General features: G+C 38.7%; 2 protein-coding genes and 1 pseudogene across 3 annotated transcripts; 2 read left to right on the forward strand and 1 right to left on the reverse strand.

The window, feature by feature from the left end:
• The first annotated feature begins 7,682 nt into the window (after nt 1-7,682).
• LOC114293996 (uncharacterized) lies at nt 7,683-16,039 on the forward strand (annotated as a pseudogene). The gene is made up of 8 exons (XR_014331072.1): nt 7,683-8,004; nt 10,470-10,841; nt 11,809-11,930; nt 12,686-12,779; nt 12,944-13,087; nt 13,196-13,468; nt 13,999-14,336; nt 15,483-16,039. The product of XR_014331072.1 is annotated as an uncharacterized LOC114293996 (transcript).
• A 2,635-nt stretch (nt 16,040-18,674) lies between these two features.
• Nucleotides 18,675-25,321, forward strand: LOC114293986 (meiosis-specific protein ASY1). Its single transcript, XM_082871472.1, has 22 exons — nt 18,675-18,806; nt 18,918-18,974; nt 19,882-19,978; nt 20,072-20,140; nt 20,229-20,321; nt 20,715-20,841; nt 20,931-21,000; nt 21,144-21,185; nt 21,625-21,753; nt 21,835-21,945; nt 22,070-22,112; nt 22,217-22,258; nt 22,344-22,468; nt 22,609-22,621; nt 22,739-22,815; nt 22,915-23,019; nt 23,542-23,692; nt 23,772-23,848; nt 23,928-23,979; nt 24,085-24,251; nt 24,777-24,914; nt 24,992-25,321. The coding sequence occupies exons 1-22, from the start codon at nt 18,804-18,806 to the stop codon at nt 25,043-25,045; spliced, it is 1,842 nt and encodes a 613-aa protein (XP_082727598.1). The 5' UTR covers nt 18,675-18,803; the 3' UTR covers nt 25,046-25,321.
• A 10,601-nt stretch (nt 25,322-35,922) lies between these two features.
• LOC114293978 (F-box protein At1g67340) lies at nt 35,923-38,285 on the reverse strand. Its single transcript, XM_028238088.2, has 3 exons — nt 37,449-38,285; nt 37,107-37,269; nt 35,923-36,982 (listed from the first exon to the last, which is right to left on the reverse strand). Exons 1-3 carry the CDS (start codon nt 37,688-37,690, stop codon nt 36,194-36,196), a joined length of 1,194 nt encoding a protein of 397 aa, XP_028093889.2. The 5' UTR covers nt 37,691-38,285; the 3' UTR covers nt 35,923-36,193.
• Nucleotides 38,286-72,089: the final 33,804 nt, after the last annotated feature.

Genomic DNA, 72,089 nt, shown 5'->3' on the forward strand with positions numbered 1-72,089 from the left:
CGCTGCATGAGCTGGCCCATGGAGGTCGGCTGGTGCATGGTAAGCGAGTCTCTCAGTCTATGTCCGACCAGGAGACCACGCTTATATTGCGTGATTGCAAGGTTGACCGGGCAATCCAAGATCACGTTGAAGGTTTCCCAATACTTTGAATTGTACGCCTTCAGTGTGTCGCACGGTTCCATCTTGACACTTAGCAAGTGATCGACTTCCTTTAGAGTTTTTGTGTTGGTTTTGAAGCGTGTAACAAACGCCTCGGCCAACTGATGCCACCTTTGTATGCTCCCTTCTGGCAACCGCTCGAACCACTTTAAGCCCAGCTCGCCCAAACTTGACGGGAAGATTAGGCACATAAGTCCGTTATTCCGCCTATGTCCGACCATAACCTGTCGGAAGTGACTCATATGCATGTAAGGATCGGTTTTTCCGTCGTAGAGTGTGAACTTAGGTTGGTGGAAGCCTGCCGGAAGTGGTGTTGTTTCAATTTCCAGGGAAAAAGGAGTGGCACTCAGCCTGGCCAAGTCCATATCTTCAAGGAGTGGCACTGTTTGGCGGGGTGGAGGCATTCCGACCTCCTCGCTGGCGTGAACCCCGTAGGATAGCCGCTGGAAAGCAGGTATTCTCTGAGCTTCACGCCGGCGGGCCCGCTCCTTTAAGACCGCCCGTAAATCCTCTGACTGAGCGGAGTAAGAGTACCTCGACGTCGTCGCTGGACGTGAGGGTTTGTAGGTGCTGTCTTGTGCGCTAGGCTTTTCTGCATGCACGTCGGAATCACCAACCTGGTAACTTCTAGTAATAGATATGGACTGAGTATGTCGTTGACTCTGACCGCCTGAACGGCGGGATGGGGTGCGCTCACTGTGGTCTCCCACTCCAACTACACCCTTCCCTTTGACATGCCGCTTGAGATCTTCCATCTCCGCCGCCATTCGCCGGATGACAACATCTTGATCCCTCAACTTGCTTTCCAGTCGCCTGACGTGCGAGTCTCTCCTCCGCCGGTGACCGTCTGGACTCCGTGAGTGACCATGACTTCTTCCGCGCTTATCCCGCGCGTCTCCTGACTGTCCTCCAGTGGGCGTCCCCATGTCAGCCATTGGATGGACGGCAGGAGGTCCCTCTCTCCTTCGGGTATACTCCGGGGTGGCTCCATCGATGGCAGACAACGGAAACTCGTCGTTGTTCGCCATGGACGGCGATCAGATGAACCTGGAAGACAAGGTTTTGTCTGTCAAGATTTCCACAGACGGCGCCAATTGTACGGGGAGCAAATATTCCGGCAAGCCCGTACTCCTTTCTTCCGAGCTCCGTCGATGTCCGATCACCTGCGAGCAAGTAACGGTGAGCTACCCGGCAGTGTGTGGCCGGAAAAATCCTCCGACGATCAAGTCAGCACACACCTTAGGATGGATAGAGAGAAGGTAGAGTGTTTGAGTGTAAGAAGTCCTTACAGAGATGTTCGTCTGTGCCGTATGGGGGGCGCAGACATGCTTATATACCCTCTGCGCCCCATATCCACTCCCAGTCATCTCCTGACACGTGGCTCCGCTATTCCATCTGTCAGCATAAACCATGTCAATTATCACCTAAACTCAACTGTCTGTCATCACAGTTGGAGCTCGGCAGTCGAGCTGCCCTATCCGTTGTTGTGCCGTGCCGTGCTCCATACCCTAGCACTTCACTGGCCAAGACCAAGGAGGACCGGGCTAGGCGGCATCTCGGCAAAGCCTAGCCCGAGGCACCTCCTGGGGTCAGCCTTTTTGCCGGTCAGACAACTTCCTTGGATGTCCACGCCTTTCCGGGCGCCGGTCACTCGGCCTATCTGGCTTCGGCCATCCTCGGACCGAGCATCCCGGTCCGCCCGAGCACTGCCTTGCTGAGCAGTTTCTGTCCGGTCCGGGGTGGCACACACTCAGCCCGAACTCTGCCCGGCCCAAGTTCCGGCAGCCCAACTCTGGGCAGAAAGTAGATCATCTCGGACCCACGCATCGTTGGGCCCTCAACCTGCTCGGCCGTTACCTCGGCCCAACTCTAGATCACAAATCACCCTCTCAGATTATTATTATTATTTTTTATGAGAAATGTAGACAAACAAAAAATAAAAATTAATTGAAAAAGCTATTTCACAGCTTATTTAACAAACACTACTCAGCAACTTAAATCTATAATCTAACAGCTACACCAAACAGATTAACAATTTCTGATTAAAGTCATAATCTATAATCTGTTAAACTATAATCTATAAACTGTTTTAACAGCTACACCAAACAGGCTCGTTAACTACCACTTCTAGCACATGTTTCATCATTACCCAACACCATCATTGCCACTACAACCACACCACCACCAATAAAAATATATATATATATATATATATATCAAATTTAGCTGTACTATAAAAAAAATTTAAAATCTCTAAAAAAAATCCATTTAATGATTTTTAGTCAACTTTTAAAGTTAGTTTTTTTTTTAAAGAAAAAAAAAAATCAATTTACTAGTTACAAATATTGTATAACATTTTCTTAAATTGACAGTCCTTTTCAGATTTTTGATAGTACAAAAAATCCAAGTTAAAATAGCACAGTTTTTTTTTGGGGGGGAGTACTTTACAATTTTCAATATAAATAATAAAAAAATGTCATACACGTTATTTTTTGTTCACTTCATAAAAAAATTAAAATGTCTAAAAAAAATCCCATACGAAGCCTTAATTTTGATATAATATGAGATAGTAAAAATAAATTTAATTTACATATTTTTTAATTTTTAAATGTTTGTGTTTTGGGGATAATATTGTTTGAAAATTAAAAAATAATCCACCGTCCGCATTGGATACCCAACGTTTGTTCAAATTGGTCGGAGGAGAGTCGAATGAATGCATTGTTTCCACTCTCACGGCTAGATCTCAGCTTCCAAATTTTTAAAAAAAGATTATGTGTCTACGAGAGTCCTAAGTTTTAGATTAATGGGTGATTTGGAATGATCTAAATAAGTGTATTTTTTAATTTTTTATGAAATATGAGTTGGGTTTGAAGTGATGTTAGAGAGGTGATGTGACTTAAATAAGATGATGTGATTTAAATAAAATAGTGACTTTTTAACTTTTTTAGATCATGTCAAACAAAGCGTAAGACCTGGTTTGAAATCTTTAAAAAAAGATAAAAAGTCAAAAAATTATAAAAAATGTGTTAAAAAATTATCATCATTCACAGAAAAAAAAAAAATAAATTTAACACATAATAACATTTCAGACAACTCTGCGGTACAACAGGCGGAGGTAACTTGTTGAAAAAATTACACGGTTTTAGGTGTACAAATAACACAGTGCTGTTCGGCCCATAAGGGCTCATCATGGGTCCCGTTTTAATAATTTGAACCGTGCAATATGTAAAACTCGTCGAGTACTACATTTACATGAAAAATCACGTTGATCGGATATGGGTAAGTATATGATCAAATCATTTAAAATTTATAAAATGGATAGTGGTATAGTTAACCGTTAAAAAAAACTAATTCGATCAGATAACTATCAATATCCGATCAATGTGATTTTTTACAAGTATATAGTACTCGACGAGTTCTACATATTAAACGATTTTAGTTAGCAAAAAGGGACCCGTAATGGGCCCCACAGGCCGAACAACACCTCCAATTCAATGCCCGAAAAGTAGGGAATCATATCCATGCTACACTCCACACACGCTGTCCTTTATTATCCTACCGGGCTACCTATTTCATCCAAATCTTTTCCTATACACTAATTTATAAAAAATTTTAATACACATTTTTTTTCATAAAAAGTCAAAATTTTTTATCAAACAACCATATTTTTTTTCTCAACTTTTTAGTTCAAAAAATAAAAAAATGCACTTATTTATGACACCCCAAACAACCCCTAAAATTTGAATAAAAACTAAGATTGGTATATCTTTTTAAAATTTTCCCGTAACAGTCCTTTGGTTTCTCTAAATTGCAAATTTATGGCCCACAATTTTCTTTAGAATTTTATATGCTTTAAAATTTCACAATACTTTATTTGGTTTTTAGGGATTGTTTGAGGTGTCCTAAATAAGTGCACTTTTTGTCTTTTTAGACTAAAAAGTTGAGGTTGAAAATATGAATGTTTGAGTTAACTTCTTGACTTTTTATGGAAAAATGTGTATTAAAAAATTGTATAAATTAATGTGTAGGGGAAAATAAGTGTTGGGAGTTGTGCAGTTGTAATTGTTGACTTTTGGTGAATAGTGATAACTTTTTAACTTTTTGAGTAACTTTTTAGCTTTTTGTCTTTTTGGAGACTCTCCAAACTTGGCCTTAGTTTTCACTTATTTCATTTTTTAAAACTATTTTTAGTCATTTTAAAAAATATGATTTTTTTGAAAGTTCATGATATTAAGGTTTTATAATATAAATGACATACAATATTTTCATAATAATTAAGATCCCTTAACATTTTCACAGAGAAAATTCAATTATCTGTGAAATTTGAAATTTTTCTGAGTTAGACAAAATTTATTTAAGTCGAATTTTCTCTGTGAATATGTTGAGGGTAGCTAATAAAAAAAATATTTTAGATATTTCCTACTACACAAAGTTGATGTTTCACTAATGTTTCCTTAAAAATATTGTAGACAACAAAAAATTTATTTTATTTTTTTGATTCACCTAATTGTGAGATACTTAAAAATATATATATTTAAAAATCAATAAATATAAAAGATATAAAAAAATATATAGACTCTGTTTGGAAGAGTTTCCAAACTTTAGTTCTATCCATTGTTTTGAACGTGGTATTTGTTTATGGTTTTAAAAAATTAATTCCACACTTACTTTTGAAAACTCTATCCAATGTAGGAAAATTTGGCTAGTCGATCGTCCAGCTGATTGACTGAAACAGTGCATAATTTTATTTTATTTTTGCAATTGGCACATGTTAATTTTTATATATTCAATAAAAAAAAAAATTTTGAATTTTTTTGAATTTTTAAATTTTTTTTTATGAGTTTTGACTAGAATTTTGAATTGTGTGTTTGGTTGTGAATTGTAAGTTTTTATATAAAATATCATATGTCATATCAAAAATTCTCCGCTCAATTCAAAACTCTTTCACCAAACAAATTTTCCACACTCAAATCATAATTTACAAACTCACAAACTTAAAATACAACTCTATTATCAAATCATATTTAAAAAAACTCTACCAAACGCAACTATACTTCTTTTGGGTTTTTTTTTTTTTTAGTATTTTAGTCCCTTTTTATAAATAGAACAATCATTATGCCCAAAATATAAGAGAGAAAAATGAGAGAAAGTAGTTATATGACTCAAACTTCGTTTGATGTTTGACATTGTTTTTTCAGTTGATTTTTTTGTGTTGAAATTTTTTTACCTTGATTTTTTTAGCATCCTTTGATTTGATTTTTTTTTTATTTTTGTGAGACAAAAAAATATAATAATTATAGTTTAAATATAATATTTTATTTTATTGACTTATGTAGCTAATTTTATCTTTTTGTATATTTTAATCAAAGATCTAAAATCTAACGAAGCTTCAATATAATTGAAAAGCACACCACATGAAATATATATCATTTATTGTGGCTAATTTTATATATTTACTTTAATTAAGTAGATTTAATTAAATGTCTGTAATAATTATTTATAATTATAATATGCAGTTTTAATTGTTATATTAATGATATTGCAAGTAATATAAAAACAAATAACGATGATACTATATGCATCAATTAGTATACACATTAGTGTGCCAATTAGTATTATGATGTTATTACTGACCACGTTTATTATACAAGTTACAAATAATCAAAACAATACAAATGATGCCACATCATCTATTAGCATACTAATGTGTACATTAATTAGTACATATAGTATTATTTAACAAATAAAGATTAACATACCTTTACATTTATGATATTTTGTGACATGATGAAATGAAATAAGTGTGAATGGACTAAGAGCTTGATGAGTAGTAGCTATAATAATAGCACCTTAACTTCATTGTGTGTCTTTTTAATCATAAGAATATAATTAATTTCCTTTTTTAATATTCCAAAACTATATGAATTAAATCATTGACTATAAAATGATAGCATTTACGTCATTATTCTACCACGATCTTGAAAAATGTTTTAATCACTTCCAATTTCAACAATCATTATCATTGAACATTCATATGAAATTATGTACTCATTCAGTTATAATTTTTCTATTGTTTGCCAATTTATTTATTTCACTTAAAAATAAAAGGGATTTTGGTGGATTTGTAAAACAAATTTGAGCCTTAAGAGTGGCTAAATTTTCATTATGTTTTGTTTCATTTTCAAAATGTGTTTTTTTTTTTTGGTTCAAAAAATAGAAACTAGTTTGAAGTAAATAAACACAAAAAACATATTTTTATTATTTTCGTTTTAAAAAATATAAAATAATGAGTGTTTTTTATTTATTTGATTTTATTCATCAAATTAGGTTTTCATTATTTGGAAAAAATAAAAATAGATTTTATAAACAAAACCAAACAGCAATATTTGAATGTTGTCTTTGAATTATTTCATAATAGTAATCACAACCCATAATAATATTACTATTAAGACAGTTAAAAAAGTTAGAACGACTGTGTCGTCGTTTGGAAAGAGTTAATTTAGTGATTATTTGACATGTGTTAAAATAATACATGCCATTTTAACATATTATCTTATTTAGGTTACAATCATCTTATTTTAATCACACCATCTTTTTATCACATCACTTTAAACTCAACCTATATTTCACATTTTTTTATAAAAAGTTAAAAAATATACCAATCTACCACTTCCCATACAATCCCTTAGTATAATTTTTTAGTTAATTTAGTTTAATTAAATTAGTTATATCTTAAATGAATTTTTGAATTTTTATAATTTTATAAAAAAATTTATAATTTAAATATAATATTTTATTTTATTTAATCCGTTTAGTTTTGCGAAACGAAAGCTATATTGCAAATTCAGGGACCAGAGGAGCCCCATGAAAAAAAAAACCAAAAAATACAACCAAACAATTCCGTCAGCAGAAAATGATAATCTAGTTTTTTAAATTCAATTTTTTGAAAATTAAGTTTTTAATTTTTCGTATTTTTTTATCGTTAGTAAATATTTTTAAATTTGAAGTAAATTTTTACTTTTTTTAGTTGTACTTTACTTAGATGTATCTTAATAGTAAAATATTTGTGAAAAATATTTTTAAAAATTGATAAATACACAAAAATATAATAAATGTACTAAATTTTTATATTTTTATTATATTTTTTGGTATTTAGTATATTTTTTATTATACTTTTTAAGTGCATATATGTTAGATGTGTCTAAAAATTAAAGAAATTGTTAAAAATATTTTAAAAATTCATTGAAATAATTAAAATACGAGAAATAAAAAAATAAAAATTTTTTGAAAATTATTTTCAGAAAATCAGAACTAAGCAAAGTGAATATTTCGCTACTGCATAAAAAAAAAGAAAGCACACTCGCTGTTTCTAACAAACACGCGCCCCGTGAAGAGCCAATCGCAAACAGATGATAGCAGATGGCAGCCAAAGAAAGCGAGTACACATTTCCTTCAACAAGCGCGAGTATTAACACTGTTTAGACAGCCGAAGAAAAACAGCGTTGTCAATTTAAGAAAAGTTTGATAAAATTTCTCCTCAAAAATTTAACATAGATATTTATTTATTTTTAATTTCCTCCGAAAATATTTCACATTTTCGATCTCTCTTTTCATTTTCCCTCTCTGTTTTTTCTTTTCCAATCTTTGGAGGGAAAAGCCTCCAAACTCAAATTCCATTTCTGTTAAAAACCCTAGAATTTCAAGTTATACGAGCTTAATTTCTCTATCGCTATCCTCTCTCTTTCTTTCTCTCTTCAATGGTTGAAGTTGCTGTTTTTCTCAGTTGCAGGAATAGCTAGTATAACTTCGAGTTTTTTGATGTTCTCGTGCTCGAATTTGTCTAAGGTATGGAGTTTTGAACTTGATTTCAGCTTAAATTTGGTGTTTTTCTGTGTTTTTATACTCATGGTGTGGATCGATTTGTGTTCTGTCAGTTGTGTTTTTAGGGTTTTGGTTAGTTCAAGTAGGGGTTGTAGTGATGAATCTAAAGTTAATTACTTTGCTTGGTCAAATGCGTTTGATACTGGTGGTGAATCTAAGTAATGATATGTTGGTTTGGTCTGAATAGTATAAAGGAGAGTGTGAGATTCTCATCATAAGTAAATCATCACCAAGTTATATGCACAAACATACAAACATTTCTATGTGTAATTTTTTTTTTTAATAAAAAAAACCGAGCCATTTATCATACTATATAAATATATGCTTTATTTTATTTTTATTCTATTGTAAATGAATGCAAAAATTAGAGTGAAGTGGGTGCAAAGACATTGCAGGCATGCGATGTGGGTTAAGAATTTATTATTTATTTATTAATTTTTCTTTTTCTGCTTAGAGAAGGACATATGTGGTTAGGTATTCATTTGTTATCATTTGCGAGAACAAAAACAGGAAAAGAGAAAAAAAGAAGAAGAAGGAATGTGGTTTTAGGTTTGGTTATTATGAATTGCCATTAGATCAAAAGACAGATAACCAGAAATTATACTCAAAAGTGTAAATAATCACCCCATTAATTTTTTTTTAGTCTCATTTGACCCATGGTTGTTAAAATCGCGATCCGGATTGTAGGATCCTACGATCCTACTTTGCCAAAACGATCCAGATCGTTGTAGGATCGATGTTATAACAGGATCGCAAGTAGGATCGTGTAGGATCGCATGGGATCGTGTAGGATCGTATGGGATCCCATGGGATCGTAGGTAGGATCGCAAGTAGGATTGTAGATTTTATAATTTTTCACCTTATTTTTAATAATTATCATTTTAATTTTAATTTTTTTTTTAATAGAAAGTAGGATCGTACGATTTTCAATCCGATCCACCAGACCCTCTCACCGATCCTACTTAGGATCTCGATTTTAACAACCTTGATTTGACCACATATTTGGCTGCCAATACTTTTGCCAATAATTGAAATGATATCATTAGAATAAGAAATTATATGATCAAGACAATTCCTTAGGAAGAAGGGAGGAGTGAGGTGACACCACTGTACTGCAGTGTTCTAGACGTTAGGATTTGGGTAGGGGTTCATTTGTGACAATTTGGAATAACACAATAAGGTGGGGTTTCTGTTTAACGTTAGGTTACTGCCTCTTTGGTTATTTGGGCAAAAGAGGGAAAAGAATAATGAGTTCATGTGGTAGAAGTAGAAATCAAGTTTAAAAATAAGGTTGTCATATATTCTTTGGTTAAATCTTAAATGGTTATCTTATTTATTTTGATAAACAGGAATGAGAACCCCTTTAACAAATTCACTTTGTTACTCTGCTTGCATCAAAAAGATTTTCGATGCAAGTTGACATCAACATCCAGTGTGGTTACCCGTTTCAGTGGTTTCACAGATTTATCATGTTGCCTGTATCTTATTTAACCATTTAAGGTGACTGAGGGGCTGTTTGAGAAAAGCAGAAACTTAATTGATCTTTTTATATACTGGCTTTTTAAACTTCTTATGTGTTTGATAAATGTGACTTGCTTTTGCCAAATGCCACCTAAAGATATAGGAGTTCCGGGAAGCATGGTTCTGTCATTTTCCATCCTTCTTCAAGCCAGCATAACTATGCTTGGTTTCACTTTTCAAAAAATATTTTTCAGAAAATTTTACTTTCTTATTTTCCGTGTTTTCTTGTTTTTATTGATTTTTTTTAATATTTAGGCATACCTAACTTAAATGTATCTAAAAAGTAAAAAATTTGTGACGAAAACCTTTTAAAAATTCACTAAATACCCAAAATATAAAAAAAATACGAGAATTCTATACATTTTTTGTATTTTTATGTATTTATTAATTTTTTAAAATATTTTTTCACAAATTTTTTACTTTTTAAATACATCTAAGTAAGGTGCATCTAAAAAGTAAAAAAAATGTTTAAAATTTAAAAAATATTCACTAAAAACAAAAAAACACAAAAACTTAGTTTTCAAAAAGCTTAATTCAAAAAACTCAAACCAAACACACTGATTGGTTTCCACTTGAACAAGTTGGGATGAAGGAGCTGGACATGGCCATGTTTACTTCTTTAAGTACGCAAATAGTGTGGCCAGTGGGAGATAGGATTTTCACGCTTTTGATCATTAATGGGCAAGCCACATGGAGTTACAAAAAAATTGAGCCACTTTTAACATTTTGATATGGAGTACATGATAATGCTTTCCACTCCATGTTCACAGCCATTTCTTTGTATGGTCATGTGCATTACATTGATTTGGTTTGCATATGTTTGTGTTTGAGTTTAATTGCTGTAATTTGTTCTCCAACAATTCTTCATGCTTATTGATGATCCTGTTTTTTTTGTTCCTCCTTTGCAGAACACAAGGTGATGGTTGCTATTCAGGTCCTGCCTTCAAAATTACAGTGATGTCTTTTTGTTTGTGTTTTCCAATTTCATAGTTTGTTTTCAAAGTTGAAGTATATTCAGAACAGACCCCGGGGGGTGGCTCCTCTTTTTTTATTTATATTATTCTACTTAAGGGGATTAGCTATTAAGCATCTAAAGAATTGGACATTCTTTTCTGAGTTTGAAATGCAAACCAAGAAAAAGGTTGGTGGCAGAAACTCTGCTCAAGATAATTCCAGTCCAAAGGTTTCTAGACAGCAGAAAAAAGTGTCTGAAAATGTGCAAATTGCAGAGAAGAAAGTTACAGAGCTAATCACCTCATCTGCTAGAAAGCAAAAAAATGGTTAGTTGGTATCTCAAACCATTGCTTTACATAATGGCTGTGACAATAGTTTCTTGTCACTTTGGTTCATGTTAACATGTTTAGGGTTCTTTTATTGCAGTTAAGTTTTGCGGATAATAATCCCAACTGAATCAATTTTATTGTTGCTAATGTTTGTGAAATATTGGTCCTGTTTGGTAGAGTTGTGGGAAAGTGCTTATAGCTTATGCCTATATAGCTTATACCTTATAACTATGAACATAAGCTGATTTCTGACTTATAAATTAAGCATCTCCTGCCCCACTCAAAGAATAAGCTGATTTTTGACTTCCAAAAAGCTATAAGGTATAAGCTATAAGTTAAACCAAACACATCAAAATAGCTTAAATTAAGTTGAAAGCTGAAATAAGCAGCTTTTAAGCTGCACCAAACAGGCACATTATTCTTATTGTCCTATTGTATTGGTGGTAGATACACAAGTTTTATCACAGAACAGTATGTTTTTCTGTTGGTTTCTTCTCTTCTTTCCTTGTCTGTCATTGTGACTTAGAAATTAGACTATGGTTCCGGTGTTAAAGTCTTATGGATGTCGTCTCCTATCTTGTTAATTATAACTTTTGACATGCTTCAATCCAAGTTAAATTTAAAATTGAAACAAAGCATTAGAAGAGCTTGCTTAGAATGGTCAAAGGCTTGAAAGCAGATGTGTGCCTTTTTGCTTGCTTTGAGTTTGACATAATTTTGTGGTTTGCCTTACTTTTTGAATTATAATTTTGATTTAATTCATGTTCATATGTTTGTTGGTTCTTGTTTCCCTGATTATAGATGAGGATACTATGTTGTCAACAGGGAGTATCACAAAATGTCAACTTCATTATTTATGTTTTTTTTACTGATTTATTGTTAATAAAATGTCAGATTGCCCAATTTGACCTTTGGTTGATGATAAGCAGACTCATATATGTCATCTTGCTGTTGCAACTTTCAGGTGGCACTAATCTAAAGAATATTGTGGAGCGTGTTCCTGGAACAAATCTGAACACAAGATATGGATTGGTAGAGGATGACACCGGGCACAACACAATTAGTGGCACCGCCGTGGAATGTGAGGTAGGTAGCACTTTCTGTTTTGTTTTGAGAGTTCATCTTATGATTAGGCATATGCTCTTTGGGACATATTCATATTGCACACTCTTTGGGACATATTCATATTGCACATATTTTAGTTTTGATTATTAGATACTAAAAAATGTTAGTCTGAACCATAGTTGTCACTATCTTATGAGACATGGTAAGATATTATGCATTCCATACATATTATAAGAGAACAATGATACGTATTGACGATATTTTTGTTGTTTCTTGCGATACATATAACATGCTTGAGGTTGTGGTTTTAAAACTAATCTAGACGAGAAAGTTTACCTTAAATCTTCTTCTTTTGGATGTGATTGAACTTTAGTTGTATGAAAATTTAGAAATGAAATTTTAGTTATTTTTTCCCCTGTAGTTTGAATGTACCTTGGTAGTTGGTACTATTATACTATTTATAACTTTTATATTTTAAGCAAACTACAACATAAGCTTTACCTTGTCATGCTACCTTGCCTTGCCCTTCACTGAAAGAATGCCATACCACCCTGAGGGATTCTGGCTATCTACTATTTAAAGTTCCTCAAGGAAAGCCTTCTGAACTCAATTGCATGTTGTTAAAAATGATCACGTTAATTAGGTGTCTTATTATTTTCATAATCATCACAAAATGTTGTAAATGTCTGAGAGTGATGTAAAATGTTAATGTTGGAAAACTGCTACTGTTTAATTGTTCATGACTTTATTCTAAAATTTCTTCTATCATAATGCAGGGCCGTGATGATGGATCTGCCCATTGCATGTTAGAAACTATATTTTCTCCCGCCTTTCATGTTTCTAAAGGTGTTGGGGAAATTGCCAATGGAGGTAGATGGTGAAATCAATATTTTTAATATAATGTTGTTATGTTTCCTTGGTAGCTACCCAAAAAAAAAAAAAAAACGTTATGTTGGCTTGGCTTTTCTTGTGCCATATTACTTTAATTTCCTCACTCTTACTTTTATATCTATCCCCGATACTTTTTGTCCCAGTTGATTTCATCAAAATTTTCCAGAGAGGGGATGAGAAACTTCAGGATTTTGGAAAAGAGAATTCACAGATTGATATGGTAAACGGTAACGTTATGCAAGATTCTAGTGAGCCCACAATGACATTGATGAATGCGACATGCCCCGGTAATATGGGAGTTGTTACAAATATTTTATCCAAAGATTTAAATGGGCAGTAATGTGGCAGGACACTTCTCTCAGATAAAAATGCTTTGATTTCATGTTGTATTGCAGATTTTGGAGGTAACCTGTCATCTGAAGTTTCAGCTATATACCTTTCCATGAAAAGCTCAAAGTTGGAATGTGTTGATGAGCAAGATCAAGATCACATGTCTACTGATGTTTGCGTGGAGGATGTTGAATGTGAAGAATTTGATGACTTCGACCCATACTTCTTCATAAAGAATTTGCCAGACCTGTCATCAGTTGTCCCAACTTTTCGGCCCATGCTGCTACCTAAGCAGACGCGGAGTTGCCCTCCTACTACTCTTGTTTTGGACTTAGACGGTATGGATTTTAGAAGTATGAATTCTCTTCAAGTTGGTTTTTCATACATAATTTGTGTACATGTCTTTGAGTACATCCTGGTCTTTATGTTGACTATCATTGTTTTCCGGTGGACCAATTGGCATATGTGGGAACGAGTTAGCTAGAAAACAAAGCAGAGCAAGTGGTTCTTGATCTCTAAGGTTACAATTTTGTGTCGAATTGGAAATCAAAACCAATGCACATAAAAGTATAGTACCTACGCTTTATGCATGCAGATATGCCTTTTTTTAATTTTTTTTTAATATATGTAAAAGTACTTAATCACAATCTCTTTCTCTCTCACTCACACACACACATAAATATGTATATATACATGCATGTGTTGCATATAAATGTTGTATAAGAAGTGCAACTTATATTGGCTCTCCATCTCTAGTGCTTGCTTATACTCATGTATATTGTGACGTTGCCTTCTATCTGTTTATTGATGCTTGTATACATATAGGTTTGCATGGCTTGCACTGAAGGTGACTTGTTTTATTTGACAGAGACATTGGTGCACTCTACACTAGAACCGTGTAATGATGCAGATTTCTCCTTTCCTGTGAATTTTAACCTCAAAGATCATACAGTCTATGTTCGATGCCGTCCTCATCTCAAAGATTTCATGGAGAGGGTAGCAAGCCTTTTTGAGATTATTGTGTTTACTGCCAGTCAAAGCATTTATGCTGAGCAGCTTCTTAATGTGCTGGATCCGAAAAGGAGGGTATTTCGCCATCGTGTTTTTCGTGAATCATGTGTTTTTGTGGAAGGGAATTACCTCAAAGATCTGTCAGCTCTTGGCCGTGATTTAGCACATGTAATTATAATTGACAACTCTCCACAGGTACTGTTGCAGAATTCTGCCTTTTGCAGTCATTATCATACTTCTGTTTGGGTCTCTGTTTACTATTCTTCTATACTTTTTAGGGCAAATTACATATACACCCCTCCAGGTTTGACAAAATTACAGATACCCCCCTGAGGTTTGAGAAATTACGAATTCCCCCCTGAATGCTATATTTGCATAAGAAATTAGGGGGTAATTTGTTATGAAATATAAACCTCAGGGGGTAAATTGTTATGAACATACAAACCTCAGGGGGCGGGATGTAATTTCCGAAACCTCAGGGGGGTATCTGTAATTTAACCAAACCTGGAGGGGTGTATATGTAATTTGCCCTACTTTTTAATCTCACCCTTCTTCCCACTATTTGACACTCCTATAAATATAGCTTGGACTACATTATTAGTATTCTAAAATCCAGTAATTTGTTACTGTACTATGTATGTCTGATGATACTGTTGGAATAAATGTTGTTGATGAAAGCATCTTCTTTATTGTGTGGTAAAATAGGTTGCATGTGGCAAATTGTTAGTGTGACCTTTCTAGTCAATGGCTCAATTTTCCATGTCCTTTAGTAGCTGGAATTAGTTATGTTTGAGCTGATTGGGACACAAGGCTGAGTTTGGTTTGGTTTTGTTTGGCTGGAAGACTTGCAGTAGCATGTTGTTAGGAATCTGTAACACCTAACCAGGCTTGGTGAGACACAAAACATATAAAAAAATAAAACAAACAAAATCCAAGAATGATATTACATGTTCACACAATAAACACAAGGTTTATGTGGTTCATTCAAAACCTAGGGCTACGTCCACTGTTCTTGCGGTTTTTACTATGATTTGGAAGGATACAAGAGATTATAAAGACAGTCATAGCTGTGCCCCCTCAATTATAAATACTAAGAAATTAGGATAACATGTCACAAGTTGGGAAATACCAAAATTACCTGCGGTTAAGTGGCTACTGCCTAGTACTTACTAAGATTCACACTATCCCAACACATTAACATTGGAAATATGTCATCTATTATAAAATGTTACAAACTTGAGGTTACATGTCTCTTGTTTGCTTGTGCACTTTGATCTGCTGAATTTAGTAATGACATTTTGATCTCAGTTTCCTTAACAAGGATGGTGGTTTTGTTTTCAGGCATTTGGGTTCCAAGTGGACAATGGAATACCAATCGAGAGCTGGTTTGATGACCGTTCAGATCAAGAATTACTTTCACTACTCCCATTTCTGGAAAGCTTAGTTGGTGTTGAAGATGTTCGGCCATTGATTGCTAGAAAGTACAACCTCAGGGAGAAAATTGCTGCAGCTGTTTGTCCTTCAAACTCTAATGGAGGAGATCCTTTTGAAAGATAAGGTTATCAATTCAAGATTTTAGTGTTTGTGGGAATGCAGATTGGTTTTCCCATACCGAGACTTGAAACAATTATGTTCAACCAAGAAAATAGCAAGAAATGGTCATATGCTTATGATCATGTGTCCTCTGTTTGATGAACCTTTTCCAAAAAGAAAGTAACTGAAACACATGATGTATAATTTTCAGAATGAGGTTAGGAATCAGAATTCTGTTATTGTTACGGATGTGTATGGTGTTAACTTTGAAGATGGAGACTTGTTTTTAATTTTTTTATGGAGCACAAAATAATTGATAAGTTCATCTTTCATTATCAGCAATTATAATGATAATTACAATGAAAGTGTCATCAGCTGCAGTTATTTCATATTTGGTGGATTCAAACTTTTTCCTTCTATTGGGTATTAATTTAGTGTATGCTATGGAAGTTAATTACAAGCGCGTGCACACACACACATATATATATTTATGCCAATAGATTCTATGGTTTGTAATGAGGGAAAGAGATTGGGATTCGGATGCATGACCTTTCCACAGTTTTGACTAATTCATTGGAGACTAGAAGATCTGTTTCATCTCCTGTTCCAAACTAACCTTTTAGCACGACAGACTCATGTTGTAGAAGTGCTTTGGGACACGAGACAGATGAGAGACAAGATTACTTGTGAATTATTCATGGATCTCCACTGTCAATGTTGGGATCGTTTCAGGTTTGTTGTTCTTCATCCTTTTGCTGATTGTCCATGGTTCGGACAAGTCTCCACAGGTCTTTGTGATTGTGAAATCAAAGTATGATGGCTCAACTATCTGATTCATTGGTTGCAAATCAAACCGAACTAAATTAAGTTTTGTGTTTCAATCATGTGGAGTTGGTTGCATGAATTTTTTCACCCTTCAATTTTATCAAGGGCTATGTGATCCATTGGTTCCATTATGCAAATGTGATAATGATATCCTATCTGTTGACGAGCCTAATTTCAATGGAAGATAATAAGGCCAAGTTTGGGAAGACTAAAAAAGTGTACTTTTTATCTTTTTGGACTAAAAAATTGAGGTTGAAAATATGGATGTTTGGGTTAACTTTTTGACTTTTTATTGAAAAATGTGTAATAAAAAATTGTAAAAATTGATTTGTAGGGAAAAATTTGAATTAGGAGTTGTGCAGCCGTAATTGTTGACTTTTGGTGAATAGTGTTAACTTTTTAGCTTTTTGAGTAACTTTTTGACTTTTTGACTTTTTTGGATCTTCCCAAACTTGGCCTAAATTTTTTGCCTCAATTTTCCATTTCAACATTAGATTATTAGTGCGATTTTAAAGAGTTAACAAGCAAAGCTCTTCGATAATTTTGAACTCCAAAATAAATTACATTGTATATGGACGGGTCAAGAAATAGATTACTTAAATTTTATTTCAAAATGAAATGAATTTTAAAATTTATTTGACTTATTTATATAGTCAATCTCACGTAATTTTTAATTGAGTCAAGTTTAAATAGCCTAGTTTTTTTTTATAGTGCATGTAATCATGCCAAGATGAGTAGTAATTTATGTAAGTTTAATTTGAATTTTAATAAATTTTAAAATATATTTAAATTTAATTTATTTACATAATGAATTGATGTCAAATGAATTTTTAAGAAATCAAATATAAATTTAGCCAGTTCAGAAAAAAAAAAAGGTCTGAATACCTGGTTCATTTTACAATATTATAATGAGAGTTTCTAAATAAATCTATTTAATTTTTCTTTACACTCGTCACATTAAGAATTTTGTAGTTTAAAAAGAAAAATTGATAAACTTTTAAGGACGTATGACATTGTTCCTAATGTTGTGTTTGGTTGAGAGATTTGAGGAGGGATTTAGAAAGAGAAATGAAAAAGGTAGGTGAAATGTGAAAAAACATGTTTACATTTCACATAGTTTCACGCACATTTTCCCTCTCCCTTTTCAAATCTTTCTCCAAATCCGCCAACCAAACACAGCGTAAATAAATAATGCGCATCATCTTTCTCCAAATCCCCCAACCAAATACAACGTAAATAAATAATGCGCATCGAAGTGAGAAAACGTGTGGGGAGCATCTATTTGCACACACTCAATCCTCTATTTGCACATCCTTCTTAATACACACACCTAAAAAAATAAAAAATAAAATATTTACTCATTACACACACTCTTGTTCCAATTTTATCCCCCAATCCACACACTTTCTGGAACTTCCGGACCTTCCAGACCGGTGACCACCACACACCTTTCAGACCGGCGACCACCTCGCCGGCGGAGACGCAACGCCATCGTTTCCTCCTCCCGTCCAGTCGCCATTCCCACCCCTTCCTCCACCCACCGTCGACACTACCGCGACGCCCACTCCATCCCCTCGATCTCCCTCTCTCTCCCCTCGCAGTCGTGAAAAGGGGCTGCGGCGGGGTGGAAACTGAGGGTCGCAAAAAGGGGGCTGCCATTCCCACCCCCTTCCCAAATCTAGGTTCTCCTCTCTCTCTCTCTCTGTGTACAGAATTGAGGGTCGCGAAATGGTGGAAGTTGCGGCGGCGGTGGTGTTGTGTCCCGAAGTGAGGAGTTACGGGGGTGGTGGAGAGGGTGAGTGAGCGAAAAACGATGGGGTGGGGTGGAGCTTCAATTCGAGAAGAAGGAGGCAAGAGGGAGGCGACGGAAGGAGGAAGGAGATGACCGGAGAGGAGGCACTGTGTTGGGTATTAGGGTTAGGGTTAGGGTTTTGATCGGAGAAGAAAGGGATATTTTGATAATTTTATTTTAAGATAAAAATGTAATAAAAAAAATATCATTAAGTGTGTGAGGAGAGGGAAAGTGGTATGTGCAAATAGAGGCTCCCAAACGTGTCGGGGTGTAATGTAAATAGAAAGACCAAACTAACCCTACTATTCGATGACCCAACTTCCCGAATGCGATGTGCATTGCTCAAATGGTCAAAGCCTCGCGCCTATATATAAACACTAACGCCTTCCACTCCCGCCAGCTTCTTCATTTGTACGAACTCGCTACAATTTCAAAAAGTTTCAAAATCAAGTGGGCTCTGAATTGCTCTCTCTCTCTCTCTCTCTCACAGTTTCTCTGTGAAATCAGTAAACATGGTGAGATCAGAGAAATCTCTTCGAAGCATTCACTTCTTGTTCATCTTCACGCCTTCTTCTTTAACTTGTTTCTTATCCACTTATCTCACTGTAATTTTCTCGATTGATCAGGTTGTTTTGCAGAAAGTGAAGGAATCGGAGATCACCGAGCAGGACTCGCTTCTACTGGTACAGTTCAGCTTTTGATTTTCACTTACAGATGATCATAGCAACCTATATATAAATTTCATTGTCTACTTATCTTCATTTTTGCGGATCGAATTCTGGAATTATAATTTGAACTTATGGTTTTCTCATATTCAGAATCAGATCATTGCTTTGAATAAGTCAAAGTACGTTGAATTCGGATTCTGTTTTGTCCAGTAATTTATCTGTGTATTTTACTGTAACTCAAATCCGAATTATGATCCAGAGAGTTTGAATCTGAAATGATTTATTTTCTACATTTAGAATTAATTTCTCTAGTGTTGCAACCTAGATATGAATTTCATTGTCTGCTTGTCTCCATTGTTTGCAGATCAAATTCTGCAATTCTAATTTGAATTTATGGTTTTCTCACATTCAGAATCAGATCATTGCAGTGCACAAATCACAGTAGATCGAATCTGAATTCTGTTTCTCCAGTAATTAATTGGTGAATTTTACTGTAATTCAAATGGCAATAATGATTCAGAGAGTTTGAATCTGAAATGATTTTCTTTCTTCTACATTTAGAAGTAAATCCTACAGTGCTGCAACAATCATTTAGTAAATAAACTGAGAAAAGTAAGATTGTTTACGAAGATTAAGTAATTAAATACTGATGCGTTGTTAATTTCAATGTGTTGATATGATATTGTAAAACGAGGACATTGAACAGCTATTGGTTGTTAATAACTCAATTGGACCTGAGTTTTACAATAAATGTTCATTGAGTTTGAATCTATACTTTTTCCTGTTGATTTTAAAAGAAACGGTGATATATTTTCTTTATTGATGCAATTTCTGTATGAAAAGATGATAACCAATTGCAAAATTATGATTTGCTGAGTTATTCTATTGATCTCATGTTCTGTAATTGTTTCACCTGAGCCAGACGAGGAACCTGCTACGCATTGCCATTTTTAATATTAGTTACATCAGAGGCCTTTTTCCTGAGAAGTATTTCAATGATAAGTCTGTTCCTGCCTTAGGTGAGCTTGTTGTCATTAGAGATGCTTCTAATTTTCTTTTAAATTCAAATGCTCGTAGATAACTGTATTTGTATGATCACAAATCATGATCAGAAATGAAGATAAAGAAGCTTATGCCGATGGATGCAGAGTCACGGAGACTGATTGACTGGATGGAGAAAGGCATGTTGATTTTATTGACCCAATAAACTTGTCCCACTCAATGTTCTTACACTTTTCTTAATCCGTTTGTATTTCTTAATTTTTGTAGGTGTTTATGATGCACTGCAGAAGAAATATCTGAGGACACTCTTGTTCTGTGTTTGTGAAGCAGCAGAAGGTCCAATGATTGAGGAATATGCATGTAAGAGTCTGAGAATAAACTATACCTTGGATATCACTGACTTGATGTGTAATCTTGGATCATGGTGTTGAAGTGGTGTAGTGTCTGTGATTGATCATGACACGGTGTAGTTTGTTTTCCAAACATCCAACAAAATGGTTCACTTACATGTCTGCTTTGAAACTTGAGAAAAAATCATTTATGTTTATTGCTTCTACAGTCTAAGCAATAACCAACTATAATATGGCATAAGTTGCTGTGACAATGATTGATTTCCAGAATAACCACAACTATTAATGATTACTCTCCTTGGCAATGCCTGTCTAAATCTATTATTTGTGGTTTATTGTACTTAGAGAATTCCTCTGGGGAACTATTATGATATTAAATGGATTTATATGTTTTCTCCTGCAGTTTCTTTCAGTTACTCGAATTCTAATAGCCAAGAGGTTTCAATGAACATCAATCGCACTGGAAACAAGAAGCAGGGAGGAACATTCAAGTGTAACTCCATGGTAGAAGTTACGCCCAATCAGATGAGGTACTTGATCCAAATAGTCCAGTTTATTGTTGGTTGAGTTCTGAATTTTCAAGTATATCTGCTGTTTGTGATACAAATTTACGATTTAGGAGTTCTGCTTGCAAAATGGTCCGTACACTGATTCAATTGATGAGAACTCTGGATAGAATGCCAGAAGAGGTAATATTTCCAGTGACTGAGAGTTGAGAGATACCACTTGGATGGCATCATGTATGCATTTTTCACTTTGATAAATAAAGTCCTTCAAACAATTTAAAAGCTTTGCTTTTGACTGTAAGATTTTTATTTGATTTGTGTTTCAGCGCACTATTGTGATGAAACTCCTCTACTATGATGATGTCACGGTATGCCTTTCACTTAATTAGATTTTTGTGTACTTCATCTTTCAGTTCATTGGATATCCTTGATTTGCTAATCAAGGTATAGAAAACCCAAAATTTGATACTGTTCCCATGAAGAGGCTGAGGAAATAATTAATGCAACTCATAAGCACTAGTGTCTGCATATGATCTCCATAAATTTGCATCTTTTGTGGTTTGTTCTATTAGTTGTCCAATGATATTATCTAATTATAAATTATCTTCATGCTGTTAGAATTGTGTTCTTTTTAAACTGTAGCTTTGTTGGAATGAGAAATTCTGGTAAAGATAAGGGCATTTGAATCTTACAGATGTTGGGTGTTTTGGCTTGTCACTATCCCAATAAAGCATCTAAAAATCCTTCTCCTCTCCCTGTATTATTTGACCACAGAAAAGTATAGTCACTCACACATTGATCTTGCAGCCTGTGGATTACGAGCCTCCATTCTTCAGAAGCTGCTCAGAACAAGAAGCTCATAATCCATGGAAGAAAAATCCTCTGAAAATGGAGGTTGGGAATGTCAACAGCAAGCATTTTGTATTAGCTCTCAAGGTAAGGATAGAATATTGCAGGAACACTTGGTCCCTTGTTCGAAAATTTTAAGTTAATGTTTGTAACTGGGAATTTGTGCAGGTTAAGAGCGTGCTCGATCCTTGTGAGGATGAAAATGTTGACATTCAAGATGATGCTGTGAGCTTGGGGGCTGATTCTGTACAAAGGGAGTGTTCTGAATCTGACAGTGAGGTGACAAGTTAACATTACATTTGTTTTTGGTTCTCAATGAGCTAAAATACATGCTATAAACTTCATTTACCATACAGCAAAAATGCTTAATAAACCAATTGTCAAAATTTGTAACTCATTTCAGGTTGGCCTTTCGGAAGATGACCAATACATAGTTGCACCGATAGGTAATTATGTGCTTTTCTGTTTGGCTGTTCAGCTTGTTTACACGTTACTTGTTTTCAGTAGTTTTTCAAGTTTGAACTGTGAATAACAAATGGTTTTTTGATAGATAATCAACGGGCTAATGAAAATGGTGGGATGGTTGATGAAGGTAATTTCTGTTAGAAATATTATAGTTCTGTATGAGAAAAAATTCAGGGCATATCATAATCTATATTATAATATCCAATGTGCAGATGATACTCAAGATCCAGCAGAAGATGAACAACAATTAGATCGGGTAAAGGACTGGATCAGCTGTTATCACCTTGACACTATTGAACTCACCAATGTTCTCTCAAATTTCGCCGACACCTCATTGGTAAAGACCTTTACTTTTACCTGGTTAAGTGGTGTTAAAGATGAATGTTGGTTCAACTGACTATATTCAATTTATTTTGAATTTGACAGTTTCTTAATTTTGTAATGTTATGATATTGGTATGCAACTTTATGGTTGCAGGTTTTGATTGAAGGTAAATGGGGATCTGACACATGTTGAAACTTGTAAAAGAAGTCATCCAATCCTGCACGGTTGCACATTCTAAGCTGTAGAATAATTTGAAACTTCTATTTTTGTAACTGGTTTTCAGAAATTATGGACAAGCTAGTTAAGGAAGGTATTCTATCTAAGAGCGGAACAGACAGTTACACGATTAACAAGCAAAAGGTAGTTCATTTCTTTTCATTCAGTTTGAATTTTGTGTCTTTGTGTTATTGTAGTCTTAAGTGTTTGTTTTTTTTTTGGGTAACAAAACCACACTTGTAGAAATTCGACTATGATCTCAATCCTATAAAGGAAGAAATGGATGGCCAAGTTGTCCCAGGCAAGAAAGCCCAGCATGATATTGGTGAAGATCACATGTACATGAAGGTAAGTGTAATAATTTTTTTTTTCTTTTTAATGGAATCAGTTTTAGGTCTCTATGCTGACTTATTTGTTTAATCAGTTTTAGGTTTCTTTTTAATGGAATCAGTTTTAGGTCTCTTTACATTCCACATTTTCTCCCTCTCCTATTTTTTGGTTTTTATTTACGTTTTAAGTTCTTATTTGCTGGGAATCTTAGAGCTTCCTGGGCCCTTTTTCCCCTCATTGTTCTTAACCATTTTGCACTATGTAGAGAAACTATGACCAAGAATTTAGAGATACCTGCTTATAAGTGAACCTACTAATCTTATAGTTTATTTTCTAAAAATTTTGCAATTAACTTCAGTATCAAAAAATAATAGCAGTGGCATAAAGAATGAGCTATAGGAAGTAAGTTCATCAGATGTTATCATCCAGGTTTCTTTTGGGTGATCAAAAACAGAGTCCACTACACCCTACCAATGGATAGATACAGATGTGATGTGAACTTCCTGCATTGTGTAACTATTATGAATGCTCTAATTGCAGGCTTTGTATCATGCTCTTCCGATGAGCTACGTTACTGTTGCAAAGCTTCAGAGCAAGCTTGATGGAGAAATCAACCAGACTACTGTGCGCAAGCTAATTGATAAAATGATCCATGATGGGTTTCTTGATGCCAAAGGCAGCAGGAGGCTAGGTGCGTGTATTTTCGTGTCAATCTTAGGCATATTTTGGTAAAATTGTTGTTATAAACTTTTTTCCATTTATTGTCACAGGCAAGCGAGTGATCCACTCTGATCTAACTGAGAAAAAGCTAATGGAAATCAAGAAAACTATGGATATTGATGCCATGGTGATTATTAAACCTTCCTTGGTTGCATGCATCTGGAAATACTAGTGTTGACCTATTGGAACTCTATTAAATTAAACAGGATGGGGATATTAATGAGCACAAGTCCAGCCATGCTGAGTTTCAGAAAATGGGTAAGTGATCAGAATACTTATATACTAATGCCTTATTGTCTTGTAGTTTAGTTTCCCTATTTTGCAACAAACAGTTGAAATAAAGTTAGCTTTTCTACAATCCAGGAAGCATCAACAGGGATATGTCCACCTGTGGTGTTTTCCACTCCATTGGATCAGACCTCACACGCACAAGAGGCAGGTCCGAAGCACATCAAAATGGCTCTATAAGAAGTGAGCAGACTGTTTCAAGGGCAAGGGATCATGGAAACACCCCCACAAGCCGGGCTGAGGTTAGCCTGTCTGGTCATGAATTGCATGCTCTGTTTTTTTTGGCAGAAATATTTTCTTACATAAAACATTTTTTTATAGCAAACGTGTTCTTATATTTGGCTATGACCTTAAAACTTAGTGATATGTTGGTGATGGTGGTGTAGTAGCGGCTCAAGGTTCTTTGAGATGTTAGGCTAAACATTAAAACGAGACATTATCTTATTAGATCTTTAAAAAATTGTTATTGGGCATTCGGCAACAATTTTTTTAAAATAATTTTGGGGCTTAGGTAACAAGCTGAGTGGCTTAATGGTCGAGGTACCTTTGGTTGGTGTTGGTGGTGGTAACGGTGGTTTTGGAAAATATTTTTCACCTTTCAAAAGTAAAAAATATTTTTTGTCTAAATAATCGTGTTTTTAGTTGACTTTGAAAAACGTTTTTTGTCATACCAATTGCCAAAAAAATACAGAAAACGTACAATCAACTCATGTTACTCAAAAGTTTGACGGAAGTGTGATGGGTAATGTGTTGTGATTTTTGTGCAGCCAGTAGCTTCCAGAGAGAGTTTTGTACCAGGGAATGAGAATGCCAGAGCAAATGGAAATGCCGATCACTTCAATGGGGTTGACACAGGTATCTGCAGTATGTCCACCCAGGACAAGCGGTCCAGGAAAGCAAGCACGGTATGACTCTTCAGAATAATAAAGAGTCATAAGACTTTCTAAAATTGTTCTGTTCATGATTTTCTTCCCTTTTACAGGTTAAGGAGCCTATCCTTCAGTACATGAAGCGCCAGAAATCTCAAGCTCTCTGAAATGCTTTGGGGTATGGTATGCTATGGTGACCATTCCCTAATCATTTTTTGAATTCTGTTTCCACTACTAGTTGAATATGCAGAAACATTTTCTACATTCTTCCCTTTCTGGTTCTATACCTCTTTTTTTTTTGTGGTTATTAATTAGAGAAAATGTTAGAATCATGACAAATGAAAAAGGATCATCAAATTTTCACATTTTATAGGGAGACATGAATAATAATGAAAAAATTAATAGAGGTTGTGGTGCGGAAAGGCCTGACATGGTTTGGAGAATGAATAATTTTAGAGATATTAAAAAATATAGCAACAAATATACGAACTCAACACATTAATTACGTTGTATTTGGTTAGGAGATTTAGAAAAAGAATAAAAAAAAGTATATAAAATTAAGTGAAATATAGATATATTTATTAACATTTCATTTATCTTTTTTTTTTCTTTTTCAAATATACATCGTTAGTGTTTTTAAGCATTTGTGTTGTAGAATTAGTGTCTGGAAAGTCAATAAAGCTCCTAGGCAAATGTGTTATTTTTTGTTCAAACTTTACCAAGGTTGATGGAGTTTTGAGGCCATTTTGTTGGGAAAATTCTATTTCCACACACTTATTTACCTCTTTGAACACATTTAATTTATTTTTTTATTACACTTTTCTTCTAAAATAAAATTATCAAAGTGTCTTTATCTTTTCCACCAAAATCATAATTTCTTCATCCCCTTTAATAGGCTTATTTGGTAGGGCTTATAAGCTGTTTATTTCAGCTTTTAGTTTAATTTAAGTTAAAATATTATATTTGATACAGTTTAAGTTAACCAGCTTATCTCAAAAGCTGGTCAGGGGTGCTTAAATTTTTGACTAGCACGCAGTTGGTGTGGACGGCTAAAATTACTTAAATGCTCTCATCAATACCCAAATATTAATATTAATTAAAAAATAAAAAAATCAATATTAATTAAAAAATAAATATTAATTGGTATTAATTATTAATAAATTCATATTGTATATTTTTATATTAATTAAAAAATAAAAAATTGTATATTTCCGAAGAAAAAGAAAAAAAATTAATATTAATTAAAAAATAAATATTAATTGGTATTAATTATTAATAAATTCATATTGTATATTTTTATATTAATTAAAAAATAAAAAATTGTATATTTTTGAAGAAAAAGAAAAAAATCAATATTAATTGGTATTAATTATTAATAAATTAATATTGTATACTTTTGTAATGAATTAATTATTAATTGATGCTAATTAACAACAATTGTTAATTATTAATATTAATTGATACTAATAAAAATTAATTATTAATATTAATTTATACTAATTAATAATTTTAGTATTAATTGAGACTAATTAAGTCATTAATTGATACTAATTAATAATTTTAGTATTAATTGATACTAATTAAGCAATTAATTGATATTAATTAATTTATAATGGAAAAAAATTGTAACAATAATACTTCTATTATATTTTTATCAAATGTATCAATATTTATATTAATTGATACTAATTAATACTAATTATATTAACTTTTATTAATGAAATAATTTTTTTAAAATTAAAACTAAAAAAAATGACAAAATAATCATTTTTATATCGTAAAAGGACAGAAATGACAATTATACAATAAAAAGTTATTTTACAGCTTATTAATCAAACACTATTCTACTGTTTAAATCTATAATTTTACAGCTGCACCAAACAAGTTAACCGCTTATATTCACAGCTATAAGTCATAATCTATTAAACTATAATCTATAATCATTTTTCCACAATTATATCAAACGGCCAATAACCAGTTGCAGATTTTCTTCATAACAAACACTAGTTTACTCTACCATAATAACCACCGCTACCGCTAGATTTTCCCAAGACAACTTGCAACCAACACTCCTGCCCACTGTAACCATTGTAATCCAAACCCAATCTCTATTTTTGTCATTTAGGTACTGTTTGGTAACACTATAGTGCCGTTTGGTAACACTTACGTTTTCTGTTTTCTGTTTATATTTACAAAAATTTTAAAAACTCAAATAAAAACTTGTTTGGTAAAATTTTTGATTTATAAATCAGTAATCTTAGTTTATAAATTTGGCCAAAAAATGAAAACAGGAAAAATGTGTTTCCATTTTGAGTTTTCAATTTTTTTTTTTTTTTACCACCCAACACTAGCCACCACCCGCCACAATTTTCCACTATCGTCTTCCGCCACCACCATCCACCACCCACTCCCCACCACCACCTGCCACCACCACTCACTACCCACCTGCCACCACCACAAGCCACCACCAGCCACCAGCCACCTACCACCAGCCACCACCCACCTGTTACCCACTCGCTACCACCATCCACCCATCGCCGCCGCCACCACCACTACCACCCACCCACCACCCACCTGTCATCCACCCGCCACCCGCCACTACCATCCACTGCCCGCCACCACCACCCGCCACCTACTTGCTGCCACCTACTTGCCACCACCATTCACCACCCACCTACCGCCACCAGCCACCTGCCACCCGCCACCCGTCACCTACCACCCACTACTACTACCACTACCACCCACTTGTTACCACCTACCACCCACCACCGTCACCCACCCACCCACCACCACCACCCCCACCCGCCACCACCCACCACCACCGCCACCACCACCACCCGCCACCACCCACCTGCCACCACCACCCACTTGCTACCACCCATCACTCGCCACCGTCACCCACCCACCCATCCGCCACCACCCACCACCATCCACCCGCCACCCGCCACCACCATCCACCACCCGCCACCCGCCACCACCACTCACTCACTACCACCCACCACCCGCCACCGTCACTCACCCACCCACTACCACCACCCGCTACCTACTCGCCATCTGCCACCCACCTGCCACCACCACCCACCACCCGCCACCACCACCCGCCACCGTCACCCACCCACCCACGCACCACCACCACCACCACCACCACCAACTACCCACCACCCACCGTCATCACTTTCCACCACCGTCTTCTGCCGCCACTTGCCACCACTTGCTATTTCTCACTCCTTTTTATATTTTTAAATTTTTTAAAACATTTTGTCAATTACCAAACGCTTTTGTAGTTTATGTTTTCCTAAAAATAAACAAAAACCAATTTATAAAATTTTTGTAAATATAAACTGAAAACGTAAACGTTACCAAACACACCACGTTTTCAGTTTTCTGTTTATATTTACAAAAATTTTAAAAACTCAAATAAAAACTTGTTTGGTAAAATTTTTGATTTATAAATCAGTGGTCTCAGTTTATAAATTTGGCCAAAAAATGAAAACACAAAAAATGTGTTTCCGTTTTAAGTTTTAAGTTTTTTTTTTTTTTACCACCCAGCACTAGTCACCACCCGTCACCATTTTTCACCACTGTCTTCCGCCACCGCCACCACCACCCACCATCCATCCCCAACCACCACCAGCCCACCACCCACCTGCCACCCACCCGTCACCACCACCCACCCATCGCCGCCGCCACCACCTACTACCCACCACCACCACCACCACCACCCGCCATCCACCACCCGCCATCCGCCACCACCACCACCACCTACTCGCTACTACCCACCACCCGCCATCGTCACCCACCGTCACCCACCACCACCACTGCTACCTACCTGTCACTGCCACCCACTCACTCACCCACCACCATCCGCCATCCGCCATCCGCCACCGGCCACCATCCGTCACCACTCACTCGCTACCACCTACTACCGTCACCCACCCACCCACCACGACCACCTGCCACCTATCCGCCACCACCACTGTCACCCACCCACCCACCACCACCACCCGTCACCTACCCGTCACCACCACCTGCCATCCGCCACCTATCTGCCACCACCACCCACCACCCGCCACCACCACCACTGCCACCACCACCACCACCCACTCACTACCACCCACCATCGCCACCGTTACCCACCTACCCACCACCCACCGTCATCAATTTCCACCACCGTCTTCCGTCGCCACTTGCCATTTCTCACTCTTTTTTATATTTTTAAATTTTTTTAAATATTTTGTCAATTACCAAACGTGTTTGTAATTTATGTTTTTTTAAAAATAAACAAAAATCAATTTATAAATTTTTTATAAATATAAACTGAAAACGTAAACGTTACCAAACACGCCCTTAATGTTTCACTTCAAACTTCAATCAATACATGCATACATGTGTCTGTATTTGTGTATATATATTATGACTGCTGTGCCACCACACCATTGTTGGCCTCGCCACCAAACACCATTGTTTTACCAAATCAAAAAAGCAAACTCCTTAATTAGATCTTAAATCAAATATATGGATACAACCAAATAAAAAGAGACCAAATCAAAAAATCAAAAACATCCAAATCAGTCAGATCTTTGCGTAAAGAGATAGATATTTTTGACAAAAAGGATGGTGTATTGAGTAAAATTAGAAAATTCAAAATTAGTTGGTATGTGTATTGAGAGATGTAGAATGAGACGTTTTGGTGTGTAGAAATAGAATTACCCATTTTATTGTTCTCACACGAAATTTGTTTTGGCAAAAAGTCAAGATTACCCTAGTAATACGGCCATCCTAAATTTATTGAGGTTGAAACTTGAAATTCAATTATTTATCATTAGTGTTCCGTCCGTGCTGTTTATAATTATTTATATATATGTAAATTATGATTTTTATTTTTTTTTTACACATAGAAAAATGAATATAACAAATGTAGTATATTTTCAATCAATTATTTTATGTTTGCTTTTATTCAAAATTTAATGTACTTGTAAAATTTATAACTAAATTAACGAAAAATTTATTTCTAACAACATTTCTTTTGCTTCTATATAAATACTTAAAAAATAAATCTAAAAAAGATAGTCAATATAAATATTATACATTAAGTAAAAAAATGTGGTTAACAATTATGTTTACATAAATTACGTTTCAAGCATTTTATTTAGCAAGTATCAAATAGAATTTTCTTAGCAAAAAGAAAAGTTATAAAATTTTGTTGTAAATTTTCAAATGTCTATTGTTAAATATTCTATTATACTTGCTTGTTTATTTACTTGTCTTAGGAGTTTTGATAATATTTGCTTCACATTCATCTTATTGTTTTATTTATTTTTCTTCTTCTTGCTTAATTTTCGCATAATACTTCTTTCATAGTACATCTTCGAGTGTATTAGTGAAAATAGCATATACTTAAAATGCACAAAATTACAATATATAGAAAAAAAAAGTAAGCAATTGTCCAAAACTAAAATTACTTTAAGAAAAAAATAAAAAATAAAAAATGAAATAAAAATGAAATTGTTTGAAATAGAAAATGATTTATTTATTTATTTATTAATTTTTTAAAATAAACTTTTAAAGAAAACTATATAAAAAAAGTACAGAAACTAAACATAAAATATAATACAATAAATAAATAAATTATAGGATTTTTAAAAAGTAAGACTCAAACAAATTTTGTAAAATCTTGTCTATTTATAAATTTTGTGTGTGTATTTTTTGTATTTTTAATCCCGAGAATGACATTGAAATAGTTTGCATTTCTTGCATTAGGTCTATCTAATAGTTTTAGCAAACATAGTTATAATAAATTTTATAACACAAAACACAAATAATTGTGAGATAAAGTATCAAAAAAATAAAATAAAATGAAAGCAACGTTTAATGATGATATAGAAGCACATTTGACGTTTTAATTAGAGGTATAATTAGATAAATCGCCATAGAAGAGGAAGATAATCTTTATTTTTCATCACAATAATTACATAACTCAATATATAATTTTAATGTCTCTCACTTTTTTACACGTTTAATTCTCTATCAATATTAAAATGAATGCATGAATAAAAAAATGAACATTTGAGAAGGCAAAGAGATATGTTTTGAGACATTTCAATTGTTAAATTTTATTAATTAATAGTTATTAGGTTTCAATGGTTGGGCTTTTGGTTTCACCTATATTCATTCGATAATTTAAGAATGGTCATGTGTCAAGTTTTTATACAAATAGTTGTTACATTTTTTGAGCATTATTAATGAAATGCACGGTGTAAATTTTTTTTTTGGCAATTGTAACCTGTCATTTTTTTAATAAGAATTTATATTTGTTTTTTATATTTTTTTAATATACAAATTATTTTTTACAATGAAATTTTTTCTTCTTTTTAGCAATTGCAATTTGTTATTTTTTTTAATAAGAATTTATATTTGTTTTAGATTTTTTTAATATATAAATTATTTTTTTAGATTTTAATTGAATGTACAGTGTAATTTTTTTTTCCACAATTGCAACATATTATTTTTTAATAAGAATTTATATTTGTTTTAGATTTTTTTAATATACAAATTATTTTTTACTATGTAATTTTTTTCTTTTTTTTTTTCCGCAATTGCAACATGTTATTTTTTAATAAGAATTTATATTTATTTTTTAATCATAGTGTATGGGAGAAGTCAAAATGACTTGTGAGTTTGAAAAAGTCAATAAATATTGAGGTCTTTTTTTTAAATTAAAAAATTAGAAAATTAAGATTGGGATATTGAACCTCTTACAAGACTTGTGAGTTAGAAATCTCATTTTTCTTATATAATATATAGATTGGCTGTTGCTTTTTATACTTTACATTTGAATCTTGAATTTGAAAACAAAATATAAGTTATTTTTTCTCCACTTTTAAACTTGACTGGAAAACTCAATCAGTGTGTTTGGTTTGAGTTTTTTGAATTAAGTTTTTTGAAAATTAAGTTTTTTGGTTTTTGTGTTTTTTTTTTGTTTTTAGTGAATATTTTTTAAATTTTAAACTTTTTTTTTTATATGTACCTTACTTAGATGTATTTAAAAAGTAAAAAAATTATGAAAAAATATTTTAAAAAATTAATAAATACATAAAAATATAAAAAATGTATTGAATTCTCGTATTTTTTTTTTGTATTTTGGGTATTTAGTGAATTTTTAAAAGGTTTTCTTTATAATTTTTTTTACTTTTTAGATACATCTAAGTTAGGTATGTCTAAAAATTTAAAAAATTGCTTAAAATATTAAAAAAAATCAATAAAAACAAAAATACACGAAAAATAAAAAAGTAGAATTTTTTGAAAAGTATTTTTTGAAAAGTGAAACCAAGCATATGAGTTTAAAATTATTTTCAAGCTTGACTTATGTACTTTTTGAGTTCATTTTAAATGAGGTTTAATCGAATCGATCACGAGTAATTTGATTTTTGTATAATATATAAAATTGAGTCGAGTTGTAGATTGTGTTTCATTTCAAAACTTAACAAGTTTTAAATGTGTTAAAATTTTAACTTATTCACATAATAAATTAATTTCAAATGAATTTTTAACAAGATGACAATGACTCGACATCGAATAACTTGTTTGATTTTATAACCTTACGTATTAGTGAACTCAAAGTCAGCCAAGGAACTAATTCTTGGTTGTAAGATAAAATTCTTTACACTAAAGTCTGATTTTAATGAGTGCAAGTTGACATAGAATGAGCAGCACATGGTTCTTTCACATGCATTAGAGGATAGCTTGATTGAGGGGGAAAAAATCTATCACCCATAGGGGGGTTATTACTTGTGAAAATGGATTTGTTACATAGTGACAACACATTGCTACATTTTCTCAAGTTTGACAGTGGAACAACTTGGAGGGAAGGTAAGTCTAGAAGAGGGTTGACTTGATTATTAAACTAAAAAACAAAGTCTGAGCATTCATTTTTCATTCTAGATAGCCGTCGCTAAATTAAATACGCAACGGCACATAATCTTTTAAAATCATACATGATAACAAAAAAAACTCTTTTTTAAATCATAATTGTGACAAGTAGAATAATAAGATAGAGACAATTAAAGTTAACAAGAAAAGTAAGTATATTTTTTTATTTGTATAACTTTGTTAAAAAACATAGTACAATATAATAAATCAATTAATTTTATTGTTCAATTGTCAAGAGGTTAAAATGTTCAGCAAACTTTGTCATTTTAACTAGTTTCTCTCTCATTTTAGTTCAGCAATTGACAAACTTGCAATAATTTTTACTAACTACATTTATGCTGTGTTTGGTTGGGGGATTTGGGAAGGGATTTGGAAAGGAAAATGGAAAAGGTAAGTGAAATGTGAATAAATCATGTTTATATTTCACATAATTTCACACACCTTTTCCCTTTCCCTTTCCAAATTCCTCCCTAAATCCTCCAACCAAACACAGTATTAGAGAATCTTGAAAGTTGTTGTAAATTATATATATGGATGATGATGCGGTTTGCCAAATACCAAATTTTGGTTGGGTATAAGTATCATTTTTATGTTAAAACTTCCACACAACTGGTTAAAATAAAGAGTAGTGGTTAGAGTAGTAACAAAAAAGAAAAAAAGGTTCTCTATTTTAGATAATATAGTTTGTATGGTAAATTATATTGACTTTCTCTTAAATTAGAAAAAATATAATAAGTTGCACAAGTTTGGCATAATTATATTAGGTTCCTTTAAAATTTTAATTCATATAACAATTGGTCTTTTTTTCATTAAAAATTCATTAGTTGAATGAATAAAAAGATTATCTTGTCGTATTTTTTACATTGAAATATTTATTTTACCTTGTGTATCTTTGTGTCTTCATATTATTTGCATTAATTTTGAAAATTTTAACCTTACTAAAAAAGAAATTAGTATAATTATATTAAAAATCTTGTGCGCTTCAGTATAAGAAATTGAAAGCGATTCTACTTAATAAAATGAAAATGACAACATTTGTGAAGCACTCTCTTTATGCCCCATTTCTGTGTTCTACTTTTCCTGTTCCCCTCAAATTTTTCTCCTTTTTTCTATAGTGGAGAATCAAATAAACTATTATGCTCCATTTGTTCACTCAAAAAACAAAGAGAGAATATACAAAATACTCTCAATCTATGCAGTGCCAACTGCAAGATTCCATGTTCTCACTTTTTTTTAAAACCATAATTTCCATAGTACCTCCAACCAAAAAAGACATGAAAACTTAAATTTTTTTTTTTAATATATTTTTTCAAAAACAATATGTAGGTGGAGAATATGAGAAAATGAAATGAAGTCAAATTAAGCAACAGTAGTAATGGAACCTGAACATTACATTTGGTAAGAGAACATTTTATTCATTGGATCATTTTTTATCTCAAACTAGAACTTCAATTGATCATATGTATAATGGTCCTAAACTTACAGAGTCCACAACTGCAGGCTCAAACATCTTTTGTGTAACCCCACAATTTATTTTCTTTTCACATTCATCTCTTATGTGGAAAACAAGAGCTAGAATGCAAATGAGTATACCCCATCCTATCCAACTTAGGGCATGTGATCATGGGTTGACAATTCTCAAACCACATTAGCTGTGAAAACCCAACTAATGGCTTCAAACGGACTGGGCTCTAGCCTACTGTTTTTGGGCTACAAAGAAAATAATATTCATCACCGTTATATTATTTTTTATTTGTATTTATACAATAAGCATTATGTATATGTGAAAGACTGTCACATTTAAAAAAAATAAAAAAATTAAGACTCACCATAACTCATGAAAAACTACATAAAAGATAAATAATTCATGTAAAATATTGTATTGATATATACAGATGCCCTTGCTAAAATATTAACATAGGGAATAACTGCACTCCCACCATTGAGATGCCTTTTTGCAAAAACAAACATAGTTTTTTATTTTATTATATTATGTTTTTATTTTATCTTTCCTTTTTATTTTTTTTATTGGGTTCCAGATGGGGCATAAAGATCCCCCAAACACCTACATCCTCCACTTGCATATTGCATTCCTTCCCCTCCTTTTAATCCAATCTTTTTCATCTTTTTCCTTGGTCAATTCATCTCCTACTCTGTCACACACTTTTTGACCACCAAATAAAAAGGCAAAGCACCAAAAAACAGAAAAGAAAAGTTGATGAATATAGTGATGATGATAAATGACCTAGGATCCCTTCTGTTGCCTATATTATACCTTTCCCATTCACTTGTCCCACAACTGAAACTAGCCTCGCTGAAATGAGAGAGAGGAGTTAATATAAACTGTTGTGTTTTGAATTTTGAACTTCTACTTTATTTTACATTGAAGAATGATACCTTCCCTTTACCCTAAAGTTAAGCCACATCTTGGCTCTAGAAAATGTGGTTGGTTATTCATCCCATCCCATCCCATCCCATTACCTAATTTTGTGTTTAGTTGTTGAAAATGTTTTGTTCTGAAAACTATTTCGTGAGAAAAATGAAATAAACCAAAAAATTTAACAAATTAAAGATTTGAGAGAAATTTTCTTGTTTTATTCCATATTTTGTATCCCATTCATTATTAAAAAGATCTTATCCTGAGCAAGTTATTAAGAATGTCATATAATGATCATGAGTTCATCACCCCCATCTCATGTGATGATTTCAAATCTAACCCACACTTCCAAAATTGTTTTTTATTTTTAAAAGGTCTAAAAAATGAGGAGTCCAAATTTAAAAACAAAAAGCATAATAAAATAAAGGGCAAATTACAAACACCCCTCGAGGTTTGGTAAAAATACAGATTTCCCCCTGAGGTTTGAGAAATTACAAATTGCACCATGAGTGTCAAATTTTCATAACAAATTAGGGGAAATTAAAGGGAAAATCTGTATGAAAATAAAAATCACAGGGGGCAATTTGTTATGGAAATATAAACCTCAGGAGGTAGGATGTAATTTCTCAAACCTCAGGGGGGAATCTGTATTTTTACCAAACCTCGAGGGGTGTTTGTAATTTGCCCTAAAATAAAGTAGGAAAAAAGACATCAAAGGAATAAAATGAAACAGAAATATTTGAAATAAAGGAAATTACTCTTTAAATTAGGGAAATTGCAAGGCAGCTAAAAAGCTCTATTGTACCCCAAAAAAAGAAAAAGAAAAAGAAAAAACCCTCACAGAACTTTCTAAAATTACCTCTTCCTCTATACAGATAAAGCGACCACCATAAAATTACTGAATTGAACATTCCACCAAAAATGGCCGCAAAACTTTCCTCTTTCTCTCTCCTCATTTTTTTCTAAGACTCAAGTGCCGTTACCGTCACAGTCACAGTCCTCGTTACAGTTAACTCTCAGCCATGGCATCAGCATTATTGCCATTCCCACCGTTAACATTTCCATTTCCGTTACCGTTATCGTTACCGTTACCGTCATGCTCTCCATCTTCGTCGACCCACCTCTCTATGGGTGCGCACTCCGCCTTATGGCGCATCTTCCAATCGAGCGCCTGACACGCTCGAGAGCAATAATTCACTGCTCCGCAGACCGAGCACCGGCGAAACTCGTGCCTCCTCGTCTCGGGTCGCCCACACCCGACGTGAGAACACATCCGGAGCCCCGGACCCGGAACCCCGCACCGAACCTCGAACCAGTCCGTCATGAACCGACTCGCCGGGTGAGGCTCCGGCGCCGGCACGTTGCAGCCGAAATCGCTGAGCAACGGACAGCCACCGCTCGAGCCGCCGTGGGCGTGGCCGTGGCGGAGGTGAGGAAGCGGGTTCCACGTCAGCCACGAGCCGGATGTTATGGCGGAGGCCGGCATGGAGAGCACGGCGGCTAGCTCGCGAGCGTTGGCTTGGACGAGGAATCGGCGGCCCTCGACGATGTTCTGGCGCACGCCGTAACCGTCTTGGAGGCAGTGACCGAGCTCGCGCAGCCCGTCGATGTGGCCGAGAAAGGCGGCGCGTGCGCATAGAGCAACTCCGGCGCGGAGGTCCTTGTCGTTTTTAGAACCACCACTGCCGTTGAACTGAATCACCGCCAGTGAGTACAGTGCCGGCGCGTGAGAGTTAATCGCCGCCTTCGCCATTAACGAAGCTCCGGTGCCTCGGTTTTGCAAACAGTAGAATCGAATCTGTAGACAAACATAATTATGAGTCTCCCAATTAATTCATTCATGAAAATGACAACTAGAATGTTGAATGTTGGAATGGTTGATTTGTATTAAAAAATAAATAAATATATATATATGTACTGACCATGCCGAGAGTGTAGCAGGCTTCAACGTTTCCTGATTCGGCACACTGTTTCAGGAATCGGTGAGCGGACTCGGACCAGTTCTTAGCTTTAACGGCAAGCATTTTTGTAGAAGCTTTGGATAGTACCATGGAATGGAGTCCTAAAGCGTTTAATCTCTTGCATCTGTTTTTTTTTTTTTCATACAATCCACAACAACCAAAATCAAAATTCAATTTTCAATCCAAATGTTACAGAAAACGAAAAAGTCGTTTTTTTTTTTGGAATGAAAATTCTTTCTGATTCAAATTGGGGAGAAAATAAGGAAAAGCAAATTGCTAATATGATGGGAGAGTTTGACATACGTAATGAGAACGTTGATGAAATCTGCAGGAGAATCGGCGGAGGAGCTAAGTTTGGAGAGAATAAAAACGACGAGATCATCAGGCAACTCGTCGAACAAATCACAGTCTCTGGCAATCTCCGGCGAATTCTTCCAACGTTTCCGGCTAATTCTCCGTGGTTCATCTCTTCTTCTCTTCACTGTTGTTCTTTCCCAACAACACATCTCCAATTTCGGATAACAAATCCCCCTCCTCGTTCTCATCCCTCTCTCTCTCTCACTGTGTCTCGGTATGTATCTATAGACAGACAGATTGAAGAAGAGAAAGCAAAGTGTGTGTGGGCTTATATAAGAGGCTTTGTTTGTTTGTGTTGTTTCAAACAGAGACAGCAACAACAACAGCAAAGACAGAGCCGAACCAGCGTCATACAAAATTGCCCCAAGAGGTTCCACTTATTTACCAAACTTGTCCCTGACCACCCCAACTTGGTCAATTAGGCCGTCGACGGTAGCTTTCTGGGTTACTGTATAAATAATCTCTCTCTCTCTCTCTCTCCCTCCCTCCTCGAATCGAACACAGAAATTAGGGAGAGATACGTACATATATATACACAACCCAAACCTACTCTTCTCTTCCTTTTTATTTTGTCTCTCTAGAATTTGCTTGGGTTTGTTTTGTAAAGCAGTTAATTTTTTGTTGTAAAGGAAGGAACTAACCACGGTTAATTTGTTTTAAAAGGCAGTTAATGTTGTTGTAACTAAGAAACTAACCACGGTTAATATCGAGAACAAACTGAACAGACTTAACTAATTACTACTAATTACCGCGCCCGGCTAATAACTCTGTTAGAAGTTTGTTTGACCCAACTGTTTCTGTTTCTGTGTCTTTTTAGTTTATTATAACTGTATTGGTCTTGTTTGGATACAGGCTAATTTAATAATTTTTTTACTATTTAATTAAAATATAAATTAAAAAAATTAGTATGTCTGAAATAATTTTTGAGTTTTTTACGAAAAGATATACAAAAAATTAAGAGAAAAGAGAATTTTTGACTTTTTAATATGAATTGTTGGCTTTTTAATTTTTTTTAGTGACTTTTTGACTAACACTTACCAAACGAGGCCTGGGTTTTTTAAAATTTTAATTCATATACAATTTAACATTTTATTAAGTAATTTGTTAATTGTATGAATAAGAAAATAATAGTGTCATTATTTTTACGTTCAAATATATATTATAATTTTGTTTATTTGATGTATTTATACACTATTTGCATTGATTTTAATTATTCTAAAATTATTAGAAAAACAAGTAAGTGTTATTATGTTAAATTTATAGAATTTGTTGTAATTTTTTTTTTAAAAAAAAAATCTCTAGAATGGTCATTGTAATTAAAGTTAAAAATGTACAAGAAATAAATTTATTTTTTGTTAATCAAATTATTGATGGAAAAGTGTAACAAAATTAAACTTCATGTATCATTCTTATCCACATGATCATTTAACTTTTAGTTTTTTTCTAATACATAAAAAAAAATTTAGTTGAAAATATTGGGTCTTTGTATCACATCTTAAAATGATAAATACTAAATAGTGTCTTTGAACATTGGTTAATATTCAAATTAAGTAAAAAAGTTATTTGAAAATATATAAAAATGTTAAAAGGCTTTTGCTAACAAGTATTCTTAAGATATAAGAAAAAGAGAAAAAAAATTTAAGAAAAACTTATTTTGAAACTTGACTTTTAGGCTAAAAAATTTAATTAAAAAAAACTAAAAAATAAAAAAATAAAAAAAATGACAAATTAATTTTTTTTATATAATTAAAAAATGATTTTCAAATATATTAATTTTTATCCCCTCATTAAAAAGTTAATTTTTTTTTTTTAAAGTCACTATAAAAAAATTAAATTTTAAACTATAAAAAAAAGAAAGTAGTTGGGTGGCACGCGCTATGAGTTGGCGTGAGGGAAAGGGGTGCATCAAGAAACAAATTCAGGTAGCGAATTTTAGGCGCTCGTCGACGAACAAACGCCACGGAAGGTCAAACGGATGATTCAGCACTAACTCGGGTTCAGTTTCTCTCTTTTGTTTGTTTTTACTTTGCCCCTTTGTTTTTTCTTCATTTTCTTTTCCTTTTTTACCCCTGCCTTCGTTTTTGTTTTGTGTTTTGTGTTTACTTTGTTTTGTTAGCCTCTGTTTCGGAAGATGGTTGGGTTGGGTTCGATTTGGAGCTCTTTTGATTATAAAAAAGGTAAAATAAATTTTTTAATTTAATAAGATAAAATATCATATTTAATTTATAATTATTATATTTATTTTTATAAAAGTCAAAAAAAATTAAAAAGTCATTTTCAAAAGAGATTTTTTAACCCTAAACTAAAATAATCAAAAAGTTAAAAAGTCAACCCACTTCTCAAACAAACTCATAGTTTCCATAACCTCCTCTCTTCTGTCCAACATAAGAAAGGGTAATGTTAGAGATACTAAATTTTCTATTAAATAAATGATTAAATATCTCATATGGATGTAGGGTTATCCCATACTCATGTGAGATGTTTAATCATTCATTTGGCAGAAAATTTGAAACATGATAATATTTTTCAATTAGAAATTACCTTGTTCGACAAATGATATATTATAATTTATTCACAATGTTTTTGTATCTACGGTTATATATTTATTTAGCTCAAAGTACTGGTTAGACACATCGTAAATATAAATTTTTTAAAAAATAAGATAATTATTTGTTCAAAAAAAAAAAAAAAAATTCCAAACAAAGAATTGCTGGTGGTATCAAACTCTTATTTTGCATAAATTATGCTAACTATTTAAAAAAAAAAAATTTGTTATAAATTTTACAAATTTTAACATAATTATATCAATAATTTTTAGTATAATTAAAGCAATCAGAAGTCATGTAGATGTGAAGATATAAGAATAAATAAGGTAAAATATATATTTTTGCGTAAAGAGATTATAACATTTTTTTTTACTTTCATTATGATGATACAGTCCGTCCTAAGTGGATGGGTTGGGATGACCCAGGCTCTCCAGGTTCCGGTTCAGGGTGATGATCCCACCAAATGACCTGCAAGCAAGTCCAAAGGGGGACGGGGTAGTCCCCCAGTGAACCCTCCGGCGAGTGAATTAGTAGAGGAAGAAGGAAAATGTAGAGAGAGAGAGAAAAAGAGAGATAGAAAAGCCTAACCTTCCTCTTGTCTTTCATTCTTGCTTATATCCTTTGGTAATCATTTCACTGTCTCTCGTGACGTGCCTCCTTCCGCCGAAAGCCTGTGCCGTAGCTTACCTTGTTCAGGGTGAGCGGGCTCTGTTCCGACGGGGAGGTGTTGTGGTAATAAATGCTGTGATGGGATGCATTAATGGTGATGTGTTGTGGTAATAACTCTGCAGATCTTTGTCTGCTGACGTGGCCCGTGTTTCACCTGCCACGTGCCCGAATGCCATTGGCCCCCTGTGACTAGATGGCCTCCAGCTGTCCTAGGCTTTGCCAACCGGGTTATGCTATTGGTCCTAAGCGATGGGTTCGGGGTGGTTTGCTGTGGGCCGTATGCCTCGTGGGCCTGTCCATGTCAGTGTTGGCGCCGTCTGTGGGAACCATGTGGTTTATTCGTGCGCTAGTTGTGTTCGCTATCGCCGGAGCCCTCCATTCTCACTATCACCTTTTTCCTCTCACCCGTCCAGGTTTATGGTCACGACTAGGTCCATGGCCTCCCACCATAATGCCACCGATCATCAAACAGACCCTTCCCATCCAAACAACCCACCACAGTACATCATCGAACTTACCAACAGTATTAACCGCATGGCCGAGCAAAACCAGGCCCTGATCAATGCTTTGCTCCAAAGAAACCTCCCTGCTCCACCCCCAGACATTCCACCCAACCAAGAAAGAACCCCGAACCACACTGCTCCACCACCCTTTCCCCCCAACCCAGAAGGTTTACAACCCCCCCTCCTCCACATATGAGCCTACCACCTCCGTCTCCACGCCCGCCAGTCGTGCCACTACCCCCTGAGGGGGAAGCCAGCAGTGTCCAGCCCCCATTGACCGACCATGGCGACAACATTCCCCTCTGGGACGCGGAACTCCGAGCTATGAAACTCCAACTACAAGGGGTCATCCAGAACATCCAACACAAGCCCTCAGCCACCGCCCACTCGCCTTTTGTTGCCTTCATCCGCGACAAACCGTTGCCCGCCAAGTTCAAAATGCCTACCATTGACTCATTCGATGGCACGACAGACCCAGTCGACCATCTGGAAACCTACCGCACCCTCATGATCCTCCATGCTTTCCCTGACGAGATCATGTGTCGAGCCTTTCTAGTGACACTAAAGGGATCAGCTCGATTGTGGTTTAGCCAGTTACCGGCGGACTCCGTCTCCACCTTCCAACACCTCAGTGACTCTTTCCTAAGCCACTTTATCGGGGCCCAACGTCAGAGACGCCCAGCCACCCAACTCCTCAACATTCGTCAGACCGAGGGGGAGTCGCTCCGCAGCTTCATTACCCGCTTCAACACCGAGGCCCTTCAAGTAGCGGAGAATGACGACAAGGTCATCCTCACCGCCTTCATGGCCGGCCTGCGGTCGTCGGATTTCCTTTTCTCTCTCTCCAAAAACCCTCCAACCACCATGGCAGCCCTACTATCCAAAGCCCAGAAGTACATGAATGCTGAAGATTCCCTGGCCGCTCGACAAGAGCCCACCCCTAAAAATCCGACCCCTAGAGACAAGAGGAAAGATCCCGAACCCAGAGCCGCCCAGTATAATAGCCAAACACCCCACTATAATAACCGACCCCCCCGTGCCGACCGGACGACTCCGACCAGACCGCCCGGTCGGTTTGAGCGATACACACCTCTCAACTCTCCTATGGGGCACGTCCTCAATCAGATCCAACGGGACTACCCCCTCAAGTGGCCCCTACCTTCACGAAACCCTTCCACTCGAAAAGATCAGTCCAAATACTGCCGCTTCCACCAAGACCATGGTCATACCACCGACGAGTGTATTAACCTCAAAGATCAGATTGAGACCTTCATACGCTAGGGCCGCCTCAGCCGATTCACAGATAACCGCCCTCCACAGAGGCAAAGAACCGACCTCACCAGGAACAATCACCGACAAACACCACCCCGCAATCAAGGCCCACCTAACCAAGGCCACGATCGCCCACCACCACAGCCTCGGCCTCCTGGTAATCCCCCTCCACCAGTCGGAGAGATCCGAGTTATTTCAGGCGGCCTTGCTTGCGGGGGACCATCCCGCTCGGCTCAGACAAAGCAGTGGCGACGGTTGACCGACCTCCCAAACAGGCAAAACAATGGATCGAACCCATCACCTTCACCGACACCGACTGTGCAGGAGTCCGTTACCCACATGATGACCCCCTTGTCATTTCCGCCATCCTCTCAAACTACAAAGTCAGACGAGTCCTCGTAGACAACGGCAGCTCTTCAGACATTATCTTCCTCAATTGCTTCCGCCAGCTCAAGATTGGGGAAGAGAGTTTGTCTCCTCTCCAAACCCCTCTGGTCGGCTTTACCGGCGACCGTGTGACCTCCATTGGCTCCATCGATCTACCTATCACCATTGGCGAGCACCCGCGGCAGACCACTAAGTTGCTCACCTTCCTTGTGGTCGACTGCCCCTCTGCTTACAATATCATCCTTGGCCGCACAGCCCTCAACGCCTTCCAAGCCATCACATCTACATATCATTTTGCCATCAAATTTCCTACCGATCTCGGTGTCGGAACTGTCAAAGGAGAGCAGACCGTGGCCAGGGAGTGTTATGTCGCCTCACTCAAGGAAGTCAAGCTAAAAGAGGCCATGATCATCGAAGGGCTTGACGTCCGAGACGAGGACGAGCTGGTCAGAGGTGAACCTGTAGAAGAACTTGTTGAAGTTAACATTGATCCCACCAACCCAACCAAAACCGCCAAGATTGGCAGCTAATTACCTTCCTAAGTCAAGGCCGACCTTACTGCCCTCCTGACCGAGCACAGAGATGTATTCGCCTGGACCCATTCTGACATGCCAGGCATCGACCCCTCCCTCATAACCCATCGCCTCAGCATCGAACCCCACTTTCGACCCCACCGCCAGAAGCAACCCATTTTCCATCCGGAGCGCAACACCCTTATAGCCGCCGAAGTTAACAAACTCCTTGAGGCCCAATTCATCAAAAATGTGGACTATCCTAGGTAGCTATCCAACGTGGTCCTCGTCCGCAAACACAATGGTAAATGGCGGCTCTGTGTCGACTACTCTGACCTAAGCCGAGCTTGTCCCAAAGACAGCTACCCCCTTCTCCGTATAGATCTGCTGGTCGACGCCACGGCCAGTCATCAAATGCTCAGCTTCATGGATGCCTTCTCTGGGTACAACCAAATCCTGATGCACACATCCGACCAGGAACACACATCATTTATTACCGACCGAGGTACCTACCACTACTGTGTAAGAATGCTGGGGCCACTTATCAGCGGCTGGTTAACGCCGTTTTCAATCACCAAATAGGTCGGAATATGGAAGTCTACGTCGACGACATGCTAGTCAAAAGCAAATACTCCTCCGATCACCTTACTGACTTACGTGAGACCTTCGCCACCTTGCGCAAATACCAGATGAAGCTCAACCCAGAGAAGTGCGCCTTCGGCATAGGGTCTGGCAAATTTTTGGGCTTTATGGTCAGTCAGCGCGGCATCGAAGCTAACCCTGAGAAGATCAAGGCCTTGGTTGAGATGCAGTCGCCTAGGACGGTCAAAGAGGTTCAGAGACTCACCGGCTGAGTGGCGGCCCTCAACCGTTTCATCTCCCGTGAGACAGATAAGTGCTTGCCCTTCTTCAAAGTTCTTCGGCAAACTTTTGAATGGACAACTAAATCCGAAGAGGCCTTCCAACAGTTAAAGCAATGCATGGCCAACCCCCCCTTCTCTCCCAAGCAATCACGGGCGAACCACTCTTCCTCTACCTAGCAGTATCGAGAACCACAGTAAGTGCAGCTCTCCTCAGAGAAGATGGCTCAATCCAACGGCCGGTCTATTACATCAGTCGGGCCCTCAGGGGCGCGGAGCAGAACTACCCCCTGCTGGAAAAACTGTCCCTGGCCTTGGTCATTGCCTCCAGACGACTCTGCCCATACTTCCAAGCCCACTCCGTAGTGGTCCTCACCGACCAGCCCCTGAAGAAGGTCATGCAGCAACCAGAACTCTCAGGAAGACTGATGCAGTGGTCCGTAGAACTCAGCCAGTTCGACATCTCTTACCGCCCCCGGACAGCAATCAAGGGGCAGGCTGTAGCTGATTTCATCATGGAGTTCACCAAGCCGACCCCGACCACCACACCCCCGCCCCTCCCAACTCCAACAGAGCCAGAAGATCCCCATTCTTGGACTCTTAATGTCGACGGTTCGTCCCGAAGAGAAGGAAGGGGTGCCGGCCTCATCCTCACCTCCCCTGAGGGCGGCTACTTCAAATGTGCCCTCCGTTTCTTATTTGAAGCAAGCAACAATGAAGCCGAGTACGAGGCATTAATAGCAGGACTCCACCTTGCCAAGGACATAGGGGTCAGCCACCTCCGAGTATTTAGCGACTCCCAACTCGTCGTCGGTCAGATGACGGGGGACTTTGATGCCAGAGACGACACGATGCGAGCTTACAGAGACCTGGCACTCCCCCTTGCTCGCCTCTTCGATACCTTCCACATCAGGCACATTCCTCGGGCGAAAAACTCCAAAGCAGATGAGATGGCTCAGTTGGCCTCTGCTGACCATCCTACTCTCAGCCATGATGTCCGCGTCGAATATCTATACCACCCGGCCGTTTCACCCGATCTGCAAGCTGTACAATACATCCAAAATGAACCCATCCCTTGGGCATCGGACATTCTCCTATTCTTGACCACAGGAGCACTTCCAGATGACTAACAGCAGGCTGCCAAAGTCCGATCCCGAGCGTCCAATTACGTCATCGTCGACGGTATATTGTACAAGCGCGGTTTCTCCCGGCCATATCTACGGTGCCTCAATCCAGAGCAAGCAACTTATGTAATGCAGGAGATCCATGAGGGAATTTGTGGTAATCACTCAGGTGGCAGGTCCCTTGCCCAGAAGATACTCCGCAACAGGTACTTTTGGCCAACTCTCAACCAGGATGCGACCGATTTCGTGCTCAGATGCGATAAATGTCAACGCTTCGCCAACATCCCTCATGCTCCTCCTACAGAGTTAATCACACTTTGCAACCCTTATCCGTTTGCCAAGTGGGGGATCGACCTGGTTGGTCCGCTTCCCACCGGTCGAGGTCAGACCAAGTTCGCGATTGTTGCCATTGATTACTTCACCAAGTGGGTCGAGGCTGAACCCCTTGCCACAATCACCGAGCGAAACACCACCAGGTTTATCTGGCAATCGATCATTTGCCGGTTTGGCATCCCTTAAGCCATCATCTCTGACAATGGCAAACAATTCGATAACGCGAAGTACAGAAAATTTTGTGCAGATCTCCAGATTCAACCGTGCTTCTCCTCCCCCGGTCACCCCCAAGAAAACGACCAAGTTGAGGTCACCAACCGTTCCCTTCTGAAAATCATCAAAACCAAGCTCGAAGCTGCTAAAGGCCTTTGGGCTGAGGAACTACCAAATGTACTCTGGGCCTACCGAACCACTGCTCGCACTCCCACCGCTGAGACCCCTTTTCGCTTAACATATGGCGCTGAGGCAGTTATTCCGGTAGAAGTCGGTTTGCCCACTCCCAAGGTTTTACATCCGGATCTGGCCGCAGCCGAAGAACTTCATCGAACAGACTTGGACCTTGTCGAAGAACTCAGAGAGACCGCTGCTGTCAGATTGGCTTCGTACCAGCAGAAAATGAGAACACACTACAACCGCCGAGTTCGACCACGAGAATTCTCCGTAGGGGACCTTGTCTTACGAGAAGTGACTCCTGCCACAAAGAATCCAACCGAGGGCAAACTGGTAGCCAAATGGGAGGGGCCCTACGTTGTCAAAGCCCGACCACGACCAGGCACTTACCGACTTCAAGACATAGAAGGCCGAGACCTGCCTCATCCCTGGAATGCGGAACATTTGAAGCGTTACTATCAATAAATTCGTACTTTTGTATTGTCAATATTGTTGTATTCCCTTTCTATACATAATGCAAACCCCGACTGGTGACTTAGACTTTCATAACTCAACTGTCTCTATGTCGTTCCTACAACTTTTTCATTTGCAGCATTCAAAGCCTCGGCCAGACCGAGCACTTCAAAAGCCTCAGCCACACTGAGCACCTCAAAAGCCTCGGCCAGACCGAGCACTTCAAAGCCTCGGCCAGACCGAGCACTTCAAAGGCCTCGGCCAGACCGAGCACTTCAAAGCCTCAGCCAGACTGAGCACTTCGAAAGCCTTGGCCAGACCGAGCACTTCAAAAGCCTCAGCCAGACTGAGCACTTCAAAGCTTCGGCCAGACCGAGCACTTCGAAGCCTCGGCCAGACCGAGCACTTCAAAGCCTCGGCCAGACCGAGCACTTCAAAAGCCTCGACCAGACCGAGCACTTCAAAGCCTCAGCCAGACTGAGCACTTCAAAGGCCTCGGCCAGACCGAGCACTTCAAAGCCTCAGCCAGACTGAGCACTTCGAAAGCCTCGACCAGACCGAGCACTTCAAAAGCCTCAGCCAGACTGAGCACTTCAAAGCTTCGGCCAGACCGAGCACTTCGAAGCCTCGGCCAGACCGAGCACTTCAAAAGCCTCAGCCAGACTGAGCACTTCAAAGCTTCGGCCAGACCGAGCACTTCGAAGCCTCGGCCAGACCGAGCACTTCAAAAACCTCGGCCAGACCGAGCACTTCAAAGTCTCGGCCAGACCGAGCACTTCAAAAGCCTCAACCAGACCGAGCACTTCAAAGCCTCAGCCAGACTGAGCACTTCAAAGGCCTCAGCCAGACTGAGCACTTCAAAACCTCAGCCAGACTGAACACTTCAACAACCTCAGCCAGGCTAAGCACTCCAAAGCCAAGCAGAATCACATTTTTAACACTTAGTCACATTCTGAAGCTTCTTCACAGCTCCAGGACCACGTTTTTACCTAGATAAATTCCCCACATACTCACCTATTTCATTCACTGATCAGATTATTTGCTAACTGTTTAGTTACAATTTGTAACCTGCCTCTTGCCCTCATCCGCGGATTCTTCATCCGTGCTTAAATATTATGTTCTCCAATTCCCTACTCCAATTTTTCAATTATCCGTTCAATTTTCATACAACTCTAATCACACTCCGCAGGGAGGAACTTTTAACTTTTACTTTACACGATATTTTTATTGACCCAATTTTTATGATCAGTTTTTATAGCAACACTTCATTCATTTTTGGCAACATCAGCAAAATAAACAAGATAAACAAAATTCAACTGACAACATAAACAAAATAACCTTTATACACAAATTCATTACAATTAAATTCTTCATACATTCATCCATCCACTTATTCCTTTACAATGTGTTCACAAGTTCATTACAAAAAAAAAAAAAAACAAAACACAGAGCACGCCCACCTCTTCTCCTCCTTGGCTACTCCTCCTCGCTAGACGCCATATCTTCTTCTTCAACGCCTTCGTCCAGGGGGGTCTGGGCCACATCATCTTCACCTATTGTTACACTACTAAGGTCCAAGTGTGGGAACAGCTCTTCAGCTCTGCGCTTGAACATCTTCCAACCGCTGTCCCAGAACTCGGCCATTTCGTGCTTGTAGAAGTCTGACTGCTGGAAGCTTTCAACCACGTCTGCCTCTGTCCTACCTCCAGCAGTCTTCCTTGATGGGCCCACCCCCCAGACTCTTGCCCAGCCAGACTCCTGGCGACAGCGGCGTCTACCACCATCTGAAATTCGGGGGACCCTTTATATCGCTCCACTGCTGCGACGCACAGATCAGGGTAGGCCGCCTTTTCAGACGCCGCCTTCGCCCTCTCCTCGTCCAGCTCTCTTTGCAGGGCCCCCCTTTCAGCAGCCGCCGTCGCCCTCTCCTCTTCCACCCCCTTCTTCAGACTCTCCAGCTCCGCCACCGCCTTCGCCTTCTCTACCTCCCACTCCCTCAGAAGCCTCCCCTTCTCCTCCTCTGCTCTGGCGCGTTCCTCCTCCAACTTCTTCAACAGATCTCCAATTCTAGAATCCGCTTCATCCTTTTGCCTGACCAGCTCTTCATTGCGGGTCATGGCCTCCTCATGCCGCTCGACTGCCACGGTACAGGCCCTTTCAGACTCTTCCAACTTTTTCTGTTCACCAGCCAGTTGGAACTCGAGCGACACGACCCTACGGCGTGTGTCCTCCAGCTCTGACTTGACTGCTGGCAGCTCGGCATAGGCAGTTTTCCATTCGGCACTGTCCTTCTTCAATTTGGCCAGCTGGCCCCTGGCCTCCTCAGCCTTCAACTTGGCAGCCCCTGTCTTCCTAAGGAGGGCCCCTGCCAAGGTAGTTACCTCCATTTGGGCGGAGCATAACCCCCTTCAGCAGGTCAGCCTCATTATACCCTGATGCCGCGCGCAGAGCCGTCTCCTCCACAATCTTCACCAGGCGGTCTGCCCCCGCCCTGGCTGGGCCTTCTTCTCCCTCCAACCTTCCAGCTACCGCGCGCGCGTGATAGATCGCCGTAGCCAGACGAACCCCTCCTTCCTGGGGGTCAGGCCTCTTCTGGACTTGTTCCCTTCCGCTCGGCACTGCCTCAGTCGGCCCAGCCTCCACTTGTACTGATGGAGCAATCTCCACAACCTCCACCGTCGGGATGATCTCCACCACCTCTGGGGCGTCCTTGGCCACAGGGACCTCTACCTCAGTTGGGGCCACCTTAGCCCTCTTGGCCCCAGACGCGTCTGCGGTTTCCTCTGGGGCACTCCTCTTTTTCTTCTTCTTTTTTAGAGCCTTCACCTCCTTTCTAGCCTGTTCCTTTACAGGGTCTACAGGCGGCGGCCGCGGCTCAAAACTGCTTAAGTCTTTTTCCCCCAACGGCCTTGGGCGCGGTCGGATCCTCTCCCGCGCGATTGGTTGAGGTGAACGGTCCCTTTGCGCCTCCGTGAACTTCGCGGCCTTGGCCAGAACGGCCCGATCCTCTATCTCCTGAGCTTTTCTCCTCGCCTCCAATTCTGCCCAACCGAGGTCTCCGCCTTTCGGCTGCGGTCCCAGCCCCGCCTCAAACAGTGCAGACGGTTGGACAAGCTCGTCCCATCTGGCCTTCTCTCTCTCTCTCTCCACTCCTTCACCCTCTTCACCCTCTCTTCCGCCATCGCCCCCAGTCTCGACTCCATCAACCTGGTTGGCACCTTCCAGATAGTGCGCACCCCCATCCCCCCATTAACAGACACGTAAAACCACCGTGGCCACCACCCCTTGATCGACGTAGGCAGCCCCGACACCAATCCCCTCCCCATCACCGCCTGTAGGGTGACCCAAGTTTCTTGCTGCCCCGACGCCTTGTAACACGAAAAGAACTCGTCTATCGTCATGGCCTCCCCCCCATTCGCCTTAGGCCACGCATTCGCACAGGCCAGCAGAATCTTCCATGCATTGGGCATCAATTGCCTCGGCGCTACCTCCAGGCGATTCAGCACGTCAACCACCACTTGAGGCAGTGGCAACCTCAGCCCCCCTTTTAGCACCTCCTCGTACAGGGAAAACTCCCCTGGCCTCGCAGTAGACGTCCTTTCCCTTGATGTTGGCAGCAGTAACTCTGCCTCCGCCGGAATCTGGTACCGTTCCCTAATCACCTCCAAATCCGCCGCCGTGAGTGTGGATTTGTCCGCCTTAGTGTGCCATTGCTCTGGCTCCACCTGGCTTAGTGGCTTTGGGGCCAATATCAGGGTCGACGCCTGCGATTCTCCCACCGTCTCCCCCACCCTCGCCCCCACCATCCGTGCCTCCGTCCTGTATTGCGCTGCCAACTCCTCCGCATCATCATCCCCCAACGGGTCCACCCTCACATTGACTTCTTCTTCTTGTGCCATTTCTAGGGTTTGCTTACAAATCACTTCTGACGCCGGCGCAAGGAAGTTGAGAGAATGCTACACAGGTATGTCGCACGCAGTGAAGGAATTAACACTTTGATATTTTGAGTTTTTATCAAACGGTAGGTGAAACGCATTATACCCAACACCCACGGTTCACCCGTATTCCATGGATCCACATTTAATTTTCACCCGTTTTAAAACCTTTCAAATCAGCGGCCAAAACCGCCTTCTCAAAACCCCCATCATGACCTATCGTTTCATTTCTGCTCCAACGCTTCACTTCCCCCACGATATTACCACGTGTATGGCCACGATACACTGTCCCCTCCCCTCCCCTGTCCTTTCCATTTCAAATCATCACATGGCCCCACCCTACCGCCTCCCTTTTTGAGCCCCGCGCCGTCCTGGTCGGCACGCCTCACGGTCGACCCCTCTCACTCGGCCCCCTCGCGGTCGGCACGCCTCGCGGCTGACCCTTCCCGCTCGGCCACCCTCGCGGTCGGTACGCCTCGCGGCCGACCCCTCCCGCTCGGCCACCCTCGCGGTCGGCACGCCTCGCGGCCGACCTCTCCCGCTCGGCTACCCTCGCGGTCGGCACGCCTCGCGGCCGACCCCTCCCGCTCGGCCCCCTCGCGGTCGGCACGCCTCTCGGTCGACCCCTCCCGCTCGGCCACCCACGCGGTCGGCACGCCTCGCGGCCAACCCCTCCCGCTCGGCCACCCTCGCGGTCGGCACGCCTCGCGGCCGACCCTTCCCGCTCGGCCACCCTCACGGTCAGCTTCTCCCGATTCAGTCACCCTGGCGATCGACACGGCTTCCCGTAGACCTCTCCACTCGGTTCGACCTTCCCTTCCTTACTACTATTCCCTTCGTTGGACTAAAGCTGCACTCGGAAATGGGGGACTACTGACATGGACAGGCCCACGAGGCATACAGCCCACAACAAACCACCCCGAACCCATCGCTTAGGACCAATAGCATAACCCGATTGGCAAAGCCCAGGGCAGCTGGAGGCCATCTAGTCACGGGGGGGCCAATGGCATTCGGGCACGTGGCAGGTGGAACACGGGCCACGTCAGCAGACAAAGATCTGTAGAGTTATTACCATAACACATCACCATTAATGCATCCCATCACAGCATTTATTACGACAACACCTCCCCGTCGGAACAAAGCCCGCTCACCCTGAACAAGGTAAGCTACGGCACAGGCTTTCGGCGGAAGGAGGCACGTCACGAGAGACAGTGAAATGATTACCAAAGGATATAAGCAAGAATGAAAGACAAGAGGAAGGTTAGGCTTTTCTATCTCTCTTTTTTTCTCTCTCTCTCTACATTTTCCTTCTTCCTCTACTAATTCACTCGCCGGAGGGTTCACTGGGGGACTACCCCGTCCCCCTTTGGACTTGCTTGCAGGTCATTTGGTGGGATCATCACCCTGAACCGGAACCTGGAAAGCCTGGGCCATCCCAACCCATCCACCTAGGACGGACTGTATCATCACATTATATGACTAATAAATTGTTAATGAAAAATAAGTTAAATTTTAAGTGAATTAAAGATTAAGAAAATACAATATAATTATGTTAAATTTAAAATACTCGTGTTTTTTTCAAATATCAAATGAAATTAGTGCAATTTACCTTTTACTTTACTCAAAAAATTATTATATGAGATTTACTCTAATTGTGAATTTTATCAACCAAAAAATCTGATCGACATATAAATGCATTTGTTTGGACGGACTGGATAAGGGGGGATTGTAATCCATCGAACTATTAGTCCTGAGATACATTGTCCCGCGACTATTTGATTTGACTAAATTTATATCCTATGTTCGTTTAGTCATGTGATTAGATGTCTGAATTGGACTATTTTTAATTATCCAATGTTTGTTTGGGATATTATGAATAAGGATAAATGCTCAAATGACTATTTTATCCTTTTCCATTATTTACTAAGTAATAACAATATTAAACATAGCTTTAATATTTTAATTATTTTTAACTAGATTAAATAAAAATTTGTTTTATTTTATTTTTTGCACAATATTTTAATTATTTTAATTTATTATTTTCAATTAAATTAAATTTATAATTTATATTTATTTATTTAATATATAATTTTAAATTAACGACAATAAAAAATAATTTTATTTAATATATAAATTTAATTTTCAACAGCACTAAAAAAATTTAATTTATAAGGTCATAATTTATAATTTATTATTTTTAAATAAATTTAATTTATAATTTATATTTTTTATTTAATATACAATTTTAAATTAACAACACTAAAAAAATAATTTAATTTAATATGTAAATTTAATTTTTTAACAACACTAAAAAAATTTAATTTATAAGGCCATAATTTATAATTTATTGTTTTTAATTAAATTAAATTTATAATTTATATTTTTTATTTAATATATAATTTTAAATTAACAACACTAAAAAAATAATTTAATTTAATATGTAAATTTAATTTTTTAACATTAAAAATGTTCAAAAGACTATTTTATCATTTTCTAATTGTTTGCTAAGTAATAGCATGGAGGGTAAAATGGAAATTTCACAAAATAATCCTATAGGATACCAATCTCATAGTTTTTATCTCACCCTCCCCCATGGGATAGGATAGTCCCATATTTGTGGGACTAATAGCCCGGGAAGACTATTAGTCCAGAGTAAAAAAAATAAAATAAACAATGAACTATTAGTTCGGTGGGACTAATAGTCCAATCCCATCTCTTAATCTTTCAAAACAAACACACCCTTATTATAATGGAAGGGTTATTTTTATTCTTTTGCATGCAAATATTTTTTAATAATTAGAAAATAAATGTATAATTACAGATAGAGAGTTAATTAGTATTGGCAAAAATACAGACAAATACTGGAAAGATCTAGTGAAAGGGCTTGGATAAGTTTGGGAAATGACGTGGAGGATTTCAAAGGAGTGATGTCTAACTACTAATGTCCATCTAGGTGAATTCTACTAACATATAACTCGGAAAATGGGGAAGACATCCAGCACTCCCAGTGGGTACTGATTGATTGATTGATTTATTTATTTATTTATTTATTTCACATGTATGTGGGAGTGATGGGGGTCACCCTTTACTGGGGTCTGCAGCAGTGCTCCATATAACTCTTTGGTTTCTGCCTCTAGCTTTCTCTCCTAGGGTTGTTATTTGGGGATGTTGTTTTTGTTTTTTTGGGGAGGGGGGCCTCCGGCCTCTCTCCGGCCGCCTCTCTCCTCTTTCCCTTTTTTTCTTTTACTTTTCTGCAAAATAACTCTTAGGAGATTTCTTCCCACTCTCTCCCTCCTTGTGAGGTGCTGCTTCCCTTAGGGTGAAAATTTCTTTGCGTTTTCTCCTCCTCCACCTCCCAACCGGAGCTCGATCTGCCACTTCTCTACTGCCTATCACTGTTTCGTGCTGCCACAACCACGACACCAATGGATCTGTCTGTTGGAAATGGTTATAAAATTCTGAATAAAACCAGAATTTTTTCCTAAGTTCGGTCTATTTTTTAGGCGGGCCCCGTGCGTCAATTTTTACAAGTCAAAGTGGTAACGCGTTCTATGCCGCGTTGTGATTCACGTGGTATATTTGGTTGCTCAAAACCATTACCGAGTGAATGGGAAATTGAAGCCAAAGTGTGCTCCATGGAAATGGAGTTTTGGTGGAAATTCCTTATGCTGTGTTTGGTTGAGGGATTTGGGAAGGGATTTGGAAAGGGAAATGGAAATGGTAGGTGAAATGTAAATAAATTATGCCTATATTTCACATAGTTTCACACACCTTTTCCCTTTTTCTTTTCAAATCCCTTCCCAAATCCCCCAACCAAACACAACATTAAGGTTGTTAAATGGCTTGTCCCACATTGATTTGGTGGGAGGTTTTGAATGGATTTATAAGGCTTGGGTTTGGTACTTGGAGTGTGCCCCAAGGGGTACCCAAGTGTTTTAGAGGGAGAGGTTATGGGCAAAATGAGCTAGACCCATTGGACCCAAAAATCACCACACACGCGCGCGCGCCGCCGCCACCGTCCGGTAGGGCGGGCTGGGCTTGGGCGCGGGTGCGTGTTGTGAGGTTGGCTTGGGCTTGTTCGGCCCAATACTAATCTTTTTGGGCCGAAAACATTTGAATTTAATTTTATTTTTTGGTAAAATAAAATCCATAATTCAAAATTAAACTGGTTTGGTTTTACGGTACATCCAAACAGGGCTCTTCCCGAAATAAACCAGTCTGGTATTATTGCACACCCAAATAGGGCCCTTCCCGTTTTTTTATCTGTTTGGAATATAACCCAACAGATTCAAATATGTTTGAATTCAAAACCAATAGGTTTCATACCTGTTCAATTCAAAACCAATAGCCACCTTTACATCTATAAATAGACTAGCCTCCCATTTGGATTGAACTTCAATTTTCGTACTCCATCCTCTGATATAAATCTCTGCATTTTGCTGCATTTATTTTCTGAAAGAAAGAGTGTGAACACTTAGTGTGTTCGTAAGGCAAACAATTTGTAGTGCTGCTATTGTTTGTAGTAGATCATTTCATCCTAGAAGATAGACGTCCAATTTCTGAAAGCACCATGGAGAGGACGAATCTGTCTTAAGGACACAGTGTCAAACACTGGACTTGATCAAATTATAATTCGAAGAAATTAAATCAAGTAAGTTATTTAATTTATTTTCAGTGTTATTATTATTTATTTAAATCAGATTTAATTTTGTTTTTGTAACAAAATAAAATCTGTTTTTATTTATTAATTTTTATTTTGAGTTTGATTTTTGTAATCAAACAAATTCTCTCATTTCCTTTATTTCTTTTATATTTAGTTTGTTGTTAAGTACACAAATTGAATTAATTAATTACAGTGAAGATTGTCCAACACTGTCACCCATCGCCTTTTCTCGCCGCTGACACCACCACCACCACGCCGTGACCATCCTTCCACTCGATCTGATTCCTCCCCATTAGCTTTGGTTTTCTTTTTGAGTTTTTTTTTTCTATTTTTTTTTCTGTATTTTTGTTTGTTTGGGCTCAATGGGTGTGATCTGTTAGCTTACCCTCTCTGGAGTGAAGCTTTTGTGGTATCTCTGACTAGCCCTAGTGCTGATCTCTTATGATCGCTTCTGCTTTGCAGTACGAGTTAGGATCATGTATGATCATGTCTTTGATACTATTTTAGCTTTGCTTATGTGTTTATTTGTTCATTTTTCCCTTGATTAGGGTATGCTCTACTTGTAAGCATGGACTATTTTGTAAGTTCCGTTTTGGCTCATCATTAATGGATTTCTCTCCCATTCAAAAAATCTAAGTGAATTCTACAACCCTTCAGAGTTGAGTTTTTTATTTTTTATTTTATTATTATTACAGGATTAATATATATATATATATATATATATATGTTTTATATTAAGTGTGGCTCACCAAATATACAAGTCTCATTGCATTGTAAGGGCCCGTTTGTTTTCAGAGGTAGAATGGAAGAAATTCATAGTGAGGGGATTAATAATAAGCGGATTGTTAGTGAGGGGATTGATAGTGAGGGGATTAAGTAAAATTGTGTTTGCTTTGGTGATAGTTGTTAGTGTAGGAATTGTTAAATTATTTTTATATAAAAAAATATAAAAATTTAAACATGAATATTTAAAAAAAATTCCAATATAAAAAAAACAAAAAATTTTCTAATCCCCTCACTATTTTTCTAATATCACCTCCACCTCTACCTTCTCTATCCCAATCCCCCTTCTAATCTCCATCTATATTCCCTCCTCCATCCTAATCCATTCCTCAACTCTACAAACAAACATAACACTAACCCCACCTCCATCCTAATCTCTTCCCATCCATTACACCCCAAAACAAACTAGGCCTAAGACAATTATATATCCGATTCTGTTATAGATTTTGTTTTAGTTTTAATTTTAATTTTAATTTTAATTTTAATTTTAATTTTTTTAAATAAAAAAATTATATTATTTGAAGATTTTAGCCATATGATTTTTACATTAAAGATTTGACAATAAGAATATTTACAAAAATGTTCAAAAGAAAATTTAAGGCTCTGTTTGGTGGAACTTTCAAAATATAATTCTACACTCACTCTTGAGTGTGGTATTTATTTAGCGATTTCAAAAATTAATTATACACTAACTTTTGAAAACTCTTTGAAAGGCGGGAAGATTTGGACTAACCGGTCGTCTTCCTGGACGTCTGGCCAGTTGACCAAGGCAGTGCTATTTTTTTTTTTTTTTTTTATAACAATTGGCACTTGATATTTTTTATATTTTAAATAAAAAAAATTTATGAGCTTTGAATAGAATTTTGAGTTGTGTATTTGGTTATAAGTTGTAAATTTTTGTATCAAATATCACATGTCACATAAAAAATTTACCACTCAATTCAAAACTCTTTTCAAAACTCATTTACCAAACAAATTTTTCACACTCAAATCATAATTCTAAAACTGACAAACTCAAAATACAATTTTATTCTCAAATCATATTTAAAAAATTCTATCCAACGTTACTAAAGAAATCTGAAAGTTTAAATAGCATTTGGTATCATTTATAACTTTTTACAAAAAAACCAAACTATATTGCAAAATATATATCTAGAACACAATAATCAGTGTATTTGGTTTGAGTTTTCTGAATTAAGTTTTTAGAAAATTGAGTTATTTATTTATTTATTTATTTTTAGTGAATATTTTTAAAATTTTAAGCATTTTTCAAAACTTTTTTAGATGCATCTTACTTAGATGGATCTAAAAAGTAAAATATATGTGAAAAAATATTTTAAAAAATTAATAAATATACAAAAATATGAAAGTATATTGAATTTTCGTATTTTTTTTGTATTTTTTGTATTTAGTGAATTTTTTAAAGATTTTTTTTTTCACAAATATTATACTTTTAAAGTGTATTTCTGTTAGATGTGTCTAAAAATTTAAAAAATTGCTCAAAATATTAAAAAAATTCAATTAAAACAAAAAAAATATGGAAAACAAGAAAGTATAATTTTTTAAAAAGTGTTTTTAGAAAACCCAAACCAAGTAAAGTGAATGCTTTTGAAACAAATAAAAACAAAAGTATAAGAAACAAGTATGGGCTGCTGTGACCGGTTATGGCAACGCCGAGTGCCTGTTGAACTTGGGTGTGACTGTTGTGACGAAGCTGTGGAGACTTTAGTGCACTGTGTTAAGGAATGTGACGTGGCGCAACAAGTATGGGCTGCTAGTTCTTTGGCTTTCGTTACAGGTATTGGGGTGGGGTATGATTTTTATCATTGGGTAGGTGAGATTGAGAAACAAGTTGATGAGGTAGGCTTGGGGTTGTTCTTTGCACTGTGTTGGGGCTTGTGGTCTGCTCGAAACCAAGCTATATTTAATAATGTTAAGCGGGTTGTGACGGTGATTGTGCAGAGAGTGTGTGCTTATTTACAAGACTTCTGTCAAGTCAAAGCCCAAGTTTAAGGATTGAGGGTCTGTCCTAGTCCATCGAGATGGAGGCCACCTCCAGTGGGTGTGTTCAAGATTAATTTCGACGCGGCGACTTTTGGTGCTTTGGAGGCCATTGGGGTGGGTGTGATTGTTCGGGAGGCACATGGTAAAGTTCTTGCAGCCATGTCGGAACGACTTCTACATTGGGTTGATGCGGATTGTGCTGAAGCTTTAGCAGCGGCAAGTGTGATTGCGTTTGGAGCAGAACTGGGTCTGCGTCATATTCACTTAGAGGGGGACTCTTTATCCATTATTAAAGCTTTCCACTGTGAGGATCAAGTGCTCTCCTCGTTTGGCCATATTCTCCAAGGTGTTGTGTGTACAAGCCGCTGCTTTACTAGTTTTTGCTGCTCGCATGTGTTGCGCAATGGAAATAAGGCTGCTCATGGACTAGCTCGTATGGCGGGTCACACTACAAAAAAAGTCACTTTTAGCTACTAAAATATTGGTCGCCAATTGTCTGTTTTTTGGTCGCCAAAGCCATTCTGCGACAAAAAATTTTGGTCACTACATTTGTCGTCAAAAACCTGTCGGGGAAGGTTTTGCCGACTAAAAAGCCTTTCGTCGACAAAAAGCTACTCTTTAGCGACCAAAATTTTGGTCGCCAATAATCAATTATATTTCCTTAAAATCATACATTCACCGACCAATGTTTTAGTCGCCAATAGTCAAGGAATCACCGACCAAAATCTTTAGTCACCAAAAGCTATCAAACGGCGACCAACATTTTTAGTTGCCAAAAGCTTCATCCGTGAAAAAAAATAATTCATTGTTAAGCTTTGCATCCGCTCTTATGAAGACTCGAACCACTGACCTCCCACAATATAAGCCTTATGCACCACACACTTTCCACTACGCCAACGTAACACCACATGATTATATATGTAATATATATTATTTATATATATGTAATATACATAATTATTTTTGTGTGAGTGATTTTTCGATCACACTGCCCAACTTAGTACTCAGCTGGAGAACACTGGCAGAATAGATGACACCTGGCTGACCTGCAACAGAAAGAGAAGATTCCGGCGGTGGTTTGTCCACCCGGGGGTACTCCCACGATCAAGTCAGTATATCTCTCAAAGATAATCAAGAGTGCAAGACTCACTGTAATGAATATAAATTGCGTACCTTAGACCCACGGGGGTGCCTCTCTTTTATAGCTAACTCAATCCTTGTCCCAACGGAAGCGTAGCTCTAATAGACTTAGGATTACTATCAATCTTGGACTCCCAATAGGATTGGGATAAACTCCCTAAGAGTCTTATCCTTTCCCAACTGTAGTCTTTCCCTTTTCTAGGACTCTTGTGCCTTATCCACTTATCTCGGATTCCGATATCTTCGGAGGTAACTTCGGCCTCACCGAGATAACCTCAGCGTCATGACCATGACACGTGGGACCTCGGCTGACACGTCGGCGTCACCTTAGCCACGTGTTGGTACTCAGATAATATATCCCCACAATTGCCCCCCTAGGTTCTATTACCTCGGCATTCTGAGGTGATGGAACCTATATCATTCATTTCTTCTAGTACGTCGGTTTACAGTATCTCAGCCGAGATCATTATGTTGGCCGACATGTCTTTGTTAAAGAACAAGAATTTCAAGAACCCTTTCACGCGTATGAGCTGTCATACAATAATTCAACCGTTTACGACACGCGTCTTTCCTATATTGGATCGTACCTGCGACGCGCCTAAAAACAGTGTCGTGCCTGCGTGCGCCGTCTGACAAAGCCGTCTTCCTAGGCACATTGATGTCCTTTTTGCCGCCGTTTTCAATTTTTAACAAAATTTGTTTCCGTTTTTTGCTCTTTCACTTTTCATTGTCTCTGTTGCTCTCTCTCTCTCTTTAGCTTTTCTCTCCAAATCCTCCCTTGTTCAAGCTATCCTTGCTCTGCAACTCGTTCCATTCATCCCTTCTGGCGGATTTTCCATTGTTCCGTTGCTTTCACGACCGTCACCTGATCTCGGCGATCCTCACACCGGCTTCCTTTCTCTGGTAAGTCACCATTCCTTCTGGTTTTTCAGTTCTTGTTGTGTTTCATGAAATTCTATTTTATCATTTAGTCGTCATTGCTGTTTTACTTGAATATTTGATTTGCGAATCATGTATCTGAACATGTTTATTTCACAATTTTGCTCTTTGTCCATGTCTTAAACACACGCATTGTTCACCACTTTCTTGCACTTTTGCCACTGTTCTTGACCTTGTACCCCTTGTACTCACTACGTTCTTGATAGTCCATCTTTGTTCTTGATTCTGAAACTTGTTCTTGTTTTCTGTTTTCCAGGTTCGTTCCTTCAATCTTCATCTCCATAGACTTAGGTTTGGAATTTGTTTGTAGAACCCATAATTTAGGAAAAAACTGAAACCAGCATTTACCTAAGTGTTTGCCGAGGTCCCAATAACCCTTTTAAAAATTCTTCTTCCTGAAATCCGATATCTCCATTTAAGCCGACATCATGGGTATGTGGAAACATAGGGTAAACACCCCATCCAAACTAGAATTCTTTAGACAAGAGTTTGAAATCCAGCCGACGTCCATCTGAGGTTGGCTAGGGATGATGACTCCATCATGCCTACTGATGACTCCATGCCTTTCCCTGTGGTAGCCTTCATTGAGTGTGGACTTCGGCTCCCACTCAACACCCTTTTCCGTGAAATACTTCATTATTACAAGTTGAACCCAATGCAACTTTCCATCAATTCCTATCGAACCATCAATGGTATCATAGCCTTAGCCAAATGTAACAACCCTCGTCACTGTTTACCGAATAACCACTGATTACCGTTAAACTGAGACTGATTATGACTGATAAGTGAACTGAATAAACTACTGAACTGACTGACTGAAATTGAAACTGAATTAACTGAGTATACCTGTTTAATTGTAATTCTATCTGCTTGGTTATTTGATTATCTGTTTGTGTCTTTGTGTTTAAACTGCTAATTGAGGGCCTTATCGGCGGCCGAACAGGAAACCGATTAGTGTTTTATGATCATCGTGATTTATGTGATTTTATGGTGTAATTACCTGAAAACTGATTAGGTATGATTAAATTAGATTAAAATGAAGTTAAATTGCACAACTTAGACTTAATTACAACCTTGCCCTATTAGTAGCCACTACCTTACACATTTCGAGACTTGTATACACATTGAATCAACACAATTCATCAGCCTTTCTCCTTGTTATTGCCGACCATAGAGAGAGAGAAACTAGAAGAGTTGATTTCAACTTGTTTCATTGTGAATTGGCTTGAATCTTGGTAGAATTGAAGGTTTGTAGCAACATTGACCCATAATCCAAGACCTAAGGTAGATCATTGACCTTCTTCATTGTGTATTTGAACTTATTCTTGCATAATTCTTGGGTCTTTAGTGATTTAAGGCATGAATTGGTTCAATAGTGTTGAATTGAAGCTTAATCTTTGCATGCATGGCATACTTTTGCATTTTTGAGGTTGTTCTTCATGGATTTTTGCATGCATGTCCATGTTAATGCTTAGGACCATGTTTTCATCTTGTTTTTGGAACAACTAGCTCCTTAGAGCATCAATTGAAGCTTTGAAGTGTTTAAATCCATGCATGTTTGCATGTTCTTCATATTCATGAAAATTGGTTTCAAATTGAGTTGTTTGAAACACCCTTGGGCTTTGATTTTACAATTGAGCTTTGGAAGCATGTTAAAGTATGAGTTTTGATGTGTTTTCTGGAAAATTGGCCCAAGAGGATCGAAATTTATGCTTTAAAACTTGGTTTTGAGCTTGAGGTTCAAATCTGGAATTTCCAGAATTTGGACTCACGCTCGAGCGGGGTGACTGGCGCTCGAGTGTGGAAATCGTGCTGCCAGCATTTTTTGTTCTGTTTTGAATTCTGCTCGAGTGGAAGAATTGACGCTCGAGCGGGACATTGTGTCTCATGCTCGAGTGGGTGTCGAGCGCCCAATCGAGCGTGATTTTCACCTATCCAGCACTTTTGACTGTTTTACAAAACGCTCGAGCGGGTAAGTCTACGCTCGAGCGGAAACCTTTGTCTGCATGTCCGCTCGAGCGGAGTAACCTACGCTCGAGCGTGACCCCTGTTTTCTGAAAATTCTGAAAATGCTTTTAAAGTGCATTTTTGCATCCTCATCTCATCCTATGCATTAGTAGGCCTAGTTTAAGGCATCTTAATGAGGATATAGATGTAGAACCACACCGAGGCAAATTAGGGATTAAGTTGTTATCTTTCCCAACTGTGTAGCTTAGTGTGTGTTCAATCTGTAACTGTGTAGGGTTGGCGACTGGGGATGCACTCTAGCTTTACTGTAGCCCAGAACTCTGTGAGTAACAACTGTGTAAAGATATGTTCAAAATGATTATCTTCTGAACAATTGAACTGTACTGCTTTCTGAACTGATACTGTTAATTGAATGAATGTATGTCCTATATTCTGAACTGTATTGTGACATCCTTAGCAACTACTGTTTACTGTTACTGTTACTGTTACAGAAATCTCTGTCGGTTCCCTTGTTGGAACCACTACTGTTATTGATTGATGGCCATCATTTACTGTTCGGTCTTTTAAGACCTACTGTTTACTGTACTGCTATGCTAATGGATGTACCACATATGACTGAATGACTGATATACTGAATTAATGAACTGTTTTCATTACTGTAAGGACATTCATTCTCAACCTCTTTACGCATTGTTATTCACTGGGCTTTAGCTCATTGCTCATATATATATGTAGGTGTAGAGGCACCAGACCGTGGTTAGAAGCGTCGGGGTAAACTCCAGTTTTGTCGAGCCAACCACTGTGCCTCACTGCGAGGTTCCGAACTTGTCAAGCTACGGCTTATGGGTGTTTTTAATTTTCCCGTCTGTCTCTGTATCTGTTTTGTACGACTGTATAGACTGTTACGGTACTGTTTAATAGGGATTAGGTCCCTGAACTGAATGATTGTATATATGTACATACTGTTTTGTCTGATTATATATATTTGAATGAAAAGTCTTTTTGCATACAGACTGTCACAGCTCATTGGACATTGTTTATTTACTGTATTGGCTTCCGCCAGCCCCTGTACTCTGTATTACTGTATTACTGTTAAGCAGGCCTTCGGTAATCTCGGATTACTGGCCGATTACGGTGCTAAACCCATAGGGGCAGGTTTGGGTCGTGACACCAAACAAGAAAATGCTAGGATCACATTAGCTGATATCCAATATTGCTACACTATGTGTGGCCTAAAAAAAGACACCGGCTACGTTTACAACCTCAAGCCGAGGTCCACTGAATACAAAATCGTTGCCGACCTCCCTGACTCCAACAAGGGAGCTGGGGACGATTATTTCATTACTTCGGGGAACTGGGAGTTCGCCCCAGATGAAGACCTCAATCTCTTCCCTCTCCTTTGATCAGTCTTTGTAGAGGACAATGGTAAGAGCCCTGCATTCATACCTACTTGTTTTTTAAAGTCTTTCATACTTTATCTATTTCTTAATGTTTGTTTTTCTTGCAGCTGCTCCTAAGCCGCCAAAAAACTTTCACCAATCCTTCATTCCCATCAAGGATTTGAAGAGACTTTTGGACTTGCCAGTCCATAAATGGAAGGTGCCTCTGCTTCTAAATTTTATTCCAACATACAAGTCAGTTCTGCCCGACGTCCCTAGAAAGAAGAAGAAAAGCCTTTCTCCACCATCTGCCACAACTCCACAAACCGCATCCACATCTCGGACAGACCAAGGGTCAACCTCTGATCTAGTTGAGCAACCGTCAACCTCGATTCCATACTTGATTCCAATATCCCAACGCCGCCGTCGACGCCGAACAGTTTTTACTGCCGAGATGGGTCACCCAAAACCAGTTACCAAAGATCTCTTGGCTAACATTCCAACTGATGTTGACGCCCAGCCAAAACGAATCAAAAAGGCTCAGCCAAAGGCAAAGTGCCTCAGATCGATTCTGAGGATACCTTGCCAATTTCCAAATTGGCTCCAAGTGAAAAAACTGCCTCTGTTCTTGCGAAGAGGTCCGCTGAAACACTTCCATCCGAATCCACCAAATCCAAAAGACCGAGGTCAGCTTCTGCAACGACCTCGGGGTCTAAGAAGCCTGATGCCCCCTGGACCCCGAGATTACTCTGGAAGATAAGCCTGTTATGGCTAGTGATAGCGCCAATGACATCAACGTTGGTGTCGCTCTCAGTACTACTCTACTTCTTCCCGGTGATCTCGACCGGAACGCCGAGTTGAGTGAGTACGAAAATTATGCTTTGATGCTCCAGCGATCTGTTCAGGTAAGTATCTTTACTTGGTAATTTTTCCTCTCTTGTACTTTAGAAGATTTTGTAATAATTTTTGTCTTGTATTTTTTCAAGCCATCCAGTATGCCCATTCTTTCTCTATTCAATCTTTTGAAAATCGGGAGAAGTTGGCCGAGATGAAGAGGGAGTTCTCTACTCTTCAAAAAGCCAACAAAAGCCTTCAATTGAAAATGAAGAAGTTAGAGAACCAGGCTGAAGCTGCCATCAAGGCTTAGACCGATGCCGAAGAGAAATTTGAGTCTGCTGAGGCCATTAGGAAGGTTACTGAGTCCCAAAAAAGAGAGGCCGAAGAGAAGATGGCCCAGGCCCAAAAAGAGCTGCAGGAGGCCTTGGCTACCAAAGAGGTTGAAATCAAGGATGCTGACGAGAAGGCGTATGCCCAGGGCATGGCCGATGTCACGGAGGCCTACGAAAAGCAAGTGAAGGAGGCATACAACAAGGGTTTCATCCTTGGTTGGATGTCCCTTCTAAAAAAGCTTAATGTCCCTGTGGACTCGCCTTTGAGAAACGCCAACGCCATTCCTCTTCCATTCCCTCCAACACCAACTCCAGCTCAATCTGATGACGACGACTCTGAGTTTGAGGAGGAGGAGGTTTTGGTAAGGAAGTCCAAAGATGCTGCTTGGGCCAAGTCTCCTCCTCAAAATGAGCAAGTCCTGGACTTGACTCAAAATGAGGAGGATGAGGAGGTTCGCAAAGATGCTACTCCTAAGAAAGTTTTATCCGATGTTCCTCTTGCCGATAAGAGCCTAGATAAAACCCTGCAAGAAATCGACGCTGAACTTGCGGCCGAGAAGGTTGCCGAGATGTCTTCTCAGCAATCCTCCGAGGTCTAAACCCAGCCTGCTGAAGACTCTTAATTTTGATTTTATTTTCTTCCATCTTTTGTACTTTTGCTTTTCTTTTTTTTGGGAACAATTGTAAGCTTTTGGCCGACGTGCCTTTTCTAAATATTAATACAACTTTCCTTCTCTGAGTGTTTGTATTTTTTTCTTCTTTTTATTGCTCTTGCATGACTCTATACTTAGAAATTTTTGCATGTCTTCAATATATACTTCAATCCTTGTGCAACCTCCTCGGGGTGACACACCTCGGTTGTACAAACTGATGATTTATCTCGGCAAGTACCTAACTACCTTTCTTGGCGTAATCTTAGTTTCACCTTGTAAATACAAAATTTCAACAAGTGTTTAACCTTAGTCTTCCATCTTGTAAATTGTCCACAAATTTCAACAAGTGTTAGATATCATCTCGGTTTAACTTCAACTTGTAAATTTTTCACAAATTTCAACAAGTGTTAAACAATGATCTCAGTTTAACTTCAACTTGTAAATTGTCCACAAATTTCAACAAAATGATTTTGGTTTAACTTTAACTTGTAAATTGTCCACAAATTTCAACAAGTGTTAAACAATGATTTCGGTTTAACTTCAACTTGTAAATTGTCCACAAATTTCAACAAGTGTTGAACAATGATTTCGGTTTAACTTCAACTTGTAAATTATCCACAAATTTTAACAAGTGTTAAACAATGATTTTGGTTTAACTTCAATTTGTAAATTGTCCACAAATTTCAACAAGTGTTGAACAATGATTTCAGTTTAACTTCAACTTGTAAATTGTCCACAAATTTCAACAAGTGTTAAACATATTCTTCTTCTTCCTGCCCCGTAATGTGGACATGAGTTCCACTTGGGTTCTCATTATGTATGTATTCTAGAGACAATGTCAGGTATCTTGAAAAAAGAACCGGCTGAATCTTTATTTATTTACTTCGGCAAATAGTAAAGGAACAAAGAAATTCTAATGATAGAAAAATTTCAAATTGCAAGTGTTCCAAGGCCTTGGCAACTCTTTGCCCTCATTATCTTCAAGCCGATATGCCCCGTTGCCCAACACCGAGATGATTCTGTAGGGTCCTTCCCAATTTGGGCCAAGCTTGCCCTCTCTGGGATTCTTCTTGTTGCCGACGACTTTTCTTAAGATGAGGTCACCAATCTGAAATTTCCTTGGGTTAACCTTCTTGTTATAAGCTCTGGCAAGCTGTTGCTGGTATGCTGCGAGCTGAATTGCAGCTTTCTCTCTTCGTTCCTCTAGAAGATCTAGATCTCGGGCTACGAGTACATCATTAGTCCCGTTCTCTACCTCCTGGGTTCTGATCCCAGGGATGTCAACCTCCAGTGAAATGACTGCTTCTGTGCCATAAGTCATGGCAAAGGGGGATTCCCCTGTTGATCTTCTCGGCGTAGTCCGATATGCCCAGAGTACATTGGGTAGTTCGTCTACCCACTTTTTTTTTGCTTCTTGCAGCCTCTTCTTTATCCTATCCAGAATTACTTTGTTGGATGCTTCTGCTTGTCTATTGCTTTGTGGAAAGCTTGGGGTTGAAAAGTAGTTCTTGATATTGAACTTTGCACAGAAGTTCTTGATTAGCTTACTGTCAAATTGAGTTCCATTGTCTGCAAAAATTGCTCTTGGAATCCCAAACCTGGTGATAATATTTTTCCAAATGAAGTTCTTCACGTCCACATCTCGGATCTTGGCAAGAGGTTCAACTTCTATCCATTTAGTGAAGTAATCTGTTGCTACCAGCAAGTACTTCATTTGTCCAGTTGCTTGGAGCAGTTGCCCGACGAGATCCATGCCCCATTGGGCAAATGGCTAAGGACTGGATACAGGGTTCAAGTCTGCTGCTGGCTGGTGTATCAGAGGTGTAAACCTTTGGCATTGTTCACACTTCTTTGCATAGGCTTCTGTATCTTTCTGTATGTAAGGCCACCAATACCACTGGGTGATGGCCCTATGAGCGAGTGATTTGTCCCCAGCGTGGCTTCCACAGATTCCTTCATGTATTTCATATAAAAAATCTTCAACTTGTAAAGGGTGTACGCACCTTAAGAGGAGTCCAGTGAAGGACCTTCTGTAGAGATGTCCTTTTGTTGTCAGACTGAATCTTGCCAACTTCAATCTGACCTTGTGTGCCTCTTTGCGGTCATCTGGCAGCTTTCCTTCTTTTAGGAATGTAATGATTGTATCCATCCAGCTTGGTCCTATGTCTACACACATCGTTTCACGCTCTGTGGTTAGTGGTTCGATGCTCGGGCCCGACAAGTAATCAACCATTATGGTCCTTGCTTTTCCAGGTTGTACTGCACTAGCTAGGTTGGCCAACACATCGGCGTGGCTGTTATCATCTCGGCTTACCTGAAGTAGTCGGCAGTTCTGAAACAAGGCTGACAACCTGATAACCTCCTTCGTGTAGGCCGACATTCGTTCATCTCGGACTGCAAACTCGCCCGTTGTCTGTTAACTATCAGTTGTGAATCACAAAAGACTATTACCTCATCTGCTTGCACTGTTGCTGCCAGCTTCAATCCTGCAATGAGTGCTTCATACTTTGCTTCATTGTTTGAGGCTTTGAACCCCAAACGAATTAATTGTTCTAGTACCTGCCCATCTGGGGATATCAATACTACTTCTGCCCCCACTCCTTGTCGGTTTGAACTCCTATCAACGAACAATCGAAAGGAGTCGCCAATGTAAATGCTGCAGGGTCTGAGTTTTTCTTCTTTCTTTTGTTCTTTTGCCTTTGCCTGGGCTTCTCCTTGCTTGTCTGGACATCGTTTATCTTGGCTCAACGGAGCCCGATGTACGATGGAATCTGGCGTGAACTCGGCCACGAAGTCGGCCAGAACTTGGCCTTTGATTGTTGTTTTGGGCTTGTACTCCAGATCATACTGGCCTAGGGCGACTGCCCATTTGGCTATTCTTCCTGTTAAGTCTCTCTGCTGCAATAGGGACTTCAATGGATGTTCTGTCAGTACCACAATTTTATGGGCCTGGAAGTAATAGTTCAACTTCTTTGAAGCCATTACTAAAGCCAGTGCCAATTTCTCTAAGGGTAGATACCTCGTTTCTGCGTCGACTAGGGTTTTGCTTACATAGTAAACAACCCTTTGCTCCCCTTTTTCTTCTCGGATTAGTACTGCACTTATCGTATGTTCTGAAACTGCCAAGTATAGGAATAGCTCCTCCCCAGGTTTTGGATTCAAAAGAACTGGAGCTGTGTTCAGGTACTTCTTCAGATTGGCTAATGCTTCTTCGCACTCCTCTGTCCAAAGAAATTCCGTGGCTTTCTTCACTACGTTGAAGAAATGTTTGCACTTGTCTGAGCTTCTGCTTATGAACCTGTTCAGGGCTGCGGCCCTTCCAATTAGCATCTACACCTGCTTTGCCGACGTCGGGCTCTTCAACTCTAGGATGGCCTTGATCTGATCTGGACTGGCTTCAATGTCCCTTCTGGTCACCAGGTATCCTAAAAACTTACCAGATCTAACTCCAAATGCACACTTCGATGCATTGAGTCGGAGCCGATATGTTTTAAGGATTTCAAAGACTGCTTTTAGATTGGCGAGATGACCCTCAGGCTCCTTGGTCTTAATGACCATGTCATCGATGTAGACTTCTACTGTTCGACCAATCAGGTGTTTGAACATTTTGGTTACCAACCTTTGGTAAGTTACTCCTGCGTTTTTTAACCCGAAAGGCATTACTCTGTAACAGTACAGGCCTTTTGGGGTGATGAACGCGGTCTTCTCTTCGTCTGGGGGGTACATGGCTATCTGGTGATACCCCCTGTAGGCATCTAGGAAGCTCATTCTTCCATGCCCTGAAGTGGCATCTACTAGCTGGTCAATCTTGGGAAGAGGAAAGCTGTCTTTGGGACAGACTTTGTTGAGGCTGGTAAAGTCTATGCAGACCCTCCATTTACCGTTCTTCTTCTTTACCACCACTGTATTGGATAGCCATGTCGGGTAGTGAACTTCTCTAATGGCCCTGGCCTCCAGAAATCTGTCTACTTCTTCTTCTACTGCTTCGACGTGTGCTAACGTCGGTCTTCTCGCTCGTTGAATTACAGGTTTGGCTGACCTGTTAGCGTTCAGCTTATGGCAAGTGACCTCGGGGTCAATGCCTGGCATTTCGTAAGGCGTCCACACGAACACCTCAATATTTGCTCTAAAAAAAGCTTCCAATTCTTTTTCCTCTTCTTCGGCTAAGCCCGAGCCGAGAAGAAAGAAGCGTTCTTCATCCCCATCCTGGACGAGGATTTTCTTCAGTGCCTCTTCGTTCTTCTCGGCTGGTTCCTTACCGACGTCTTCTAGGACTTCCACGTCCTCATCTTCAATTTCTGCCTTTTCTGGCTCTCGTATGTTGCAGGTAGATTTCATTGCTGCCATGGAGCAATTCTTCACCTGCAGCTGATCGCCTCTGACTTCCTCAATCCCATGCTCTGTTGGGAACCGCAATAGTTGATGCAGTGTTGAAGGAAAAACCCTCATTGCATGTAACCATGGCCTTCCCAAGATGATGTTGTAAAGGGAGGGTGTATCGATGATGGTGAATTCTGTCTTGATCTTTCTGGTGCCAGCTTGCACGTCCAAGCTTACTGCTCCCAGTGGCCATGTCGACGTTCCATTGAACCCAATCATTGGGCCATTGGGTTGTTCCATATCATCTGGGTGAAGGCCGAGCTCCTTATAACATCGGACGTACATGATGTCACAAGAGCTGCCTTGGTCAATCAGGATGCGTTTCACTTGGCACTCCCCAACCCGGAGGGATACTACCAAGGCATCATTATGCGGATGTTGGACTATCTCTAGGTCGGCTTCAGTAAAGGTTATCATTGGTCCCTGGCACTCTTCTGCCCGATGTCTTTTCTCCCCGACTTGGTAGACATGTTGTAAGTGTTTTACCTTCTGGGTCTCTCATCGGATTTCATTTTCGTTGACCTTCAAGTGGATTACGTTGATTACCCGAGGTCCTCTTGCCTGCGGCTGTTGTGCTGGGGGAGGTGGGGCTACTGGTGCCTGAGGCAATCTTGCTTGTTCTCCACTTGTCCTGGTCTTATCGATGAGGTCTCTTAGATGGCCTTGCCTCACCAGTTCTTCCAAGTGTGTTTTTAGGGCTCTACAATCCTGAGTCGTGTGTCCATCTTCATTGTGGTAAGCAGAATGTCTGCCAACGTTCCTTCCCATAAACTCTCCTGGTGTCTTCGCTGGTGTTCTGAAATAAGGTTGGTTTCGAATCCGGTCCAGGACTTTGGGAATCGGGATTCGGAACACAGCTGTTACTGCTTGTGTGGCCCTTAGTTCTGCCTCTTGTTTGCTCGATCCATTGTTACCTCGGTCTCGCTTCGGCGAGCCGTTTCCTTTCGCTTGCTTTATCTCCTTAGTCCCCGACGTATCTTCTTCGGCTCTGGCATACTTCTCGATTCTCGCCATGAGCTCTTCCATACTTTTTGGCAATGTCTTTGCCAAAGACTTTCGTAGTGGACAGTTGTCTTTCAGGCCGTTCTTGAAAGATATGACTGCCACCTCTTGATTACATTCAGCTATTTAGTTGAACACCTCATAGTATCTTTTGGTGTAGGCCCTAAGGCCTTCATCTTTGCTGATCTTCAGAGCCATCAATGCGTCCACTCTTAATGGCTGAAGTTTGTTTGTCACGAACCTGGCCACAAACATCTCGGCCAGGCCTTTCCAAGTCTTCACACTTCCCTTTGGTAGTTTGTGAAACCAATCTGATGCAATCTCCCCAAAAGATGAAGGGAACACTTTGCAGAGCAACGGCTCGTTCCCACCATACAATGCCATTGAGTTCAAATATAGTCCGACGTGGAAGTTGGGGTCTGACTTACCATCGTATATTTGAAACCTCGGCATACTGAATCTCTTTGGTGCCTCGAATTTGTTTAATTCCACCGAATGGTGTTCTCGGCTTAACAGGTGAAGTTACCTTGGCATCGGCGTTCTGTTGCTTCCTCTTGAGGTAATCTCTCAAGTCTTCTTTGCTCCGCCCAGGAGCTCGGCTATCTTTCGACTTCAGTCTTTTCGGTATACTACTCTCGGCCTCGTGGTGAGCCCTTTTCGATCCTTCTCCATGAGTTGTGTCGAAGCACAGAGCTTGTCCCTGAACATGTCGATGTCTTTTGGGGTCTGCCTCCTTTGTATGATGCGTCCTCCGTGATTATTCTCTTCTTGACTCTCTTCGTCCGACTTCCCTGGAGGGTCGGTGAGAGTGTCTCTTGCTCCCGTTGTGCTGAGGCGCTACGGGGATTGTTTTCTGCCATCCCTTCTGGGTATTGGCTGCTGGAATCGGCGTGTCGTGCAGCGGGAATGGTGGCTGCATGACGTTATTTTGCATCATGAAATTGAGGACCGACTGCAGGTCTGCCAATTTGTTTGCCATCTCTTTTACCTCTTCGTCCCTCCGCAGGCACCTATCCTTCCATACCTGGAGGTCGTCCTCGTTGTAGTACCCACTTCGATTTGGTTTCTTTGGTGCATCGCCAGTCTAGCCGACGTCTTTCACTCTGTGATTTTGGTCACGAGTTTCTGCCTTGCATTTGTCTCCTGTGATATCAAGGTCAATTGGTCTCCCACTCCCAGCAGGAGTATCGTCCCCAATCTTTTCCTTCTGTCCGTTACTGGCCATCTATTCTCCTTTCTTTTCCACAGACGACGCCAAATTGTGTGAGTGATTTTCCGATCACACTGCCCAACTTAGTACTCAGCTGGAGAACACTGACAGAATAGATGACACCTGGCTGACCTGTAACAGAAAGAGAAGATTCCGGCAGTGGTTTGTCCACCCGGGGGTACTTCGACGATCAAGTCAGTATATCTCTCAAAGATAATCAATAGTGCAAGACTCACTATAATGAATATAAATTGCATACCTTAGACCCACGGGGGTGCCTCTTTTTTATAACTAACTCAATCCTTGTCCCAAC

The sequence above is a fragment of the Camellia sinensis genome, chromosome 5 (assembly GCF_055761805.1).
Source record: "Camellia sinensis isolate YWXY chromosome 5, ASM5576180v1, whole genome shotgun sequence".
In the NCBI taxonomy this organism is placed as follows: Eukaryota; Viridiplantae; Streptophyta; class Magnoliopsida; order Ericales; family Theaceae; genus Camellia; species Camellia sinensis.

Excerpts from the sequence above, each read along its gene's own strand:
- LOC114293986 (XM_082871472.1), top strand. Across the intron at positions 20,141-20,228 it reads GATTGACTGGATGGAGAAAG|GTGTTTATGATGCACTGCAG; the intron begins GCATGTTGATTT and ends TAATTTTTGTAG. Across the intron at positions 22,259-22,343 it reads TGGTGGGATGGTTGATGAAG|ATGATACTCAAGATCCAGCA; the intron begins GTAATTTCTGTT and ends TCCAATGTGCAG.
- LOC114293978 (XM_028238088.2), bottom strand. The coding sequence starts at position 37,690 with ATGAGAACGAGGAGGGGGATTTGTTATCCGAAATTGGAGATGTGTTGT. Across the intron at positions 37,270-37,448 it reads TTCATCAACGTTCTCATTAC|ATGCAAGAGATTAAACGCTT; the intron begins GTATGTCAAACT and ends AAAAAAAAACAG. Across the intron at positions 36,983-37,106 it reads CCTGCTACACTCTCGGCATG|ATTCGATTCTACTGTTTGCA; the intron begins GTCAGTACATAT and ends GTTTGTCTACAG.